The sequence below is a fragment of the Vigna umbellata genome, chromosome 5, assembly GCF_029865625.1.
Source record: "Vigna umbellata cultivar VRB3 chromosome 5, Vumbellata_1.0, whole genome shotgun sequence".
Lineage (NCBI taxonomy): Eukaryota > Viridiplantae > Streptophyta > Magnoliopsida > Fabales > Fabaceae > Vigna > Vigna umbellata.
In genome coordinates, this window is record NC_142169.1 from 16,255,422 (window position 1) to 16,327,510 (window position 72,089).

The 72,089-nt window shown below is 32.3% G+C and overlaps 3 protein-coding genes and 1 long non-coding RNA gene across 5 annotated transcripts in view; 2 read left to right on the forward strand and 2 right to left on the reverse strand.

Moving 5' to 3' along the window:
• LOC124840428 (S-adenosyl-L-methionine-dependent methyltransferases superfamily protein) overlaps positions 1-4,515 on the reverse strand; it is a 12,509-nt gene extending 7,994 nt beyond the window's left edge. For both annotated transcript variants that reach the window (XM_088091618.1, XM_047316485.2), the window contains exons 1-8: positions 4,302-4,515; positions 4,103-4,217; positions 3,903-4,014; positions 1,822-1,866; positions 1,655-1,722; positions 1,502-1,556; positions 1,310-1,389; positions 1,132-1,215 (exon numbers count right to left, since the gene is read on the reverse strand). In XM_088091618.1, the coding sequence (XP_087947744.1) occupies positions 1,132-1,215; positions 1,310-1,389; positions 1,502-1,556; positions 1,655-1,722; positions 1,822-1,866; positions 3,903-4,014; positions 4,103-4,217; positions 4,302-4,480 (738 nt within the window). In that variant the 5' untranslated portion in view covers positions 4,481-4,515. The remainder of the gene's footprint in view (positions 1-1,131; positions 1,216-1,309; positions 1,390-1,501; positions 1,557-1,654; positions 1,723-1,821; positions 1,867-3,902; positions 4,015-4,102; positions 4,218-4,301) is intronic.
• A 9,063-nt stretch (positions 4,516-13,578) lies between these two features.
• MPL1 (Myzus persicae-induced lipase 1) lies at positions 13,579-18,580 on the forward strand. Its single transcript, XM_047316491.2, has 9 exons — positions 13,579-14,085; positions 14,175-14,294; positions 16,419-16,559; positions 16,635-16,745; positions 16,962-17,105; positions 17,204-17,244; positions 17,358-17,437; positions 17,741-17,836; positions 17,934-18,580. The coding sequence occupies exons 1-9, from the start codon at positions 13,906-13,908 to the stop codon at positions 18,260-18,262; spliced, it is 1,242 nt and encodes a 413-aa protein (XP_047172447.1). The 5' UTR covers positions 13,579-13,905; the 3' UTR covers positions 18,263-18,580.
• Positions 18,581-27,264: 8,684 nt separating this feature from the next.
• LOC124840430 (uncharacterized protein At3g27210) lies at positions 27,265-30,581 on the reverse strand. The gene is made up of 3 exons (XM_047316486.2): positions 30,156-30,581; positions 28,136-28,216; positions 27,265-27,868 (listed from the first exon to the last, which is right to left on the reverse strand). Exons 1-3 carry the CDS (start codon positions 30,373-30,375, stop codon positions 27,441-27,443), a joined length of 729 nt encoding a protein of 242 aa, XP_047172442.2. The 5' UTR covers positions 30,376-30,581; the 3' UTR covers positions 27,265-27,440.
• Positions 30,582-31,228: 647 nt separating this feature from the next.
• Positions 31,229-32,021, forward strand: LOC148197818 (uncharacterized). The gene is made up of 2 exons (XR_015786481.1): positions 31,229-31,392; positions 31,493-32,021. It is a non-coding gene; the product is annotated as an uncharacterized LOC148197818 (long non-coding RNA).
• Positions 32,022-72,089: the final 40,068 nt, after the last annotated feature.

Below are 72,089 nucleotides of genomic sequence, written 5' to 3' on the forward strand. Positions count from 1 at the left end.
AAGTAATTTGTTAGATGGGTTTGGTTTGGTTGCCCATATATTTTTTGTTTTTGTTTTCTTTTAATAAATTTATCCATTCGAAGGCGTCATGCCAAGCCCGAATTTATAAAAAAAAAAGTATTTGATGAAACTAGTGGACGAATTGCTTGAAAGTTGTAAAATGACAAATAAGAACATGATTGGTTATTATATCAAATCTTAATATTAGGTAATTACATATTTGAATAAAATAAATTTCTATTTTTTAATTTTTTTTAATTTTTTTATAATCTAAATTTTTTTATATTAATACATTTCAAGGAATATGTGTAAAAAATATTCTTCATTGTAAATTAAAATAGTTATCATTTACCTTTAAATAAATAAATATTTTATTAATAATGAATAATTAAAACAATAACAAACAATAACATTAAATCCAAAAATTATCGTAATCAACAAAGTTTGGACATTGAGGTTTTCTATTTCTATTTGAAGGGGCAAGACCGTAAAATATAAGTTTCATCTGGGTAGACTATTTTAAAACAGTAACATGAGTAGCTTATTGACATAAGATAAAAGCTATCAAAAATACTGTCTTGTACACAGATGAAATAATTTTATCAAAATTTCATCTATAATACAGATGAAATGTTTTGGCAAACACAAACTTTCAAAATTTCATCATCCAAAGTAAGCAAATTAAAAATTATTCCACAGATTGCCTGTTCATATGATATCATTTTGCTAAGGCAACCTAAATTTCAAAGTCAACATATACAACCACTGAAGTAATATTTAAGACTCTGCTTGCATGTTGTAAAGTCCCGTGCCCTACCCTCACTCTCTCTACAATTTCTCCACATGTGATATTTTTGGCCACCATGAAATGTTAAGGGAAAATTTGTAAACCAGCACTTTGTTCCCTAAAATTCAAATATATAACCATTAAGAATCAACAATATTGTTATTTAAATTTTCAGCATCAAATGATTAGTGTAATAAAGCAGTTCATGAACCATATATAGACCCTCCTTTCTTCCCTACTGCAACTACACCATCTACCTTCCCAGTACCACAAACAGCATACCAGATTCCACTTTAATAACATATAAACCATTTATTTGGTTTATAAGAATAATTTAAACTCACATTGTTAGTAGAAGTCTGAAAGTTCGCCCACACAGAGTGAATTAAATGAACCCTGCTCCGTGGCCCACCATTTTTCCATAGAAACTGTATCAATCATATCGACCATCACTTTCTATTATTAAAAGGGAAGAGGCAGGAGAACTTATAAAAGCAAAAAGAAAGGAACCAACAAGCTCACATTTGCCAATGCATTCAGTTTGTCAGCACCAGGTGAATTTTCATTTCTAGAATTCCAAACCAATGTAATCTGAACCTTTCCTGAAATCATATAAAATAAATGAAGCCATTGTTATTCAATGCCATTAACAGTAAGAAAATATCTATTCGTTTTTCTGGCATAATTAATGAGTTATAGAAACTAAGAAGTAACCGTTCATATATCTTTCAGCCGCAGGAAGAGATGTATTATAAGTCGTCACCGCCATCTGCAAACACCCATTCATTAGTGGTTAACTTTACGAATGCAGAAAATTACAACCATTGACTGAACTCTTCAACTACCCTATTGTTATGAATAGGGCACCTGGACATATCGCAAATCACCGGTAACTTCATCTTCAATGTATGGTCCAATGCCTAATTCAGTAATACCTAGATGATATTGAGGTAAAGCACATAAAACATAATTAAATGAATAAATTGAAGAATAAAATAAACAAATATAGTGATAATAACAATACAGTGAAATACCCCGTCGAAGCAGCTCCACAGCAGCATTAATATTAGGATGATGAGCTGCACGCATAAGACATACACTAGCTTAATTGACATAATTTCACAACAACAACTGAGACAATAAAAAATAAAAAGGGAAACAAACTACTTTTGCACTCACAAACACAGCCAAAGAAAACAAAATGCAGAAAGTGACCAAATTGGAACTCAAATAATTATCTATCAACATTAGTTCCAACAATTTTAGGCCTCGTTTGGTGGGGAAAATTATAGGATAAAATAGAATTGAAGAGTAAGACAAGAACCTGATTGTATAAGTGCAAGAAAAACAGTAATCTTACATAATGGTGTTGGTGGGGATGGTGGAGACAATAACAGTGTTGATGGTGATGATGGTAGTGGTAGAGGTGATCATGGTGGCGACAATGGTGACAATTACAACAATAACATTAAAAGATAGCAATATTAATGGTGACTTCAATGAGAGTGGAGGTAATGACAATGGTAATAATTAGTTGTGAGAGTAATAACTATAATGGCCATAGTGCTAATAGTGATAACAATGGTAGAAGTAGTTGCAGTCTCAGCAATAGAGGTGGTGGTAGAGGTGGTGATAAGTACACAATAGATAGTTGCTGCAATAAAAATGTGATAAGTACACAATCACTTGGGAAACATAAAATATCACTGATGTCGGATTTGGACCCATAATACCCAAGTTCCTATCATAGCACTGTCCCTCAACAACTTCCACTCTACAAGACTTTACTTGATGACACTTCACTCAACTCTCTCGTAGCTCAAAACCCTTCACATGTCTTCTTAGGTAGCCTTTTCAAGACATCAACCACCAATTCTAATACCAATTAATAAGTACCCAAGTATTTGGAGAACCCACCCTCAAAAGCTAGCTATTAAAGGGGAAGAACTAAAACACTAAATACTCCACCGAGCATCCCATACTACTGTGGGATTTGGGCACTCCACAATATCAAGTTCCTATCAGGATGACATGGTAGTGAAGCTAATAGAGTAGTGATAATTGCTAAAGTAACCACAGTGACGCAGATAGTAGTAATAGCGATGGTTGATTTGACAAAGATGATGATAACTATGATGGTAAAAGCAATGTATATGAAGGTGGCGGAAACAACAATAATGGTGCAGGTGACAGTGGTGCCACAGCAACAAAGGTTTTGATGGTAGTTGCAACAACTGAATAACGATGACAATCATAGTAGTTGCAATAGAAGTACCACGGGTAGTGAGCGGCGAGAGGGAAATCAACTATACCATCATGCTGTCTACTAACTAAACTCAGCCTAAGGAGAAAAAATTTGTTGAACCAACATGATAGAAAAGACAATAGGATAAGAAGATCACATCTTGTCCGTACACCAAACAATGAGAATTATAAAAGGTACCAATTTTGTATTAAACTCGTTTTACATTTTATTCCATTTTGAAAGGTGGATAAAAATGGAATAGAATATTGTGATGGCACTCAAAGAATAACAATATATATATAGTCTCTAAGTTAGGTGCTCCAAAATATAAGTAAATCTAAATTGATTCCACCGTTTTAAATGAAATCATTCTCCCAAATAATCGTTATCTAATTCACTAACTTCAAATAACCCTTTTTAACTCACATAATATCAATAACATGGTTTTCAAAATAAAGGAAGAGTATTCCCATTTGAAAATATTTTCCATTAAATTGAAGCTTCCATCAATTAGCATGAAAGATGATTTAGAAATTGAGAGTTCAATTTTTAAATCAGACTGAGAAAATTAAGAGAAGCTAATTACAACTTTAACTACTGTAAATTAGTTTGTTTGCTTTTTTTAACCTATATTTGAGTGTAAATTGAGTATAAACTATGTACTTTTCTGTTATGGAATAGCATAGAGAAAGATAATTTAGAAAATGAAAGTTCTTTTTTTCAATGTCATTGAGAAAATTAAATGAAATTAACTAACATTTTAACTAGAGTAAAGTAGTTTCTCTGGTTCCTTACTTATGAGGCCGGACGCCATATGAACTATGTTTTTTTGCACTATGGAATAACTGTATAGATATACGAACTATGGACCTTTGCATTGTGGAATGTCAACTATGTTATGAGTACCCTCCTCATAGAGCCCGATCAGAGGCTCCGTTGAAGAGCCACGCACGGCCAATTTCGCACGGCACCTCCAACCCCACTACAACAAAAGCAAAACTAAATTAAAAAGGTTATTTTAAAGAGAGAGATAAACCCAAAAGACTTTACGAATTGCGAAGAAAACCAACCAGTTTACACGTGTCAAATGTGAAGTCGGAGACACCGTGTTTCCGAAAGAAATCGTTGGCATCGTCCAATATGACCGGACGGTGGAGGTTGAACTCGTGCGTGCACCCCGAACACCTGAGAAAAACAACAATATGAACAAATAATTTGCCATTTTAAAATGGAAATTATGAAATGAGATTGAGTAACAGAGGAGCGTACGATTGGAAGTGCGGGCAATGAAGTGCGCACGTCAACGGCGGAGACGGTGGAATAGAAGAAGCTGGCACTGGCGTTGGTGTCGGCGTAGGCGGAGGGAGGGCGGTGGACGCGGTGGACGCGGTGGAGCGGCAGGTGAAGAGAGAGAATGATGGCGGTGCTGACACTAGACGGAGGGTCATTTTCCGTTTTGGAGAACAACACGGGAATGGATAATAAAGTTATAAATTATCTTCAGATTTATAGTTCCGAAAATATCTTCATAGTTTAGGATTTATGAAAAACTGTGAATTTACATACAAAATTTTACGCACAGGATTTAGACTGTATGTAAATCTTGTATACGAGTGTTTTTACCTTGCAATGCACGGGTATTTTATTTGATTGCATTAATGTGTAATAGAGAGAAGTTACCATAATATAAGAGTAATAATCATAAAAGAAAAGTTACCATAATCACAATAGAGAATAAAGTTATTATATGCTGTTATATTGAATAGAGAAATAGAACTATTTAGAAGATATCATAATTTGTTCGAATAAAGAAGTTCAATAGAAAATACAATAATAAGATTACAAAATATACCTAAAGTTAATAAAAGAAACATTCAATAATAAACACTTTTAATATTCAGATATATGAAATTGTTGTCCACTTCAAACACAATAATATTTCTTCATCCAAGTCATTTTCAACACAAAATTACCTCCAATATATGTCAATTTTTATGGATGTTTTAGGTGTATTTTAAATAGAATTTTGCACTTGATTCCACTTTTAGTCCCTGAGGAATCACATTTTTAAATTTTGACACAAATTTTAAGATAAGTCATACATGATAATATCACTAATAAACAACAATAATTATGATATTTTATAAATTTTACAACAACAAATATTGTTTATTGCTAAGGAATACCATGAACAAATGTTCTTAAATTCGCTAGCGTACAATTACCTCTAAACATTGTTATTTGAAAATAAGAATGACCTAAATAGCGTAATAAAATGTGTGTCACCTTCATGTTGTATGTATCGTACGCTTGTAATATGGTGTACGAGCAATATTATGCGTCTACGATCGATCGGCTAAGAGAACAGTTAGGAGAATAGGATGATCTAGCGGTCACAAATCTTGAGGAGCCTTAAGCAGAATCTAATATCAAGCTTACAGGTAAGTCATACTTATTAGAAATTGGGTCGTGATTATAGCTTTATTAATCATAAGTCCATGTCAAAAACTATAAATACAAGTTTGAGGTAAACATGTGGGTGATTACATTTATTGTGAATTTTAAGACATTGTTGTGGTAACCGATTGACTAAAATACTGACTTGAGTGTCGGAGTGCCTTTGGCAGGTATTCGTCTACATGATTTGCAGCTCAAAGATCAAGAATCTAACAGGAATTTAATTACGGATACCTATGACGACACAAAGTGACTTGGAGAAAAGTGTGAATGAGTGTTTGATTGTGATCCTTGATCCTACACCTGAAACATTTTAGCACCCACCGTGGGACCTAATGATCTTTAAGTAAATCCAATGGTGAGCACAAGAAACATGAACTTAGAAGACCCGACGAAGATTATTAGAGCATTGCAGCAACAAATGTTGGAAATGCAACAATGCTACGAGGGAGAGTTGGTCGCCCTAAGGGCAGAGAGTGCGATCAGGGTTGTTAGGGAGAAAGTGGTTGAGGACGAGGACATATGAGGACTTCAAAGCTCCCGACCCTGATCAAGATGACCCCTTGATGGTTACAACGGAGATAGCAAGGTATGGGCTGAGCAAGGTTCTCATTAATTAGGGGAGCTCAGTCAATATCCTATATTGGAAGACTTTCCAAAGGATGCATCTCTTAGAGGACCTCATCGTCCCGTACAATGACTAAATTGTTGGTTTTCCCGAAAAGTTGGTGGACATGTGAGGATACGTGGAGCTCAACTAAGCTAGGAGTCAGGCGAATGGCATGGAAAGGAGGATCAAGTACCTGTTGGTTGAGGCTAACATGTCCTACAATGTGATGCGCGACCGCCTGTGTCTCAACGCTTTCGGAGCAATTGTATCCACAACCTATCTTGCAATGAAGTTCTTATCTGAGAGGGGAACGGTCTGCACGGTCCACGCTAACCAAAAAACTATGAAGAATGTTAACGTAGTAGGTTTGAAGGTGGATCTGCACGTCTCGCTTAGGAGTGTCAGACCCTCGGCCTGACAAACTTGGACCACACACTAACAAGAAGGACATGTTGGAGTCTCAAAGGAAGGTCAAACCCCACGTCTTGGGGAGTGATGATAACCAAACGACTACGTTGGCTAAGGGACTCACCAGTGAAGGCGAACGGTCCTTGATCAAGGTGTTGAGGAGAAACAACGACTTCTTCGTCTGGACTACGACAAACATGCTAGGGATGACCCTTTGTCATGTTCTAAGTTGGCCCTTTTTAGGGAGGCGAACCCGGTAGCCTAGAAGAAAAGGAGGTTGGGGAAAGAAAAGAGAAAGGTTGTGGAGGTAGAGGAGAGCAAGCTGAAGGAGACAGAGTTAATGTGTCACATACATCACCTGGTTGCCCAATGTGGTGATGGTTAAAAAGACGAGCGAATAATGGTGAATGTGCATAGACTACACAAACCTCAACAAGGTATGTCCGAAGGACACATTCATTCACTAATATAGACGACATGGTGGATGGAGCATCAAGGTATTAAATTTTAAACTTCTATGACACCTACTTGAGGTACAACCAAATCTCGATGTACCTTCCCGAGCAAGACAAGGTGACCTTCATCACCGAGCAAGCTAACTTATGTTATGAGGTTATGTCATTCAGGTTAAAGAATGCAGGAGCCACCTACCAAAGGCTTATGGATAAAATTTTATGTAAGCATATCGGACAGTGCGTGGAGGTATATGTGGATGATATGATGGTGTGCTTCCACTCAATTGAAGACCACATGAAGAACCTGGTGGAGGTGTTCGGCCAAGTTAGGAGGTATAACATGAAACTCAACCCAGCCAAATGCACCTTTGGCGTAGGACTAGGAAAGTTCATGGGTTTCATATTGACCACCCAGGGGATCGAGGTCAATTCCTACAAGTGCATGTCAATCTTAGAAATAAGAAGACCCTAGAACCTAAAGGAGTTGCAACGGTTGGTCGGCAAGATGACTTTCCTCTTACACTTTATTCCAAAAATGGTCGAGCACATCCGCTTGGTATTTAGAAGAATGAAGAAAAACTCCTCCAAAAGAGGGACGACTAGTGTGAAGTCGCTTTTGCTGAAGTTAAGACCATGTTGGCAAGTCGATCAGTGATGACCCAACCAGCCAAAGATAAAGAGCTACAGTTGTACTTTGTAGTGTTAGAAGGAGCCCTCAACACTGCATTAATGCAAGAAAACCTAGACCGCAAATTCATCTACTTTGTTAGTAGGATGCTGTAGAGGCTTGAAAACCAGATATCAACAGGTGGAGAAGGTGGTCTTAGCCTTACTCAGTGTCGCCAAACAACTTAGGTCGTATTTCCAAATCCACTAGATGGTCGTTTGCATGGATCACCAAATAGCTAAAATCTTAAGAAAGTTTGACCCCGACCGAATGGTTGGATGGGTGGTGGAGCTCTCAGAGTTCAACCTGTGCTTTGAGTCACATGGCTCTGTCAAAGGGTAGCACCTGGCCGAGTTTGCGGCCAAACTTCTTCAAACATGTGATCTTCCAAGCTTTGTCTGGAAGTTATATGTCGACAGCTCGTCGGGCAAGAAAGAAGGAGGAGTTGGCGTGGTCTTGGAGGGATCAAACGATTTGGTTGTTGAGCCCTCCCTAATCTTCAAGTTCAAAGTCTCAAACAATCAGGCTGAGTATGAAGCCTTGGTAGCTAGACTAAAGCTCGACAAAGACAATTGAGGCAAGACACGTAGAGTTCTGAATGAATTCTTAACTAGTGGTCGAACAGATGAACAAGGATTTCCAGGTCAAGGATGGCCACCTCCTCAAATACTTTCAAAAAGCCACGGGATTGATTAAAGCCTTCGATTCCGTGGAGATCAAACATGTTCACCATGAGGAGAATGCAATGGTAGATATGTTTTTCAAGTTAGAGAGTAGTAAAGAGAGAGGGCAATTGTCCACGATGATCAAAGAAGTCCTTTTGAAGCCATCTGTGGAATGCATGACAACAATTGTCCCCTGCAAAGAAGATTGGAGGAGTGAAATTAAAGAGCTAATGAGAAGATAATATAGAAGGAGAGGTTGTTTGGCCAACTGAAGCTAAGAAGGTCACCCATTTTGTCCTAAAGGGTGAGGAATTGTACAGAAAACTGCTTAAATGCCTATCGAAGTCAGAGGCCCAATACGTGCTAGATGAGCTCCACAATGAAGTATATGGATTTCACACCGGCCACCACACACTTATAGTCAGGGCGGTCCGAGCAAGTTATTAATGGCCTACTATGGAGGAGGATATCAAGAACTTTGTTCAGAAGTGCAAAGCTTGCAAAGCACACACAAACAACTTAAACGCTTCCCTGACTCAACTTTACAGTATTGTGACTTTCTAGTCGTTCGCCAAATGGGGAATGGATTTAGTAGGCCCCTTCCTGATCGACAAGGCTTAAAAGAAGTTCCTCTTGGTGGTCATCGATTATTTCACGAAATGGGTCGAAGTAGAGGCATTGACCATCATCAATGCCCAACAGGTGCAAAAATTCATGTGGAAACTCAAATGCCACTTCGGGTTACCCTGAACAGTCATAACCGATAAGGCATCAAGCACGTCACAAGCTCAATATAACACCTGTAGACGTATGGTCAGATAAAGGTCGTCAATAAGACCATTATCGTCGAGCTCAAGAGACGACTAGAAGCTAAAGGAGTTTGGGTGGACAAACTCTCTAAGGTACTGTGGGCATATCGGAGCATATCGCACAACACTAGGGAAACCCCTTTCAACCTGACATACGACATTGATGCCATGTTGCCCATGGAAGTGAGAGAACCTGCAATGGGCTGACAAATGGAAGATTTCCACCTTAACGAAGAAGAGTTTTGAGTGGAGCTCTATACCACCCAAAGATCTTGCACGAGCTAAAAAATGACACCCAAAGGTTGCGTTGGTCCGCGAAGAAGAATAACTCCAAGATTGGAAAGAAAGCTCCTAATTAGGTTTCTTTTAAGTGTGAAACATCCATTCGGGAAAATTAATTTAGGGTTCAATCCCAATATATCCAATTAGGATTTAGAAATTAATAATTAAAATTAGGATTTAAAAATAATTAGAAAGTGCTAATTAAAAGTGATTAAAAAGAAAACTATAATTTCCATGGTATAGAGACTATTATAACCTCACAAATTTAACAATCATACAATAACATGTGTTACACTTATATAATCAAAAATAAATAAATAACATAAAACTTTACGTTCTAATCTAGGCTTGAACACATGACCACTTAGCTTATCAAAGAGCTCTCAGTAATTAAGCTATACAACACCTTAAGATACTAATAAAATATACTTAAGTCTTATTTATAAACTCTATATTTTCTTGGGCCTTACACAAAACTTCAAGAATTTAAAAAAGAAAAAAAAAAACTAAAATCAAATAAAGCTTGAAATAAATAAGACTACCAAAAGGAATTAATTTTGACAAAGGAGAAACTTGATGATAAATACTGAATGCAAAAATCAACAAATAAATTAATCATAAGATAGTGTAGCAAATTAATTGTATTGGACTCTTCTAACTTCTCTCGCTAGGCAATAATGTCATTAAAAAAAACCCAAAATTTTACACATAATGTCCTTTCAAAACACAAAACTCATGCAGCTCAATTAATTACAGAAAACACAAACATGTATAATTTCTAGGAATCAAATGCAAAAATACTCTATTTAAATTGAAAAATATGAAGGATACAAACATTAAAATATTTTAGGGTTTCCTTCATATAACAGGAAAATAAGATAAAATAAGAAATTAAAACCAAAACGTTGCTCTAGAAACTAAAATGATACGACCCGATCCAGGAAAGATGCCAATTGTTTTTTACTTTGAATTCCTTCTGAAATACAAACAATAAAATAAGATAAAGAATGCGAAATTAAACAAGAATAAAATTATGCTACAATCTAGCAAATTGATAAGTTAAGGAAAATTCACCATAAAGATATTAATCTTTGATAAGAATCAATGTTCTAAAACAAGATCCAAGAGAATCCTCTTTTAATAAAAGCCAAATTCAATATATGACTAAAAATGTGTACGTAGGTTTTATTTTTCAAAATATATAGATCATAATGTTTAATAAACCCTAGAAACAAAAAAGAAAGCCTAAAACACAAAATTAAAACTAAAAAAAGAAATTACAAGAAACGAAAATTCGCTTAGTGAAGGCTTGTCCAATGGTGGTACTTGCCCATCGAATTTTGCAATTTGTAATGTTAGACTCGAAATGCTCACCCAACAAAAGATGTTAGCCTAGTGAAAGATGCTCACCCAACGAGTTCTATATAAATTAAATTAAAAGAAATTGCAAAACTTTTGATTGCCTAAACTAATATTCGATTGTATTCCAAGCCATGATCTTTAGGTCCTTTAAATTTTCATCTTCATGTAGTATCAATAATTTCAAATATATTTGTTCTTTCAAGTTCTTAGTTCTTGATCTTGTCATAGGTCCTTTCAATTCCATTAGTTCCTCCTGACGTTCTTCTTATAAGGAATGAGGGATAGTTCTCCATCACCAACTGCACAAAATATGGAAAAGTTAAGAGTTTTCATGGACTTGCAAGTTTTTTTATAAAAGATTTGCACCTAACTTCTTTAGTAAATGTTTCACCCTTTAGTGAGTTGGTGAAAAAGGATGTTTCATTTTGTTGGGGTGAAAGATAAGAGTTGACTTTCAAGCAACTCAGAGTAATTCTTCTATTAAACTTTTCAAAAACTTTGGAGTTAGAATGCGATGCATCATGTGTTGGAATAAGTGTTGTGTTGTTGGAAGAAGAACACCCATTTTCTTATTTTAGTAAAAATTTCATGATACTCCATCAACTAGCTCACTTATGGTAAAGAGTTGTATCTTTTATGAGATCCTTCAAACTTGAAGCACTAATTAGTATAAAAGAATTAAAAGAATTAAAAAAAACTTTTAAAAGTTTAAGAACAACACATTAACGTTGAGTTTACAAGTTTAAGAAAAATATACAATTATGTGCTATCATAAGTTTTTAATGCAATTTGAATGTTTATTAATGAATATATTATAACATATAAGAAAAAAACAGAGATATTAATTCAATCTCTAAATTATCTTATTTTATTTCTAAAACTTTATATGCACAATTTTACACCTGTGTAATAACACCACCACATCATACTACTATGATGCAATAGAGACGAGGTCACACTGAGAAGTGAAATGTCTGCAACTGCCAAGTAAACCCTTTGCACATGGAAAGGAATATCCAATCGATCTCCCCTCGGTTGTGAATGGGGAAATTTTCTCAAATTTGCTATCCAATATTTTTATTGCCACATCTAAATCAATAAAATCCTGAGTGATGTCACTGTCAAATAAAATATGCATTACTCGAAAGTTGAGAACTCTTAACTGCAATATTCTCCATACCCTCTACAGCAGAATCAGGTTCAACATTACTAGCTTCTGCAGTAGGCTCTTATTCCGTCATTGTCAAGTGTTTCTTTTTCCACTCTCCACATTTATCAAAATTGAATAAAAACACTTACTTAAGTACCTTTTTACTTATTGCTAGTTTATTGGTTTATCCTCCAAAGTACGTTTTACTTTAGAATTCCTTTTTAAAGTGTACACAGAATCTCAACTTTAATATTTAGTTATATTTATCTGTTGTAATTTTGCACACATTTAACAGTGACATTAGTTTAAATGACAAACAATTTTTTAAATGCCGTGGTGATTGATTCAGATATTATATTAATAAAGTATATTAAAAAAAATTATTGTAATGTAGGATCACCTTGTCAGTCAAAGGACCGAACGGTTCACCATCCAACGAAAAAATGACCGGTTTGAAAATTATTCTAAACAATAATAGTTATTAATGGATAGTTAAAAAAATAATAATAATTGATTGACAATTAACAAAAATAATAATCATTTATTGGTGAGTAATGAGTTAGACCTAATAATAAAAAGATAGGTACGAGACTCTAATTACTAATCTTTATTAAGTTGAACGTTAGAGTGTCTTCTGCGGACAGTCTTTCCACTATTAGGACAAAGAAAAGTAAAAAAAAGAAAAAATAACGTAACTTAACCATGGAAGTAATAATTTTGAATATTTTAAAGTATGGATCTCAACGCGACCGAAAGAGTTATCATAATATCTCAAATGGAATAATTCTTTCAAATAAAAATTGATGTCGGAATAAATATTTATTGTGATAAAATTAAAGAGTTTATATAGCTGTATTTTGCTGGCTAAATCCATATCGAAATCAAAGATAGCGTAGAAGCTAATGAGAATTTGATCTGCCAAGTGTTTGGAGGTCAATCAAAATTGAGCAAAATTTCTTGTTTTATGTTGTCGATGCTGAACTTGCTGTCAAGTTCTCTTTGTTTCTTTCGGTTTTAAGGAATGAAAACCAAAGGTTTTACTTTTTACTTTTCACCTTCCACTTTTCATGCCTTCTCATCAGACAACGTCAGTCTTTCCAAAGCAAATTCAGTGAAAAAGTAATCAATACATTGATTGCTTCAGAAAAAGAAAAAGAAATCGTTATTAATTGAAGGCTTTAATTAAATGTCCTTTTACCCCTTAATGACTGCCTACATCAACTGGAACATTTGACCACAATAGCTATTGCCATGAATGAAATTTTAATGGAAACACTTTTTCCTTTCGGAAAGCACAAAAACAATGTTTCTCCTGTTCACACCTAAATCCAGAAAGCCTCATACGAGTGAAAGGATCACGTCCTTCTCAGTACTCACCACTCTCATCTTTTTTTCTCAATCTTATTGATCGATGGCATTAGAAAACAGATAAAAGCACACACCCAACCCATGACGTGAAAAACATCCCAAACACTAGGTGGGCCCCACACTCCTTTTTTGGCATATTTCTATCCCTACAAGCTTCTGCATCCCTTCAAATTTCACACTGCCAAAGTGATCTTTTCAACACAGACTTACGAGCAGAACAGTGATTTGTATCAGAAATCAGTGCAAGTTTGTTGAATTGATTGAAACCCATTTTTCTTACCCCTAACAAAGATTAGTGGACCCCCACAGTTAAATAGCTCTTCTGATTTGAGTAGCTTTTAGTTAATCTTTTTCAAAAGAGTCTATATGATTTTACATACACTTTTAATTGAATGTGTTTCAGTTTAATTTTCTATCAATTTTCCCCTCACAAACTCTTGTAATCTGGACCTTAATTTATTATTATTTGAACCTGTCTTCAAGCAGATAAAGTGAAGAATCAAACAAAAACCGTTTTCCCATCCTTTGGTGTTCCCTTTTTCTTCAGTTTCATACAATTACTTTCCTCTTCTTTCTTGTCCCACACCCTATATAAACACACACGTATCAACGCCTTTAATAGATAGACCATCTCACAAACATGGCTCTTCAAGGTTCAATGACTTTTGCTGCTTTCACCTTTTTCTTGCTCCTCACAACCCTCCCACATGAACCACATGCTTCAAGCCGTGGTTCCTTTGGCAGAAACATTAACCCTCCGGTTTCTGGTCTATGTTCCTCTTCTGTCATTGTGCATGGATACGAGTGCCAAGAACACGAGGTAAATGGTGTGCAACCGTGTTCGGAGATATTAATTACATCAACATATGATAAAATAATGAAACATTTTTGTGTTGACATGTTTTTAAGGTTACAACAAATGATGGATATATTCTGAGTGTGCAAAGGATCCCAGAAGGTCGTGGTGGTAAGGGCAGCGGTAGCAGAACTAGCAAACAACCAGTAATCATACAACACGGAGTTCTAGTGGTGAGTGGGAACTCTGTATTATGCTTTCAATTCCTACTTTCAAATTCAACTGCACACAACTTTCATAACATGATTTCCGTTTTGAATGGACAGTTTCTGAAAGAAATCTAAACACACTAATATCAACTCAGCCTTTTAAACTGTTCAGTATAACAAAAAGAAGTTTTTGAAATTCTTCCTTTTCGATACAGTATTTTCGTCGTTGATGATTATGTGTATATTAATTATTAAAGTTAAATTATGCAATCTCCTACGTTATACCTTTGAAGCAATGCGTTATAAGTTTTTTACGTGATTTCTTGTTACATCTGATTAATCATATCATGTTCGTTTCATTTTGCATTAGACGTGAAAATATATATATGTTTTCGTTTTTTTTTTAATCATAATTTTTTTCATATCTCTTTTATGTTATTTTTTTTCTACTCACGCAATATTTTATTCTCTTTTTATTCCTCTTTGCCCACACCATTCATTTCACACTGTTTGCCATTCTTGAGACAAACGTTACCACAAACAATGATAGGTTTATGATAAGGTGGCAAAAGTTCCGCGTCTTTCACAACACTAAGAGTTGTTTTTTTATGCTATTTTAGATAAAGATGAAAAATTACGTGATGCTCATATGTCTCGTTGCTTAACGCATTATTACAATTAGTGACGTTACAATTAAGCAATCGCAAGGTGCTTGAAAAACAATTTTCACAATAAATGATATAGAAAAAGGTCTTTTGTTTTTTCAAAATCGATATCTTCTGAATAAAAACTGAATGAATCATCTTTATAAATGTTAAATTCTATATAAAAGAAAAAGAATTTTACTTTACTCTTTAGTTAAAGCATGCATTTTATTTGATTAAATGGGGTCAATAAGCGTTAACCATTATTAATGTGATCCAGCTGTTAAAGTCCGCGTTATACGAATTTGATTTTCTTCAGATATCTTCCAAAGTAATGCTTCCTAGGATATTTATGTTTCATTATGACTTCCATAACAAATTTTCATGATTAATTCTGTTTTTTTTTCCTTTTGTGTTACTTTTTCCCACCATCAACGGGGCTTGAAATTAACGACAGTATATGATATCATCAGTATCCTCTCTAATTTTTTTCTTCTTTTTTGTAATTTCGAGAAACCCAATCCTTAAAGTGATCCTTTTCATACTACGAAATATATACCTAAAAGAAGAAACACAGTCTAAGTGTCGGACATTACATCATAATTGCACTGACTTGCCTTTTTTTTTCAATCTACCATCTCAGAACACATGACATCCATGATATGTGTCAATAATTTATTCGTCTAAAAAAATGTATTAAATACTTTTTAATAATCTCATGTTTTCTTGATCAAGCTACAAAGCATGCTTGTAAAATTCAAAAAGCTATATGCACATTCTCAATCCTCAACCCATGATAGAAACCCCACTCAGTGTCATGCGTACACATTTAGGTAGTTGTTTTTACGTATCTCTGTCACATCGATTTTGGTTTTTTCCCAACCAAGATAGCATAGGAACATGACACCCCACTAAATGGAACTGCTCTTTAAGATTATAATTGACTTTAATTTCTTACTACACTTGTGTTTAATTTCTGTCATAATATTATAATAGTCATTGATTAACTGTTTACAGGATTCTGATTCAACTTATATAAATCTCATAAGCATGTATTTATTTTTAAAAAGTATATGTATACTAACCAGGAGAAAAGAAAGACTTCATGATCCTTCCACATCTTTAAAAATAACTTAATAAAAGCTAAATAATAAAAATGGGTGATTGAAAAAAGGTACTGGAGGTTTTAAAAGGGAAATTGTAGGTATAAAATAGAGAATTGCAGAAGAAATTATGAAAGCAAAATAGAAAAAATAAAAGTGTCTACGAAATCTCATATAGTCTCTTTAGTAAGTTAGATTTATTATCTATTGATTAAAACACTACAATGATTAAAATTTGTTGTTACTATAGTGATTAATAGATAGCTTTGTTTCTTAAACCTGTGGTAAGAAATTTAACCTTTACTTTTTACTGGTAAAAATGGAAAAAATTAAGATTTTTCTTGTAACAGAAATATGTGCTTTTTGAGTACTTAGCTTAAATAATCGGATGATGGATGCAGGATGGTGTAACATGGCTTCTGAATTCTCCAGAGCAAGACCTACCTTTGATTTTAGCTGATAATGGCTTTGACGTGTGGATTGCAAACAGCAGAGGAACCAGATTTAGCCGCCGACACATCTCATTGGACCCCTCTAGTCCGGTTGGTCCTTTTTTAAGGATATGTTGTGTTTTTGCTCTAATATACTAAATTAACTCTTCTATGTCAATGCGACAGGCCTTCTGGAATTGGTCTTGGGATGAACTTGTCTCCTATGATCTACCAGCTGTCTTTAATTATGTATTCAGCCAAACAGAGCAGAAGATCAATTACGTTGGCCACTCCTTGGTACTGCATTACGTTCTTTTATTACATAACTTTAATTCGAACTTATTAATAGCTTGAGATTTTCTTACAATCTGAATATAAATTATCAAATATGATGATAATCCCGATTGATATTGATAATATAAAAGTCTATATTTAACAATATTTAATTAGAAGTTATCAGTTAAAGATGAAGAGAATAATTTAGTTCTGAAATTGAAAGACCGTTTTTGGCAGGGAACTTTGATAGCTTTAGCATCCTTTTCCGAAGGAACATTGGTTAACCAGCTGAACTCAGCAGCCTTGTTGAGCCCTATAGCTTATTTAAGCCACATGAACACAGCACTTGGTGTTATTGCTGCTAAGTCCTTCGTTGGTGAGGTATGTGGCACTTGTATTACTATAAAATCATGTTCATATGAACCTACAAGAAGACACATTTGCTGAATCTTGGCAATGATTTTTGTTTTGCCAAACAGGTCACTACCCTCTTCGGTCTGGCAGAATTTAATCCAAAAGGGTAAGGGCATTGAACTCACAAATTAGTGAAGTTGTCTCCTTATACTTTTAAACCATAACCATGATTCTATAATATATACAATTTAATGCTTTATTAGCAACTTCATTGTGTAGGTTACCTGTTGATGCCTTCCTTAAGTCTCTCTGCGTTTACCCTGGGATAGACTGCTATGACTTGATGACTGCACTAACTGGTCTAAGTCTTTACCCAAACTCTATCACTTGTTAACTATTTTGATTTTTAATTAAGCATTATATATTGGAGACACTTTTCTTATAAGTAAATCAAGGTTTAATACTATTGTTAACGCCATTAAATATCAGTAAATTGATAATAGTGACCATCTAAAAGAACTAAAGAGAATCACAACCCCACTTAGTTTAAAGAATTAGAACTGAAATTATCTATATTTCCACTGAAAACTTAGTTAAACCATAACTTAAACTGTCAAAGTTTTCTGACTGTGTCTGTGATCGAAATGTGATGTCCTATTTAGGTAAAAATTGCTGCCTCAATTCTTCAACTGTTGATCTATTCTTGATGAATGAACCTCAGTCAACATCAACAAAGAACATGGTGCACTTGGCTCAGAGTAAGATTTTCCCATCTTGCAACATAACTCGTTTCTGGTGTATTGAGTTCAATTACTTAATGCTAATCAAGGAAGCTTGTATTACTATGTATTGCAGCTGTAAGACGTGGGGTGTTGACAAAATTTAATTATGTGAGACCAGACTATAATATTATGCATTATGGAGAAATATTCCCTCCTATCTACAACCTTTCCAATATCCCTCATGACCTCCCTCTCTTCATTAGCTATGGTGGAAGAGATGCACTTTCAGATGCTCGTGATGTTGAGAGTTTACTTGATAAACTCAAGTTTCATGATGAGGACAAGCTCAGTGTTCAGTTCATCGAGGAATATGCTCACGCCGACTATGTAATGGGGTTCAATGCCAAGGACTTGGTATACAATGCTGTTGTTTCATTTTTCAATCATCAAGTTAACACTTGATGGCAAGCAAATTACTTGTTAGAAAGAATCAAGTTTCATGAAACGTGTTCCTTCATCTACTAGTGATTACTTAGGTCAATCTAAGTTATCCTGTGAAGATTAAGTAATGGCCAATTACAAAAGTAATGAAGTATCACTAGTGATTTGCTTTGGTGTTGCAATTGCTGTGCATCTGTTGTGTTGTGTTCTAATGCAGAAGAAATTGGCTATTGGCCTGAACTATCTAAGATGGAAGGTTCCAAATATATACATATTCATTGAATGATCGTATCACAAAATATTTCAGATGAAATATATACACGTACACTGTTTTTGTAATTGAAGCTCGTTTGAAAATCTAGTGTCAAATATCAGTTTATAGAGCTTATTGAAATGAGATGCATGTCCCAACTTGTTCAGGTCAAAAGTTTTTGAGTGCAAGAACATGAGAGGACTTTCATAGAAGTAACTCACTGTACTGATTTGGATGAAAAAGATACCAGTGAGTTTGATACATGCTCTATATTTATAGAGCTTATTGAACTAGTAATTAACAACACCAAATTAACCAACTAATCTCCAACAGCCACAATTAACACCCGCTTCTTCTGACCATAACCCTCTTTGGTTCTAGTGTTGATTTCCTTTTGTTTCTTTCCTCTCTTGTTGTGCCATTATCTGTCATATAAATTAAAATTTGAGCTTCCAAACTACCCATTGAGATGTGTAATGAAACACTAAAAAAAACAGCACTAAAAGATGATTCTATTTTTAACGAAAATGCCTTATGTATTGATGACCATGAAAATCATAAAGAAACGTACGAACAATGCAGCACTGAAATTGGTTCTCCAAAGGAAAACGAATAGGGACAGAGAAATTTCATGAAAGAGAAAAGAAAGATACCAACCACACCCCTTTCACTAAATGGTTATTACATTTATACTAGCGAATATCTCACTCATAGTCCTTCTTTCTTTTTATGTTCTTGGATGGTGCGCCTTTTCCTCTCCTCTCGAGTATGACACGAGACTTTAAGACAACAATAAGTTGAATGACAGGAGATAAATTTGAGTCACAAATGGACAATGGCACATAAGGTTGATCATTGTTTCCACGGCACAATTTCAGTTGAGAAACATGGAATACTAGATGAATCCTTCTCAATATGGAAGCTTCAATTTAGGGTGTTACTCCTTCCATCATCACATTTTCTCCCTCCGCCTCCCCAATTCTATTGCATATTTTTTGAATTACAAAACTAACCTTTTATAATTACAAAAATAACCTTTTTACTTTTTAATCCTAATTATTTATTTTAACCCTAAAATCTATCTTTCTACCCCTTCTCACTCACCTCCCAACCTTCTCAGATTCTCACCCAAACTCCATCACATCTGTTTTTCATCTTTCATTTTTTCTCCATAGGCCTTATATGCCTCCTCCTCAAAAATACATTATTAAAATACATCAAAATATATTCAAAAATAATATATCAAAAAATATAAATTATATTATTTAAATATCTTCAAAATTAATATAAAAAAACTGTAAAATATAAACCGTATAATCATTAAACGGATGTCAACATTCGTTTAAGGGGAAAACGGATGTCGACATCCGTTTAAGGGAAAACGGATGTCGACATCCGTTTAAGGGAAAACGGATGTCGACATTCGTTTAAGGGAAAACGGATGTCTTTCCCTTAAACGAATGTTGACATCCGTCAACGGATGACATCCGTTTAACGATTACGGTTTATATTTTAGGGTTTTATTACGCACCTTCACGCCTCTGAACCTTTCACGCCTCTGAACCAGCACCTTGAAGCACCACCCCACTCACGCCTGAAGATGAATTGCTTTCCCCACTTTCAATCTTACTAAACACAAAGTCCACCACACTCTCACGTCACAATTCTATAAAAGAGAAGAAGAAGTGGAACATGAGAGACAAGCAACTACAGTGGAACGTAAGAGTGAACCTGCGAAAAATAATAAAGAGAAAGAGGGAAGAATGATAAAAAGAATGAATGTTCACGTGAGATTTTAAATAATATTAACCCTAAAATTTTAATAAGGGTAAAATAGGAATGAAAAAATAAAAAAAAGGGTAAAAGGGGAATGGGGTGGTGGAGGAAGCAAGTTGTGGTGGTGGAGGGAGTAACACCCTTCAATTTATAGAGCTGTCAAATGAGCCCATTTGGCCCTAGCTCATATGGGTTGGACCAAAAAAGTCCACAGGGCCAAAAACAACTCTTCATTAAAAAAAGCTCACAAGGCTAAAAGCCCATAAAGCCCTATAGGCCAGGGCTAGTCCATGAGCTTTTCTTTTTACAAAATTTAAAACATAATATCATCATACAAGTAATCACAAATCATCTTTATTTTTTATCCAGCTTTCATTTTATCTTTGTTAGTAATAACTTATAACCATAATTGATACATGTGTAATTATATTTTTTTGCCAATAAAATTAATTTTTTACTTCATAACTATTTCTATATTAATTAGTTTAATAATAATGCTTTTATACAATTATTCCTTAATTTCTAAATTTTGTTTTGATAATTTTTTCATCTTAATTTTGGTTTCTTAATTTTTGTTTGTAAATTTGAGGTTCAGAGATATTGACATAAAATACGTTTAAAAGTTAAAAAATTTAATTTAATTTGTAAAATTTTGATGGACTAACGAATTTATTTATAGATGGTAATCTATTTTTTCACTAGTTTAAATCAATATCATTCGATTAAGATTTGTGATCAAAATTAAATTTTTTTTAATTGGTGTGAACATGTTAAAATTTTTACTTAATAACACTTTTTAACTTTTTTAAGTTTTCAAATTTAATAAAATTAATATTTATTATTTATAAAGTTATATAATTCTTTTAGAATTCTTTTTATGAAACATATAATTTAGTCATTTACATCAATTTATATATTTTTATGTATTTTCATATATTTTATATTATATTCATTTGTCTTTATTATTAGTTTCTTATTAAGAGACATTGATGTAATTTATTTATTATTATAATTATTATAAATTTTATTTATTTTATATGTTAATAATTAAATACAATAATAATTTTAATTTTAGTATTATAAATTATAACATTATATTTATTTAAAAATATTGTATCTATTATTTAATTATTTTCATTACAATCGACTCAATTATGATAAATAATTCAATAAAAACTATCTTTGTTGGATAAAGATAAGTCTGATTTTAAAATATTAATTTAATCTAAAAGGTTAAAAAAAAATCAGATTTTATAATCGTTAGGATTACATCTAGATCTTGTATACTAACATATATGATATTTATAACAATTTTACCTAACAAGGATTTTCACTAAAAAAAGTTAGTTCTTTTATTACGTGAAATTAATTTTAAACTTCATAAAGTTTGTGGTTTAATTTTTTAATGTATATATATCTATACAAAACATTCAACAAAAGAATTTTATATGACAAACTATAAAAAATAAAAATTTTACACCGATATTAAAAATTCATCCAATCAGTAGATTTGAATTTAAAATCTATCCATAACTAATATTTCCAATATTTATATAGATATCAGAATTCGATTATTGAAAAATCAACTGTGTTACTTTTATACTTTTTTTTTGAATTTTTTTTCATTTTCTTTTAAATAAAAATAATAATAAAAATTTGCTTTTTTAACTTTCCAAAATAATAAAATTATATATTTAAAATATACTTATAATTAAAAAATTATATTAAATAATTTGTTATAAAATCAATATTTATACATTTATATTTAATTAAAAAGATATTAAATATCATGTAAATTTTGGAAAATATTGAACTTGTAAAGTAAATAAAAGAAATAACTAAAAAAACATTAAAAGTGAATTAATTTAGTTTGGGGGCTAGCCCCATCCTAACCCTACCCCAACCCACTTTATGTGGGGCTTTAGGGGTTGGGGCTTTTAAAAAGCCCCTTATTAAGTGGGCTAGAAAATTGAGGCTTGATTTTAGAAGGGGTCAGGGTCAACCCATGGACCAGGGGCTCAAATGACACCTCTATCAATTTATAAGCAACCTTCCCGACTCTCTGAATGATGGTAAAGGGACCAACACCATATGATTCTTCCTTAGAGCTAAAGAGTGTTGTCGATATGGTTGCAATTTCACCAACACCAAATTGTACATCCTGTATTTTGTTTATCAACATACTTATTTTAACTGTGTTATGCCCTATGCAAATTCATTTTCAACTTTTGCAATATAGCATCTCTTGTCAACAATTACTCTTTCATTGCAACGGTATCCTTATCATGAGGGACATATTTTAATAGCTGGGCCTGATCACGGCCATATACAACTTTGAAGGGTGTCATGCCCGCACTTGTATGGTAAGGTGTGTTATACCAATATTCTACTCAGGGAAGAAACTTGGACCATTCTCTTGGAGAGTCAAAAGTGAAACATCTGAAATACAATTCCAAACATTTGTTGAGAATCTCGGATTGACCATCAGGATTGAGAGTGATATGCTGATGACTTTATCTCTATCTGAGACAATGGACTTATGGAATCCATGCAATTTCACTATATTTAAAAAATAAATCAATTACCACTTTGCTAGTATAGTCAATCTTCAATGGGATCAAATAAGCTACCTTAGACAATCTGTCAGCCACAACATAGATAACAGTTAACCCATGAGATGAAGGCAGACCAGTAATGAAATTCATGGCTAATTCTTCCCAAATTGCATTGGGCATGGGTAAGGGTTGTAACAAACATGAAGGTAAAGTATTAGCAACTTTGGCCTGTTGACAAATCAAACATTGATGAACAAAAGACTTAATGTCCTTATGCATACCCTACTTAGCAATTTTGGCTAGTGTTCTAGAAAACCCAGCATGTCCCTCAATCAAAGAGCTATGAAACTCTTGTAAGATGCCCTGTAAAAGAGCATGGCCCGCAGTACCATTATTTTATTCTTCCAAAGTAATAAATTTTGATGAACGGAATAATGATGTTTGTTGTTTGTATTGTTAGAACAAGAATAAAAAATTGTGTTTATTTGAGGGTATTGTTGTTGAGCTTCATGTAAGGAGGTTAACAACAAAGTGAAGTTGCGGGAAAACACTAGAAGGGGTTGAACAGTGTTTTCAACACAATATATATATATATATATATATATATATATATATATATATATATATATATATATAGGCAATAACCCTTGACGATGTAAATGCTTAGTGATAACTCGTTGTTGACTTGTGTGTATATGAAGATCACTTCCATAAAGAATGAACTGTTTACTAAACAAACATTAGCATAAACAACTTTTATACTGGTTCACTCTTTAGAGCTACATCTAGTTCTCCTCTAAGTTAACTTAAAGGGTTCCATTAAATATTCAATGAAGTACAATTGAGTTATTTTAAACTACTCTTAATGTCCATAGTCATATTAAGTAACCACTGTTACTTCTGTGTAGTATTATTTACCACTCTTGGTATCCCTAAACGCTTTTGATATCACTCTAATACACCGTCTAGTTGAGTTTTACCCACTCGTGGTTGTGAAGTATTCTTCACCACTCTTGGTATCCTTATTGAATAACCTCTAGTTATCCTAGACTAATTGAGTATTCTCACCACTTCTAGTATCCCTAGTCAGCGAATAACCTCTAGTTACCCTAGACCAGTTGAATATTCTCACCACTCCTGGTATCCCTGATCAACGAATAACCTCCAGTTACCTTAAACCAGTTGAGTATTCTTACCACTCTTGGTATCCACCAATACGCTGCATGGTTGAGTTTCACCCACTCTTAGTTGTGTAGTATTCTTCACCACTCATGGTATCCCTAGTCAGCGAATAACCTTTTGTTACCCTAGACTAGTTGAGTATTCTCACCACTCCTGGTACTAGACAATTATGGTATTCTCTGATACGCTGCCTAGATTTCCTCTCAACTTTGTGAGTCACCCTAAGGATATGTTCTACCTTATCTCGATTTTCTCTAACCACCTTCCTTTTGAGTTGGTCCAACATCTTTTGAGAGCAACCTCCTCACACTTCCATTTCATCTTCACCAAACTAAATCACATCAAAGCTTCGACCTACCTTCATTCCTCTTCCTTCATCTGCAAGCAAGCTTAGAGATTGAGTCATCAATTTGGTTAAGCGAGAAATAAGTGGCGCAAAAAAAATGGAAGAGAAGCTAACAAAAATTGAACGGCGATATTTTCTCTGTAATTTTCACTAAAAGGGATAATACAATAAACATTATGATGATAGATAATTTAAGAAAAATTTATATTTAGATATTTGAATTGATATTTTTAAATAATAATTTTATTTAATTAAATAAAAAAGAGTCCATAGATAGCAATTGCCAAATCATTTCAAATCTGGCCAAATCTTCTCAAATCATTTTAAAATTGCTGAAATGGACACAGTCTAATTCCTATATTAATACAACTAAGAGCTCTTTGGGGAGCCTAATTTCAACCAACCTCATTCTGCACTTTTCTCTCTCTTTTCTTCTATTTTTATGTTATATTTATTCTCCACATAGTGGTAAGTTTTTGGATTGATTTTGTTGTAATTTTTTAATTAGATGGAATTAATTGTTTGTTCTTTGGATTATTAATGTGATTTATTGTTATCTATCTTTTATTTCTTAATCAAGTAAAAGCAATGCTATACATAGCTTATCTTTGCTTTTTTATTGTTTGTTGTATATTGTTTTTTCTTTTACGATGAACACCTAATGGTGTGAGCTTAGGGAGACTTTCTTTACATTTGCTCCAGCGGGAGGTGAGGTGAAATAGTTGGGAAGTCGATGATTCTACAGGTGTAGATCTTGTCTTTCGTAAGTTTGTTTTCTTATAGTGGTTTCATTATCATATATGTAATATTTTCATTTTAGTAGTATTTTACTATTAAAAATGGGATGTTAGAATAAGAATATTAATTGAGAAATTACTTTCACTAAATTTACTATGATTAATCTAATTTTTTTTTTGCTTTTAATTAAGAAGTTATTTTGATTAATAGTAACAACACCAATAAATTGATTGAGAGGCTACGTTGATTAATTTGAAATATAAGACAATAATTAATTGAATAAAATCTTTAGAAAACCAATTATGAATCCTATTTTAAAAAAATAGTTGAATGAACCAATTTCATTGTCAATTTTTAAGCATTTTATCTCTTTGCTATTCATTTGAATGCTCATTGATTTTATGGTTAAGTATGATTTTAGTTCCTAACGTGAAATTGGAATCTCTCCCTATTTGAAACTTTTATACATTTTGATCCCCAAACTTTAAAAATAAATGAATATAGTCTTTTTTAACCTAAGTACATTAAACTTTTTGGACATGTCAAACACGTTTCCCAATAAGCATTGAAGTGAGAATGTATCAAATGGTGTAAACAACTCAAATACTAGCATAAAATGTGTTTGAAATGACAAAAAAATTTAACGTAATTGGATAAAAGGACGATATACATTCATTTTTAAAGTTTGAAGGCCAAAACAGATCAAAATTTCGAATAAGTACGAATTCTAATTTCACATCAAAAGTTCATATACTACAAACATACTTAATCCTTGATTTTATTTAATTCGTTCATCTTGGCTTGAATATTAAAAGTTCATCTTTTTTATTCAATAGTCATATATATATATATATATATATATATATATATATATATATATATATATATATATATGGAAATTTTTATAGATTTCTAGGTATATTGTATATTTTTGCATTTCTTTTTCACATTCGTTCATTTTAATTGCATTAGGTATGTGTTGGACTTTAGTTTTAGGCTAGTTCTTTATTTTATTTACCTTTCTATTTTCTTATTTGTATTGTGTTTTCTTAATCTTTAATATAGGTTTTATAAAAATTAATTTGTAGAAATTAATTCAATGTTTATTTGGGAGATGATTTTAAATTATCTTTATCATTACTATTTTTTTTACTACTATCTTAAGAATACTAGAGTTATTATAGTTTAGTAATTTAGTATTATCATAATCACTAGAAAAAAAATATATAATGTTTTACCTCTATAAATTATTTGTAGTAATTTTTTCACAATTTTTTCAAAAAAATATAATATTTAAATTTTGAAATTTCATACTTTAACTAACTTGTATTAAATTTAAATGATTTATTCATAATGTTTGAGCCTAAAACAATTTATTTAATTGCCTACAATAGTCTAAGGTATACCATTTAAATTATAAGATAAAATATCAGAAAATCCCCACAATTATTTAGATTTTTATCATTTAAAAACAAATTTTCATTATATTTAAGTATTAAGAATAACCTGATCTAAAACTTTTAGGCTATTTTTGAGAAAAGGCAAAAAAAATTAATATTATTAACTAAAAATTTGGGTTTTGTCTGAGTAAAACAAGATTATTTGATTATAAATAATAAAATGCAAAGTCAAATAAGGTGTCCCGTTTGGTGGTGTGCACAGAGACAAAATCTACGCCGACTTGAAAACGAGAGCTCGTGCTTACATTTACTACTCATAGGGTTTTCTATATCTACTTCTATAATTCGCCATCTCTGCACCCAAACTTCAACTACTTTTATCCGTCAAATTGTCCCACAATTTTTCCCTCAACGATTGGGATTGTTAACTAATCAAACCAAACCAAAATTAATTTCAGATTTGGTTTGTCCATCAACGATTAGGATCGAATTCCTCTTTTAGGCACATAGATGCATCTCAAGGATTTAACAAACTTTTTGGTACAATAGATTTTCATATTACTTATATTAAAAAATAAATGGCTTAATACTTTTTTTCACTATTTATAATAATTGTTTAATATTGTTTTTTTAATTTCTTTTGACTCAATCCCAATCTTTATTAAAAAAAAGTCAATTCATTCTTTCATGTTACATTTTTTTTAATGATTCAAACTGTGATTTGCCAATTTCTGAAAGTAATACTTTGCAAACAAATTTGTATGGAGGCAATGTAGAAGGTATTTATTTCATAGATTATGAAACAAAAATCTGATCGCTTATTGATATATTACATCTCTTCCGTTTGTGCACACGCTTTCATATTCATATTGCTACTTGGCTCTTTACAAGGATAACGTAAAGATGTACAATATGATATTGAGTTCATTGATCTTGATGATCATGTCTACTAAGCTTTTCCATTTGCTGCTATTGCAGGACTTGTCTTTCTCTTCCTCTCACTGAAGCTACGGCATGAAGCCAAGCTCGGAAGGCACCCCTGCACAGATTTAACAGTTTTTTCTCTGAGGGATACATGATCACCATTCGTCGTTCTTTCACTGCTACATGCAGAGTTGCCCCATGAAACATACGGAGTGCTGTGTGCAGATTTTGGAAGTTCATGCACAGTTGTTGCTTTCACTTCTTTCATTTCACTGTCAAAAGTGTTCTCACCATCTTCGCTTGGGTTTTCTCTCACACTTTCGCGGAAAAGATCCAACAACTTTTTCTTTTGTGTTGTTGGAGATGGTTCTGGAACAGAACCAGGCTCAGAAGAAGGGGCTTTGTTGAGAAAAATGTGGTGCACTGGAGTGCTGCCACGAGATGGAGTAAACTCTGTATACAAACATTGAAGTTATTTGAAGGAGAAGGGTCAAACATTGAGAAGAGAGAAACTAGAATCACACAACTTGTCATACAATAAATCATGAACCTTTTCATCCATGACAATTTTGTTTCCTTCTAAAGTCTTACCTACTCAAATTATTAACAATGCAAAAGTCTCACATCCTAGTCTCAGTTAAGTACACAATCATGCCAATTAATCAGATTAAGATACTAGCAAAAGAATGCAAAAGGAAAAGCATTGCAGGGCATCCTTACCACCCTTGACACTGTAGAAATCATCTTCACAGTCTGAGTCTAACCAGGCCTTTGAGTCAAAAAATGAGTCATCCTTTCCATCTGTGCAGTATGATAAAAATCCAAGTTCAAAAAGTTGAGTTAGAAAACTAACATGAATATTACCAAAAACAAAAACAAACAAAATGTCATGGAAGAGGGATTGTTAACATGGATGAATTAATGATGAGTTGGCTTATTGATTCTGATCAATCGAGAACAAGTATTTCATAAGGACAATGTAGTTATTTAAGTCCCTTTGTTGGATGGGGGGAGCATGTTATTGCTGACAGAACTTTCCATGTCAGTTAATCTTCCATCTCAATCATAACACACTAGACTCTGTAAACAAGCACATGATCCAATTCAAGGCTGCATATGGGACTCATTTATTGCAGAAACAGTTGAGTCTACTTTCAGTTCTAGAGTTTTAAGAATACCCTACTCATAATAAAACAAAATATAGTAGTTCAAGAGAAATAATTGTTAGAATGGTCAGAAAAGGTAGATTACAATGTTGGGACATTTCTCATATTTTCCTACAATAACAGTCACAATGAACAACAATACAATCTTAATCTGTTATTAAATAGAAGTTTTTTTCTTTCACCCAATTTTCCCTCAATAGTAATCCTCATAAGACTAGCTTGTTGTGGTCCATAACTGCAAACACGCACAATATAGTGAAAACATAACTTATTCACAGATAGAGGAACAGCCATAAGAGTGCTGCTAAACTACTGGTCCCCAATAGGATAAAAGCTCCAAAAGGCAGGGACCAGGATCGCTTATAAATAAGCATTATCAGAATATAGTAATTAAAGTTAATACGATAACCATCATAAAAGCTTCCATCAATTGAACCTAAAATCACAAGTAGCAATCAAAGCATCTCATGAAATCAGGCAACTATTTGTCACTGAAATAACAATCTGATGCGTGATGTTCATATACTGTCTGTATCATACACACAGTTCAACGCAAATATTGTTATTGAATGCTAGATATTGTAAGAGTTAGGAGTTAGGACACATGGAGTTTATGTCTCCCCTAAATTACTAGAACAAAGAGCTGAATTGGAAAAACAGCATGTTCAAGGGCAAATAATTTGTGTAATGGATTCCTTGCTTAAAAATTACTATGCAAGCAAAGTCATCCACATAAAAATTACCATCAATTGACTTATGAAGAGAAGGTATGGAAGTAAGGACGAAACATTCCGCATGCCTAAAAACAAAAAAAAAACTAAAGAACAAAATAGTATTCACCAAATTAATCATGTAAAAGTGTTAACAGATTGCTGATGTCAAAACTAGCTCTTTCAATTTCAACCACCACAGACTCTCTTGTTATCAGACCATAACTTATTCAGAAAAATATCCCACCTACAGAGATACCAAATAAAGGTCAAAAGATTCCAACTACAAAATAAAAAACATTTGGAACTGAAGAAACAAACTCAGCATATTTTAAAACATATGTTCTATTAAAGACAGCAGGAGTAAACTGTGATGTAAAAAACCAGAATAATTTTCTACAACAGATATTTAATTTAACTAATCGGATCGAGATTGTGGAAAAAGAATCTAATTTAGAAGGAAAAAAAGGAAAATCCCCTCCCCACTAAAAATCCACTCCAACCATGAAGAAAATATCTATCAAAATACAAATTTTATACTGCAAATAATCCCTTGACCAGGTCAAAAGGCCAAAATTTGAGAAAATACCAAGCTCTTGTTATTACAAGAGATGATTAAAAAAAGAAAGAGTAATTACAATAAAAGTAAAAGTTTTATATAACATAAAAATAAATAAGGAAACCCCCAGAAAAAAAAAAATCAGTTCTGACTATTTATAGCAATAAAACAGCTTCTTTAAGAAAAAAAATACTTTATACCATGATGATCATGATGAAGGATGAAAATAAAAAATACAAACTTTTTATGAGGATGCACGAAAATAGAAAGTTTGGAAGGAAAGAAGAATCCCAAAGGGACCCTACCATCATCCCCACAGTCCGTGACTGAGAAGGTGGTGGTTGACCGAGAGGGTGACGACTGAGACTTAAACGCTGCATCATCGGCCACAAAGTTTCCGTTTTTGGGTTTTTCTTTGAAGGGTGATGAAGAAATCACGAGGTTTTCAGCTTTGGACTCCAAAGAGAGCGTGAGGTGCTTCATGTTGGGTTGCTGGTTTCGGTGGACAGAAGAGGACGAACCCATTTCACTGTTCAAGAGGAAAGAGCGTGCAGCATATAAGAAGATTTCATGGTGCGTGTGTATAAGAGAGAGAGAGAGAGAGGAGTGGAGTGGAAGTGAGAGAGAGAGAAGAGAGAGGTGAAGAATGAGCAAACTCCGAGTGAGGAAGAGAATAGAACGAAGGAGTTTTGGCGTTATGAGAAGGGTGAGTGCGATGGGAAAGAAGAAAAGTAAAACGCCCCACTAAGAGTAGAAGAAACGATGGGTGAAAGTAAGAGATGATTGGCCTTCAAAGGGAAGGGGTTGCATCACAAAAACTATGCCACTATAAACATATGTATATCTATTATTGAAGAAAAAATTACATTTTACTTTTTTCAAATGTTATCTTAAATCACTTTTACTTCAAACAGTTAGAAATATTTTTATTTCTGTTAATTTTATTTAACAGTCATAATTTTTTTTATAACTTTTATTAAGTAGATATTAGCTTAAACACATATTATCGTGTTTGTGTATATGATTTTTTTAAAATATTTATAAAATATAAACTATAAAAATAATAATTAAAAGAGTAAAATTAAATAAATCAAAATATACATAATTATAAATAAAATAAATTTTAATTATTAAATAAAATAAATATTATATATAATATTGTGAAAATAATATTATGAATAATTATTAAATTTGAAAAATAATTACTAAAATCATACAAGAATAAAAAATTATAATGAATAATTATTTGAATTTAAAAAAGTAATTATTAAAATAATAAAATTGAAAAATAATTTTTTTATTATAAATAATTATCTAAAATTTAAAAAAATATTAAAAGGATAAAAAAAAAAGTGTATACGACTCCTTCCACAGTCTTGTCTTTTGTATTAAATTTTCCTTTACCTTTCCTTCATCGTCCTCTACAGAGTGCCATTTCGATGACGCACCAAAATCTTGTAGAGATGATGAAGCTGCACCGCATAATCAAGAGGCAGAGGTGATTGTTTGGGGGCGAAGAATCCTAAGACACAGATTGTACTTGTAAGAGATTTGAATTTCGAAATCGAACATCTGCACAATGTAGATTGCATTTTTTTTTAATTTGAATTTTTCGGTTTGTGTAATTGGAGTGTTGTTGCAGCGATTGGTGTAAAGTCCATGATGAAGTTCGAGAGTGGGTACAGTGTGAGACTGTTTGATGGAAGCAAGCTTGGAATTGAACCTTACGCGGTTGAGGTGTTGCCTCATTCTGGATTTGGTTAATAGTAACATTTATAGGATTTCGTCCTCGCTTTCTTTGTGTAATTGTGCCCGTTTGATTGGGTGGTAGATTGAAATTCATTATTCTCCATTGTCATTGTCTGATACTCAAGCATATGGTTTTCGTGTCAAAATACTTGTTTATAGATGACTGGTTGCCAACTGTAATTTCAGATTCACGTTCCGCTTCCTCAAATCCCTTTTACATTGTAGAATCACAGATGATTGAATCAATGTGTCATGTGCCAAGCATTATATCATCTCACTTTTGTTCTTGCTTACGAGATTTATAAATATGCATCAAACTTTTACAGCGTAACTATAATGCATTTTGAACTCACTGCATCTGTGGGACTTCTCTTTTTTGTTGAAATTTCTCTCCAACACACATAAATCCATTTTTATGTATATATTTTTCTTTACTTAGAAATCTAATAGCATTTTCTTTGCAATTTTGCATATAGCAGACCGAGGCTTGTGGCAGGATCTGTTGAATGAGATACCAAATCATGGAAAAGGATCAAGGCATTTTTCACTTAACTACAAAATTGACATAAATGATGAAACATGACCCAACTGGAACATGACCCAAATGAAGAAACAAGTTTTGGTATCAAATGATGGAAACCTACTTTATATGAAAGTTGAAGTTACTTCCATGGAGATGATGTGACTTGATGTAGAAGTTTGAAATGATGAATCAGAGTTTATTTGGAGAATGAGATGGATGTGTATTTTGAAGGAAATTGAGTCAATTCTCAATAAAATGGTTTAGGGGAAGTAAAAAAGATAATCTAGTAAACTTTGAACAAAATAATACTGCCAAATTGGTAGAATATTTCTATATCATTTTCAAGTTGAATTAACAATACTTGAGTACTCTTATTTCTCGAAGGGAGAAGTAAACTCAAGTCTTTGAGAAAATAAAAAAGATACAAGAGCACAAAATGGGATGAGAGCATGTTCAATTGGCAGAGTTGAATTCAACATCAGTTAGCAATGGGTCAACTCTTTACTTGCATGATGACCAACTTGTCGAAACATTAATAATGTTAAATAACATGTTTCAATTTGTCATTGTTGTTGATAGGGGGAGCTTAGTCTCTTTATATCTTTGTTTTTTATGATGAATGATTAAATGATTAATAATGGTTTCGTGTACAACAAAATGGCATAACAATTGTTTATATCTTTAACATGTGTGTGCTAGATGATTGAATCTATTAATGTTGAGTGAATCATGTCTAAAACATTAAAAATCTAGTTTCTAGTATAAATAATCGATTACATAATGTATATAATCTGTTAAATTTAACTAGAACACTTAGAAAGCTTAACAGGGACAAATCACTCTGTTATAATCCGTTATATAAGTTACACAATCGGTTAAAACAGAGAGTAAACCATAATATGTTATATAAGTGAGATAATCTGTTGAGAATAACAAATGAATGACTAATATGGTTAAGTATTAATATAATCGATTACATAAATTTGATAATCGATTAAAACAGAGAACATAGTCTAATCCATTACACAAATAGCCTAATCTATTAAGACTATTAAAAGAAGCAGTAATAGGCTTAAGAATTTAAATAATTGATTACAAACATGGAATAATATGTTAAATTAGAGGGAAAAACATGACAAATTATGCAATTAACATAATCGATTATTCTGCCCCAAGATTTGAAAATCCTATATAAATGTGACTTGAAACTTGTTTCAAAAAGGTTACAATTTTCAAATACTAACATTCTTGTTGAGTTTTGATTATAGGTGATTTCAAGAAACATTCTTGAAGAATCAAAGCTTCGTTTGGTGATTACAAATCAAAGATTCTTTCAAGACTTTGGGTTACATTGGTTCTGATTTAATCTACACTTGAAAAACGTGTTAAAGATCAAATTCATCAAAAATCTTAAATCGCTTTAAAGTCCAAAACCTAACCATCCAACCATACGAAAAGAGAGAGAAAAACCACAAAACCTTTATTCATCTCAAATAATAAAAGCCTCATTCAACACTTTTTTTAATTCAAGATAAAATAAGAACTAAAGGCTCATAATATATAAATATTTTAAAGTATAAAATACTTATAAAAAACAAACCTACATGGGAAGAAATGTTTAATAATTGTGAAGTTACAATTTTATAATTTTTTATTTTTAAAGAAATTGAAAATCCACTACTCAATAAGATGAAGTTGAAACATTATAACTAAAATTATTATTTTGTTCTCCCTTCAAAACTTGTCTAAATTATTTTTGGTACCTTTTCAACCACGAGTCTAAAAGGTCGACAACAATATAAGCACATTAAACCACACAAATCATGTTGATTTAGAAAATAATAATTTTTCTAAGTGTGTGCTTTTGAAAAACTTCTAACTTTTTTTTAAAAGAATAAGCTTTTAAATTTAGTTGTTTATGTATGAGAAAAAGTTTAAATATAAAAAGAGGAGAATAAATTAAGTAGGAATCGCATATGTAAAGTGGTGGAATTGATTCAAAGTGGCTGAAATTCAAGAGGAATGTAAATTCAACTTAGAATCCGGATTGTACGCTTACATTATAAAGTTATGCACATAATTCCCACTTGATGAATGCAATCTAACATAATCTAATGGGAACCTTTTACACTGTTGGACAAAGTTGTTCCTCTGCCAATACATCTGATATGGCTGCTCCAACCAAAAAAGTTGGTAACTATTGCTGCCTCTGTTGTGCCACCTTTTTATATATGCAATGCAATTTTCTGCTAAAATTATTGTTCTGTTCTGAGGCCTGGGCTAAGGAGGGTCACTCCAACTATACAATATGTTTTCACACTAAATTCCATTTTCCACACTGTTTCCAGCTACATAGCATGTTTAGTGGCAGAACAAAGAAAAAAACATACAACCCAAGTAATTAAATTCCACGATTTTTTTTCTTCAAACTGTTTAGCTATTAGCTATCGTACTTTTCTAACGGAAGGTAAAATAAACTCATGTATAACTCTATAGATGTTATTTACTTTTTCTTTCAATTCGAATTACAGTTACACGTATATATAAATATTTAGCGTAAGTAACTTTGTACAGTCTTTTTAAAGAAGATTTATTAAGAGAATTCCAATATTATATTACATGAGTTCAACTTAAACGAGGATGGACAAGACTCTAACCTAATTGACTTTTGTATGTCTGTTTAGAACTTAGATTTATATTTGAATTTTTGAACAATCTCCTCCTTTTAATCACGAGAAGTCCTTACTTGTATCACCATCTTTCATTTTAATGTGTCACGCACAGTAAAAAAACACTTTTTATAATGGTTATTTGTACCATTATAATCCACCATGTATAAGAAGTGGTATTGTGACATATATAACAATAAATAATATAATCATTTTTATATTAGTTATAATTATAATAGGTATAGAAAGGGAGTACGGTAACATTTTTGTAATATAGAATAAAACTTTTTATACTAATTCTAGTTATAACTAGTACAAAAAGTGGATGCAATAATACTTTTGTAATAAATAAGAAAATTTTGTATACCAATTTTAACTATAACTAGTATAGAAGTATTTTCTTATTTTTTTTCTTATTAGTAAACAAAGGATTCCCAAATCCTTAATCCTCGTTCTCCTCTTTTCCCTTTTCTGCTCATGCCTCCTTCTCCTTCATCATCTGACACACTATGAACCAAATCTAAATAAAATGCTTTGTCACTCGCATGGAATTGCCTCCTCCAACAAGGATCGCTGGCGGGCTGGAGATTTGTAAGGTCGCATTTTGTAGCGACGTGGGAGGTGATTTGGTTTCATTTGTTGTTGTGGTAGTAGATCTACTTCAGGTGCGGTGGAGCTCGCATTCATATGTGAAAAGTAGATTGTTGGTACGAATTTTCTCCTCTTGATTTCTTTTCTCTCTCTGCTACTTTGTAACTATCTCTACTTTGTACCTGTCTCTACTCAGTAATCGTCTTCCCCCTTAACCCTTTTTGAAATTCCTTTTGCCTTTTGATATCAAGTATGTAAGTCTTCTCGCTCAACAACATCTGACCGAGCTCAATGGCATCTTGCTGAGCTCAATAAAATTTGGCCGAGCTCATCAATTTAGCTTGAAATCGTGGTGGCCGACCTCTCACTATTATTATTTGATTCATTTCCTTGTTTCGACACTTGAGATTTTTAATATAGCACTGTTAGACAAATTTTAGGTTATGATGAGGTTGATTTAGTCAAGAAAGGTGAAATTTTGGAATTTTTGGATTATTTGGATGAATTTTTCTATACCACTTGTAACTTTAACTGGTATAAAAAGTGACATTTTCTATATCAATTCTGAACTCGGTATAAAAAGTCAATACTTTCTATTTCTCTTGTTTCTACAACGATTTTAGAATTAGTATAAAAAACCCATTTTAACAAGTAATGAGACTAACCATTGACTTTGATATTAGTGAAGAGTCTTTTGATGGGGATTCACTAGGAAGACAAAATAGTAACAAGACATGAGTCTAATCTATATAAGAGATTGATAATACTTTTAACCCCAAACTTTATGACAATAAATGTATGAATCTTCTTCCTTCTCTTTACTTAATATAGGATTTAGATTTACACTTAATTTGCAACACACTTTTTCATATATCAATGAAACTCTAATCAATTCATGAATAAAAGAAATTGTATAAATAATAGCATAAAAATCAGTTACTACCTGATCTTACTAGGATCTTAAGCATGGGTTTGCGGAAAGGTGGTAAGATCTTAGCAGTAGCTTTTAGAGCTCTTGTTGGACGAAATGAGGCTCCTTGCCGCTAAAAGATTTAAAGAACCTTATTAGACCGTGTTCTTTAATATGTCTATAGAATCGAGTAGAAACACAATCTTCTAAAACTCTTTTAAGGATGACTTTATCTAAAAGTATAGAGTAGTAATAAAGTTCTTACATTTATTGAAAATATGTTTATCATGCAAATTGTTTTGATAACTTTCATTTTTAGTGTAATAGTAAAAGCAATGATCAATCTTCATATATATATTTAGTTTGATTTAGTGCCGTTAAGTAGTCGATAACTACTTATATCACTATAAATATGCAATTTTTCCAAGAGATATTTTTGGTGTTATCGGTTGTTTTAACCCCTCGAAAATACGTTTTCCGCTATTGCAAACACTGGTGGGAAAAGCAGCGTCACTAAATAATTACCTGCGATTTTTTGCTAAACCGATCCTATTTTCCAGGGTTCTGCTAAAATCGTCAGAACTAACCGGGGTTCGAGAAAACCGCCTTTATTTCCAGGGGTTTTTGAAAAATCACAGCAATTTCCCGAGGTTCTTCTAAAACCACCAGAACAAACCGGGGTTCGAGGAAACTGCCCCTATTTCCAAGGGTTTATGAGAAACCATAGTAATTTCCCAGGGTTCTGCTAGAAGTATCGAAATTAACCGAGGTTCGAGAAAACCGCTCCTATTTCCATTGGTTTTATCCAAAACTGTCGAAAATGTATACTAATCAATTTTCTTTTTGATTTTTATTGTGTTGAAATTGGATTATGATAAAACTGGTTTTAATATCAATACAGGCAATCAAATAATGTAATCTAAAATTGAATATTATTATGTAAAGTAAACTATATTGTTCAATATACAGGATTCATACAACTAATTGTTCATACATAAAAATTAAACAGAAAGATGTTCAATAACAATGTTCAATACTAAAAATTAAAGAGAAATATGTCTAATGTTCTTCTTCTTCGTTACATCCATCGTTTGGCACACTTCCTTAATCATATACCTACAATATAACGTAGTAGTTAGTCGATTATAAATTTAAAAAAAGATCATACAAATAAATTTAGCAATTATTATCAGTGATAGTTGAAATGTGGCAAACTGTGAAGGCAATTGACTCGAATAATTTTGCAACAATAATGATATCATTGTCTTCATTTCATTGACTTGTGATGTCAATGAAGATACCTGTAACAAATGAAATTATTTGAAAAGTAAGAAAAATGATATCTAACAAGTTAATCATAAAAGGAACAAACTAAGTAATTGATAAAATATTCATTAACTTGAGTTTTTAATTCAACATTAGAAGTTGAAGCTGAAGATGATCCACTATGAGAACGAGCATTGACTCCAAAAACTTTAGATGAGCAAGGGACCAAGCCTAGATTGTGAACGCGTTGATGGAGATTGATTTTAGAATGCTTATTCAACATAAGATGATCTTCCAATTGGGTTGATGAAGCTTCTTCAAAGGATGGACTCCATATGATCATTGATAGTAGTAGAAGCAAAATAGAAATAAAGGGATGAAGATGTTGGTGTAGTGTGATCTTGGTAGATGTTCCTCTAGGAGGTTAGGCCAACCATGAAGGAGAAGATATGAAGAAGTTTAGAAGAAGACAATTTCATAAGGTGAGAACTCAAGAAGAGAAGTCTTGTAATTTTGGAAAAAAGACTTTACATTCAATCAAATTCTCTACCAAAATGTGGAATGTCATTCTCAGCTCTTAAACACAACTCATTCTCAGTATACCTATAATATAAACTATCATGATCCAAAAAATGATCATCAAAACTAGAATGCTAGAAGTTTTCATTGTGGTGACTATTTTGAAGCTCATTTCTACTATGACAGGTGAATGTTTCTCTAGTGTACCTTCTTCTATTGGATGACTCATCTTGTTTTTCTCTCTCTCTTTTTCCATCATAAACTCAATAAACATACTCTCTAACTTGCTTATTTTTTGTGTAAGTTCATACCTAAGATGTAAGTCTTCTTAATTATCTCTTATACTACCATGAACACTTGAATGATGAGATTGTTTACTCATGTTGTGAAGTTCAAAAGAGTTCACAAAGGTTTTCAAAACACTTCACAACTATGAATGAAACGATTTTCACAAGTAAAAATTTCTTTTTGGGTGGATGATTTCTAAAGAGAAACAATATAGTAAGAATGTTCCAAGTAGCTCCCAAGAAGAAGAGGTGGGTCACAATGGACAAGCTTAAAAACCAAGTCCTTCCTAGCCAGAGTTTCCTTAGATTACCCTTACCTAAGCTTCTAAGTAAAAATCTTCCAATTTTTTTTTAAATGCAAATGTAAAGAATGCTCCTAAAACCAAAGAAAGGTTTATCTAAGATGCTTTCAAGTAATCTAAGTACCACAGAGACTTAAAAGATAAACAAGACAATATATAAAAGGAAAGTAGAAGGAATTGAATGCTATGTAAAGAAGTAAACTAACGGCCCTATGTGAAGATGCAAATGACACTTAAGAGCTTCATCAACACACCTTGGGGAGCGTCTCTTGTTGAAGAAGCATCCTCAAATCAATCTCCATCACATGTCCACAATGCTTTTGGATTCCTAAAGCATGAGCCAATGAATTTGAACTGGATATTTCTTTTAATAGAGACATTGATGCTATGGATTCATATGCTTCAATTTTTTCCTACATACAATGTTTAATACAATAGTGAAATTGTCTAAATTAGATAAAATAAATGCACAATTCCAAAACAACAAGGCATAGTATGACCCATTTCTAGTTTTTGTATTATTCTCTTCCAAAATATGGATAAGATTTGAAATCATTTCAGTGTATCAGGTTTGAAATCCCTTTAATCAAAGGAATCTATAAAGGAGTTTGTCCAAGAAGCTAAAGTTGATTATTAGGATATAATTTCTTATTAATAGGGTGATTTTTTTCCTTACATATAGCCTTGCACTATGCTAGAAATACCTATGATATTATTTTCAAATGTTAATGATATCATTCTATGCTCTTTTCAAATTGCAATTTTTCAATTATTGAAAGTTAATACTAACATTATACACAAAGCAATAAAAGCTCTTAAGTATTACAATAAACAATGAATAATGAAATATACTATTTTAAAGATGACTCAATTCATAAAAACAATGTGTGAATAGAACCACAAATTGTATGTAGGAAACTAAGCTCATAATTAAAATATTAGTACAAACTTAATCAGCTCCATAATTATCTAAAGTTAAAGTAGGACCAACAACATTAAACACTTTAACCATGAGCTAATGTTGAATTTTTTTTCAGTCAACTTGTTCTTTTATAGAAGTATTTAAATGAAGGACACTCAAAGGAAACATTTCAAGATAGGGAATGCACATCAACACAAGGTTAAGTAATCAACTAGTGCTTTCTCCACTCTTCAAAACCAAAAAGTTTTCTTCTTATGGTTGATGAAGATAAAACATATTTATGGACCTAACATGTGAGGCTTTACAATTAAAACCAAATGGTCACACTTTAACTTCCTTACATTATCAAAGCTTTCAATATGGATTTCCTAACATGTTTTTGTGTGATTGTAATAGTTTATTGGTTTTGTGATACTGAAACATTAATCTCTGTTTGGGATTAACAACTGGACATAAAATCCTCGTAATCTTAATTATTTTCTTTCTTACTCTTTACTATTGTTTTAATTATCTGCTAAAAAAATTCAAATCAAAAGAAAATTATTAGAGACACTGATAAGAAACTAATTCATTTTCTCTTAATTTATTATTCACCTTAAATATTCCACTGCACCATTTTGACATAGTTAACAACACAATTTGTTTTCTTAGTCTTTCAAATTTTAATATGAAAAATGATAACTAGGTAGATAAAATATAGGGTTAAATATGTTTTTGATCCCTTAACTTTTAGTGAAAATTGGAATTAGTCCCTCTTCAAAACTTTGGACTAATTTAGTCCCCAAACTTTAGAAATGTGTGAATTTAGTCCTTTTAACCAAATTTTGTTAACTTTATTTGATGTTTCAAACACATTTCTCAGTTAACATTGAAGCAAAAATGTGTCAAATGGTATAAACAACTCAAATGCTATCATGAAACGCACTTGAAACATCAAATAAATCTAACAAAATTTAGTTAAAAGGACTAAATTCACACATTTTTAAAGTTTGGGGACTAAATTAGACCAAAGTTTTGAAGAGGGACTAATTCCAAATTTCACTAAAAGTTAAGGGATCAAAAACATATTTAACCCTAAAATATATGATGAGTAATATAGGTCAAAAGAGACCGAAAAGAAAACAACAATAAAGAGAGTAAGATAAAGTTATTGCATGATTGAATGGATACGATTATTATTTTGGATCCTTAACAAACTAGTCAATTTCAATAATTCATATGATGTGGGCCATTCAAAGAATTAATATCTATAAACAATAATAATAAGAATTAGACTCATCACTACTCGTAGCCGTAGTGACCCCTGAGATGAGATGCCACGCACATGTTTGTTTGGACGACAAAAGAGATGGAATATAACAATTATTCAAGCTTCCCCTTATATATATATATATATATATATATATATATATATATATATATATATATATATATATATATATATTTGATAATCATTTTAATGTCTCTAAAATATTATATAATTGAAGAAATGTTTGTAAATTGAACACACATGTTTTTGTTTTAATTTTGATATTATTGCGTTAAATATAATACAATTTTTTAAATAACTCTAGTTTACAAATTTTAAATAACTATAGTTCACTTTTAATTTAAAATTAAGGTTTAATATCTCGGTAGGTCTCTATTTTCGTCCCGAATCTCAAATAAGTCCCTGACTTGTTCGACGTCTCAATTGAGTCTTTATATTTGTAAAATTGAATCAAATAAAGGCTTACTGTTAAATTGATCAAACACTGTTAAGGAGGATGTTACGTGGCATACTGACAATGTAGTTTTAATTTACGTGACATTAAAAACGTGTGTCAATTGTATTTTTTAATTTTTGAATTAAAAAATTAAGTGTACAAAGTGAAAATATAATTTAAGTAAGGGAAAAGTTGAGAAATCAAATTAAATTAAGTGTTGAAAGCCCAATTATCCTCTGCAATTGCGAAATCGAAATCAAATTAGGGAAGGTGAGTTTTAGGGTTCCTAGGTATCTCAGGAACGAGAGACGAATCCGGCGATGATGGCACGACGACGGTGTGGAGATCGCACGACCAAGCGACATTCGTGGTGGTTTGCGACGACGCGTTAGACGTTCTTCTTCTTTTTCCTTTCCCTCACGTTGATTCACGTCGTAAGGGAGGAAGTTTCTTCCCTTTTCTCTTTCTGGTTCAATTCTGGTTGTAGGGAGGAGGATGCGAAACCGGAGGTTCAGACGCAACGTTCATCATTCGCGATTAGTGGGCATCTCAGCGGCGATGCCTCTGCGTTTCTTGGAAAGGGTTTTCATTTGGGGTTTTTGAGTTCTTTGTTCTCGCATGAGGCCCGTGAATTGGGGGTGGTGGTTTTTTATTCCCTTTCTGTAGATTTTAAAATGATTTGGAGTTCAACTGTTGCAATTTTGGGGTTAGATTCTGAAATTGGATTTGGAAATTTCTTTGAAGGGTTTGAATTGGGGAATTATTGGGGTTTCTCTTTCTCCCCCATGAACCCTAATTCGGAGCTCCAATTTTTTTCCCCAATCAGATTTGGATTTCTCAATTGCAGGGCTACACTTAAATTATTTTTATTTTGGCCAATTTTCCCTTGAGTACATCTGATTTAACCTTTGTGCAATCCATTTTTTAATAAAAAAATCAATTCAAACTCGATTTTAATGTCACATCTGATTAATCAATACACTGACCATGCCATGTAACCCAAACTTAAACGGCCGTTTGTCCAATTTGACGGCAAGCCTCTAATTACTTCAGTTTTACAAAAACAATGACCCAATTGAGACGCCGAGAAAGAAAGGGGTCTATTTGAGATTCTGGACGAAAATAAGAACCTACCGAAGCATTAAACCTAAAATTAACAATTGATAATATATTAAAATAAAAATTAGCATTCATTAATTAAATCATTTTTCAAGTTATAAAATAAATTTTAAATAAAAAAGAATATCAATATATATTTTTTTTGAGATCTTGATATTTGAATAAAATTATACAATATAATGAATGGTTAAAAATGATTTATCATAATAAATATAACTAAAATGAAACAAGATTATGTGTGAATTTTTTCTAGGACTATTAATATTAAATTTCTCCTAAAATCATTACATTATAGGAGTTTTTATAAAAACAAACTCAGAAGAAAATTTATTGGATTTTAATTGGCCTCCAGAATGTTATATTATTTAGAAGGAATGTTAAAGAAAAGTCAATATATTCTAATGTAATTTTGATTACTTGTTAATAATAAAGTATTAAAAAAATAAATATATCTTCATTTAAGATAATGAGAGATACAATATTTTTTTTTTATGATGATTGTAAAGATATGGAAAAATATTAAGTATAGAGAGAGACACAAGGTTTAAATAATATGTTTGGACGAAGTGTGAAAGGACCTTCCAAATGTTAAATATGTTTATTCTTTTACCCTTTTTTTATTTCTTTTATCAATAAAAAACTAATTAATCAAAATAAATTTTTGATTAATTATGGTTAAACCTTTTACATTTAATCAAAGTGTAATTTTAATTATTAGAAAAAACTCATTTAATTAATTTTAATTTTAACTAAAGTTACTTCCCATTTAAAATTAAAAATTATTAAATTCATATGATTATTATGTTATATAGATTTAATACCGTAATAACTTGCTACAATATAAATAAATTAACACAAGAATAAAAAAAGAAAAAAAAATATTTTTTCTATGTTCATACCGTATTTGCAACTCGAAATATACCAGTAACATATTGGGTTGTTGTAGTAAACAAGTGTCATATCCAGAAGGATTTGGCAGAAAATACAATGTTTTAACTAGTTTGATATGTTGTACGACAATTTGGGTATAGAAAATGTGTTTGTAGTTGTGAGATATTGTAAAATGTACTTGGAACTCAGTTTAAAGTACTAAATTAAACTATGTTGAAGCTCGACTTCACAGATTTGTCGCCTCTTACATAAGTTCTACCTCCAAGTATGAAGCTTCAAATGATCAAGTAATGGGAGTTTTCTCGATGGTAATTCTGGGTCCATGTTTGGCATATAGAGCCTAATATGTTGCCTATTGTCCAATTTGAAACCCGTTAATGAATGTGTACGACTCACCTACATTAAGATTAAGAATTTATTCCAACTTCACACCCCATATCCATGTTTAGCATCTAAGAGCCCGTAGGAAAATTGATTGGACCACGACTTAAGACTAACTTTCACTCAATCTTAAGCCAGTTAGATAAGATGAGTGATCAATTCATTAAACAACAAGTATTAATCGATTAAAAAACTTTAAACCAAAAGCATTCATTCATAAATGGAAGTTTTTATCGAATATAAAAGAGTTCAAATTTGTTACATCTTTGGTCCAACACGAAGGAGATTTAGCTCCTCATAAATGATAGAAAGAAGTATAAACAATTAAGAAGGTACATCTTGATGGCATACCCCTAGCCATGGTCAAGCATCTACAAGAAGAGTTGAAGTCATCCATGAAAATGGTCTAAACTCTACCCTTTGGACCACCTTTTGGAGTCATCATAGAGCATAGCTTGAAGTAATGTACGTTTCTTTAGGCCATGTATTTTTGCCAAGTAGTGTAGGTTTCTTTAAGCCATGCATTTCGGCCAAATAAGTATATTTGTTTTATCCTTGTATTAAGGCGTAGTTTGTAAGATCCGGAAAAAATATGATATTAAAAATAAGTTAGTCTTGAGACTTTGGTCTTTTTGTTTGGCAATTAATGTTCTTGTGTGTACATATTTATTAAGACATAATTATTATGTTATTTTCTTTTATTATATTTATATTTATGCCTAAGAGTAAAATGGTATTTCACATTTTATTAACTAGGTGCAGAAATTAAAATAGGAAAATGTAGAAAACAAATTAAATAATATGAAAATTAAATAAAAAGAGATTATGTTAATCTTTCAAAAGATTTAATTATTGTTATTTTAAAAAGTAGTTGAAAGAAATAAGGGTTATAATCTTGTGATTTAAAAGAGATATTATTATTAGAAAAGAATATCATTAGATACTCTTAGATATTCTAAAAGATATTCTTAATATTATTACATAGTTAATTAAAAGATATACTGAAATATTATTATATATAATTAGATATATTATGACTACATAATAATAATATATATTATTGATAGACTTATCATAATTAATTAGAATAAAAATATTAAGTTAGAATATATTATTTAAGGAGTTATCAGAATTAATTAAGTTAAAGATAAATTTATTTTATCTTATTTATATCTTTTGTTTTAGTTGGTTGTTATTACTTATGGGCTTTTATTATAAATAAAGTACCCTAGGTATATTTTACACATAACTGTAACTATATTAGACACCTCCTATAGAAACTCTGGTCATTAGGAAAATAAGACAAAAACTTTGAAAGTGAGAGGAAATGAGTGAGAGGAAAGGAGAGAGAGTGAATGGGAGAGTGCAACTACATTGGAGAAGATCTTTGAGTATAGAGAAAGCTTTAGGATTGACCAAGGTATGGGGAATCTTACCATTGTTTGTTATATGCTATGCATTCTAGATTTGATTCCATGATAACACTTGTTTGATATACGTTCATATGATTATGATTATGATTATCTGTTACTATTGTTGGGCAAGGGTTTGTGTGTGCATGGGAATAAGTTTTTGGTAATATTTGTGATGGGTTTTCCCTATGAATGTATTATGTATGTTTTTGTTGGGTTATCCTAATAGAGGGTTTAATGCTAAAGGAGAACAAAGTTATTATGCTTAGGGGTTTCTATGCAAATATATGTTATAAGGGTGTAGTGATAATCATATGTAGAATAATTGGTTTTATTGGAGTATAACATGTCAATGATTGGGTTTGGATGATTCAGGTAATGTATTATATGTGTTTGAATATGTTTACATGGGTATGTGATGCTTGAATGCATTTATGATGTGTTAAGTATATTTTCACGTGATTTAGGGTCGATGTATGTATGTTTGAATGCTTGAATCATGTCCAGGATTTGGTTCATTTCGACAATCATCGATTATCATTTGTGATAATCGATTAACTACATGTCGATGTTGATTATGATTGCAGGAATAATGAATTATCTCGGATGATAATTGATTATCCCTTTTTGCTGATGTTTCTAGGTAATTTTTCATTGAGATAATCAATTATCTTAAGTGATAATCGATTATCACTATACATTTTTGTGAAAAATGACGAATTTAATAAAGAATGGACGTGGACCGAGCTTGAGGAGTTGTGGAACGTGATGATAATCCTAGATTGAGGTTAGTGGTTATGTTTAGGAAAAATTTAACTTGTGGTTGTGATTGAAACATGAGTGAGAGATCATGCTTTTAGGGTTAGAAAGAGGTATCATTGGTCTATAAATAGAGATGTCTCCACCTTTATATTTCATCTTTAATGTGGAGTAATGTTATGCTACCCATTTTGGTCATACTACTCATCTTAGATCAAGACTAAAGCAACCCATGAGGCCCCTCTAGTGCACCTTCCTCCTTGAGTTAGCCTAACCTCTCTTGGAGCCACTAAACACTACACCACCACCACCATATCTCTTAGAGGCCATGAGCTTCTACCCCATTCATACCTTAGCTCATCATCCTTGGACCATTTACCACCATATATCCGCACCATTTATCCAAGGAAACACCCTTCCATGCACATCCCCTAACTTTGGCCCAATCTAGCCAAGGAGGTTGCTATCATATCTCCTAATTCTCTAAAGATGTTCTATTATTTATAGATGATATAGGTGAAAAGACTCTCTAGTGTCTCTTTCTAAAAGTACCCTAAAATGTGTCTCAATTAAATTCCTTTTTGTTCTTCCACTTTCCCCAAATTTGGCCAAGGTGCTGATATTTATAGATCTTGACAACAGAACTAAAGTGGTGGTCCATGGCTCTAGCCTTGAGGTTTCCTTCCTTAGTGGGTTTCCTCGAATTTGTATGATCCTTTAAAACAAGAAAAATTGACGCAATTAAAATGGATTTTACACACAATCAAAGAAAGATAAGTGTTAAATTAACATGGAAAATTAGTAATACCAGGCACTAACCAATTTATCCTCATAATCCAGTTAAGAAATTACAATAGAGTCAACCCTAAAGGCTTAATACTCCATGTGAAACACAAAAGTGGAAGAAGAAAGAGGTGAGATAATGGAAAATAGAGAGGGAAAGGGGTGAAGAAGGAGGAGCGCTGCACAAAATTTGGTCCCCCAAAAGGGGTTTCTAACCTCCGCTAATGTGTTTCCCCAAGTCTCTTTGAATAGAAATTAGGTTAGGCATTTTCCTGCCCTTTTTGTTGTTGTAATCTTCTTTCTAATATTGAATATCCTTCTAATACTTTTAAGTAATCGTAATATCTTTTATCTTTTTGGTGTTTATGAATATCTAAAAGATTTGGATAGATCTAGCCAATTTTGAAAAGATTTCGTAGTTAACTCTTTTGATATCTACTAATATACACTACTACAAAAGAGAGATCTGATGTTTGTTAATTTTGACTTTTAACATCTACAAAAGCACCAACGTTATATCAAGGAATGTCAATTTAACATTGAAATGAAGAAAAGATGTTGATTGACGTCATTAAAAAGTAAATTTTGACATCCTTCAACGCTCAACACCACGCTTTGGCCATTGAGCAAAAGTTTTTGGGTTGTCTCTGGAATGTTAAATGGGGGTGTTTGATGTCAGAATTCATCCTTCCGATGTCCTTCTCCCTAGGCCACGCCTTCCCTGCTTAACGAAAGTTTTCTCATTGGACTTGGCATTAAAAGCTTTTGGACGTCTGAAAGTGCACTTTTTTGAAGTGCATGAAAAACACTAGAGGGGGATTGAATAGTTTTTATGGAAAAGATTTTTCGCAACCCTTCTCATATAGCACGTTATCAAGCGTGTGAAATATTATTTTGAAAGCTTAGATGCTCGACTTGAAATATATTGAGATGCGTTGATAAGATTGTTGTGCTATTCAGAATGTTTCTACTACAATGTTTTGTAAGAACTTCCTTGAAAAGAAATAATTGTTTAGCTTGCAAGTTCTTGTATTTTGAAATATGACTCAACTGCAGATTTTCAAGATGATCATTTAGTAAACAAAAGAGAAAATAACACAAGAGATTTTATACTAGTTTGCTCCAACTAAGCTATGTCTATTCTCCTCTGCAGAGGGTTCCACTATAATCTTCACACGATTACAAATGAGTATTAACAACACTCTTGGTATGAGTATTTGCACCACTCCTGATTTCTGAGTATTCGCACCACTCCTGGTACTAGACAACCTCACCTAGATTTCCTTAACTCGATCTAAGTTCAATTAAAAGTGTTTTAATTCTCTCTAGAACTACAATCAACAATTGCTTACAAGTCGTTCAGACTATTACTCTCGTAGAGAGAATATGATTACAATGCAAAGTAGTCTAAAAACTTGCAGGTATTTCTCTCTTTTCTTTTTTTCACTTTCTTAAATCAGTAAGAAATATAACAATGAAGTTTGAGAGTATTTTTTTTTCTTTTCTTTTCTCTTCTTCTCTTTTTTTGCTCAGATATGATCTTTTTCTTGAGTTGTTTCTTTTCTTCTCTTTTGAACACTTCTAAGGATAAATATTTCATTGTAAGCTTTTCCCTTGCTATCCTCTAGATTTTTCTTTTGAAAGCTCTTCTATTTAAAGGCTTCTTAAATAAATGTTCGTTAGACTAAGTGTTCACCTTGATTCTTGTGCTTTATGTTTCTTCGTGTATAGCAGTCGTTGGATAAGTCAATTGTCAAAGCAGACATGATTTTCAGTACTTTGCTTGAAATAAGTAGTACGTCCTTTTAGGCATGGCTTCAAGTGAAGAACATTATGTGAATATCTCTTTTGTCTCTAACGTCCTCTTATGATATTTTGATATGATACTTTGTGGGTGCATGTAGAATAGCTTATCTACAAAGAATAGAATAAATTGTGCATGCAACAGATATGTCTTTTTCTTATCACTTAGTTGTTTTTGAACGTTGAGCATTTAATATCATTTAATGCTTGCTCATACTAACAAAGTGTTTTTTTTATTTCCTATGTTAAGGTAGTATTTGACAACTAAGTCTTGTTTTTTTTTCCTAGTTGTTTTCAAATTATTATCGTGTTTTAATGTTATTTGGTTAAAGTTTCTTATAATTTTCATTTTATTATCGTGTTTCATTCCACATGTACACTTTAAAGTTTCTTATAATTTTCATGACAATAATTATTGTAATGATAAGTTAATTTTTTTGACTTTTACACATACAAAGGAGTATGAGTGGTTTAGTATTTTGCCATAATTTATTTTTGGTTTAATCATTTCAGACATCCCTATTTTTGCAAGATCGTCTCAAATAGGTTCTCGTATTGTAAATGCTCTCAATTAGGTCCCTTATTGTGAAAAATTGAATCAATTTAGACTTCGCCATTAGTTTCGTACTAACATCGTTAAAGGAGGTGACATGTGTTAGTTCATGGTTTTTTTATTTTTTAATTATTATTTTTATTTTGTATTTATTTTTAATTTTTTTTAAATAAAATTAAAAAAATGTCACGTGTCAAACTGATATTGTGCCACGTGGCAATGACAGTGTGACATGGCAATGATAGTGCCACGTGGCATTGTCATGCCACGTGTTATTGCATTAGTCTCAATTTGGTCCTTGTATTTTTATTGTGTTTCGATTTGATCCCTGTATTTTTATTTTAGGTTTAATAGCCTCTTTGGTCTCTACTTTTGTTGCCTAATCTCAATTTTGTCCCTATTTTTAAAAGTGTTTGGAATATGTCCACAGTTAGATAAATTGGCGTCTAATATTGCTTCCCCTCATTCTTAACTGTTTTTGCCACTCTCAACACAACAACCTTCGCACAATGGCATATTTGGCTTCCAACGAATCCTTTGAATATATCACCATGAGAGCTCCCCCATGAGCAAGACGAACATCCTTGATTCAAAGACATTGACACAAGAAGGAACCCCAAAACGAGACAACCACGAACCACTTCGCCAACCAACTGCCAACGAGGGAACACCAACTCGTGAAACACCAACCACCACCCTATTGCCAATAGACAACATTAACATCCAAATGTTAAACAAAAATAAAAGAAAGAGAACAAGACAAATTTGAAGAAGAACACCCACTGTACCATGTTCGCAACACAAAGGAGAAGATCCTAATGGGTTTTATCTATGCCCAAAATCAGATGTCCCCCAAATTTTAAAACCCTAACTTAATATAGGGTTCATATTCTCTGTTACTCCCTTACACGTCATTATTCATAAAATCAATATAGTTACACGTTGCACATAACTGGTGCCACATCATTAATGCATTAACTATGTTTGGTGATACTTAACGGAAGGGACATGTTAAACGCCAATTTATCTAACTGTGGACATATTCCAAACACTTTTAAAAATGGAGACAAAATTGAAATTAGGCAAAGAAAGTGGGGACCAAAGAGGATATTAAACCTTTATTTTATCTCAATTTAGTCTTAATTTTAAAAATTAAACAATTTTGTCTCTCCTCAAATTCAAAAAAAAAAATTAAATTGTATATAAATATTAAAAAATATTTTTATTAATATTGATATTTTTATTAAATATTTTTAACAAGATTAAGTTTAATTATATATATATATATATATATTACTTAATCATATAAATGTTAATTATGGCAATGACATAACATGCTGGTGTAAATTTTCGTGGAGAAAGTTTTCATGGAAAATCATGAAAGAAGAAACTACCTTTAATTACCATTTTCACGATAATTTGTTCAATGAGCTAAATCATTTGAAAAATTCACACCATCATGTTAAGTCACTATTTTCTTTTAACTCTTATAGATATATTTAAACAACATAATTAACATTTATATAATTAATTAAATAAAAATATAATTAAACTTAATCTTGTTAAAAATATTTAATAAAAATATCAATTTTAGTAAAAATATTTGTTAAGATTTATATACAAATTAAAATTTGTTTGAATTTGGAGGGGGACAAAATTGTTTAATTTTTAAAATTAAGACTAAATTGAGACAAAATAAAAAATATAGTGATCAAATTGATACACAATAAAAATACAGGGACAAATTGAGACTAATGCAATCACACGTGGCTTGACAATGACACATGGCACTGTCAGTGCCATGTCACATTGTCATTGCCATGTGGCACAATATAAGTTTGACACGTGGCATTTTTAAAAAACAGTAATAAAAAGAAATAATTAAAAAAAATCACGAACTGACACGTGTAACCTCCTTTAACGGTGTTAGTACGGAACTAATAGCGAGATCTAAATTGATTCAATTTTTCACAATAAGGGACCTAATTTAGAGCATTTACAATATGAGGACCTATTGGAGACGATCCTACAAAAATAGAGATGTCTGAAATGATTAAACCTTTATTTTTAACTTTTTTTTTTCATAACAAGTTTAGTTTGTATTGTTTCGTACAATCTAATTTCTTATAATAGGTTTGTGATTCTCTGTATTATCTTATTTTCACTATTTTTTATAATATTTTTTATTTGATAACAATTGATAAATGAATTTTAGGATGTTAACATAATTAGAATCTAAAAAGTTTATAGTGATATTTAACATAAATTTATTAAGGCTTTGTTCTTTTGAAGTGATTTGGAGAAGATGATTTGAATGGATTTGAGGGTAATGTATTTGTTTTTTTTAGTGGATTTGTGGGTAATTGAAAGTGGATTTGGAAGTAAAGTATGCGACAATTAGTGTAGGATTTGATTGATGTGATTGATTAAAAAAAATTTTATAATTGGTAGAAATGAAAGATTACCAAAAGGCCCCTAGTTATTAAAGTTATAGAAAATGTTATTTATTATTGTTATATTTAATTGTAAAAATGTTTATTTTTTAATGTTATATTTGATTGTAAAAATGTTTATAAAGAATAAAAATTTAAAAATAATAATTAAAATTAATTTTAGCCTTCTTATTAAACTAGTTAAATTTAAACGAAAAATTTAAAACAAAAAGATTAATATACAAACGTTGATTTAGCCATTGAATTGCTAATTGTAGGAATAAAGTAATAAAATTAATTAATAAAAATGTGAAGTCAAATAGTATAAAATAATAAAATTGGTAAATTAATTAATAAGGAAAGAAGGGAGAAAGAAGTTACTTCTGTGATGTGTGAGTCTAGGTAACGTTTGGAGTTAGGACAAAAAAAACATAAAGATATGCGTGGCATAACAAGTGTCAAATGAACAACACCAACATAAATGCCCGTTCTAATTCTCGACTCAGATTCTATCATACTCAACTTAGAGTTGGTTGACTCGGTCTCACACAACACACACCATCCCTAGAAAAACCATTGATTATTTATCGACTGACTTGGTGGCAGACTCGGCGCGGTGGAGATGGCATTGTTAGAGGAGAAGCAAGTGGAGGAAGAGTTATCGTACCCGATTATAGTGGCAGAGCGAGTTCGCTCAACGGTGGACGAGGCCGACTCATTCAAAGCTGAGTGCTCGGAGGTGTGGAAGCAGGTTGATCGCCTCCTCCAAATGCTCTGAACCCTCGTCCGCTTTGCCACAGCCACCAACACCTCCGCCTCGTCACCGTCGCTCTACGAGCGTCCCATCCGCCGTGTCGCTGTCGAGACGACGAAGAATCTCGACTGCGCTCTCGCCCTCGTGCACAAGTGCAAGCGTCGGAGCATCCTCCATCGTGTTCTCAACTGGTATTATCATATGTATTAGGTTGAAAAGGTCATTTCCCTTCAATTCATCGCAAATCTTCTCAGCACAGCGAGTGATACTAAAAGGAGGTATCCCACAAATCTCTTCAATTTCGTCTTCATAAATCCACGAAAGTGAACAGCGTTGTGGTTTGGATTCATCGGTCATAAACCCATATGAACAATGAAATTTGTTCATGGGAACACAGGATAAGAAATGTTTAAATTGAAAATATACATATTTTTCTAAATAATATCTTTAACTAAATTTCAAAATATTAAATTATTTAAATGATATTTGTACTTATATTTATATAAGCTGGACTATTATTATGTATTTATGAATCCCCTTTTCATCCGTTTCATGTCCCTGTCATGATTTTCACACGTCTCTATATGATTGCCAAAAAAGTCAATATATGCATTAAAATATCAAATAATGTACATAAATCCATTTGAATTGTCCCACCTCGCATTCAGCAATCAGGAGTACCTTTCCTAATTATCCTTTTGTTCTTCACAATAAAAATAATATTTATATTGTATAGATGACAAACGAGTCCTTATTTTTCCATGCCCGTATTGATCTTTGAAGTAAATATATTCATATTGATCTTTGACTAATAATAATTGGAAAAGATAAGAAGCCAACTAAATTAATTGTATGAAACATCGTGGGGCAAACGCGCGTGCAGTATGCTGCAATTCAATCAGACAATTGTTATAAATATTTAGAAATTCTTTTGATATGTACATATAAAAAATAAAATCATATTTTGTATAACTTGAAATTTATACATTAGTTAATTTATAAAACTATATCGTATAATATTTTTTAAACTTCATTTTTAAATTTATATATGAATTCGTTTTAATTTATTAAAACAATTATATTAATATAATTTACCTGTATTTAATATTATCATCTAAGAATTTAAAAAATTGCTAAAAATAATTGGCTCATTTTTACAAGTTTATGGATCCGATTGAGACAAAAAAAAATGATGAACCACTTGAGATTGACACATAAATCTGAGGACCAAATGAGGGTTTAAACCATTATTTTATTACTAAAAATTAAGCTATACATGCTTTTTTTATTAATCGAGTTTTATAAAACTACTATGGCTCTAAAAAAATTCCTAAACTCTTTCTATTCTTTTAGATTCTTAACTTCATCTTTCATTTGGTTGAATATCAGAGTACATCATAATAGTCATGACATTAAGTTGTGGACTCCTATCCGATCAGAATCTTCAACAGATTAAGTTCATTTTTTTTCTTTTTGGTCTTTTAAGATTTTTGTTTCAGGCTTGTATATGACATTTAAGGACTTAAGATGAATCTTTGTTCAATTAGGATTCTAAGAGTGTTTAGATCATTGTTCAGAGTTCTCTTTGTGGAGGTAGAACAATTTGCGTGATCTAGAGTTGCATGATACACCTTTTGAATTTAGGAGATCAACCTAGGCCAGGGAAGCTAATATTTTTTTATACAATTTGACTTATATTGTCTAAATTGAATGTCTGATGATATGTGAGTGAATTGTTAACTTGGTGAATGTGTGAGATATGATTGAATGGTAATCTTTAATTTAATTTGTGAATTTTTATGATTATATTTGTGTTTTTGGTTTATGTTTGTATTTTGATTTGGATAAGTAATTTGAGTTTGAATGGTTAAATTAATCTTTGAGTTGTGAATTATGTGTTGAGTATGTGGAGTGATATCCTTAGCCTTTAGTGAGTCATTTTGACTAAATTGATAGTATTTGTTAAGACAAAATCGTCTATGAGACTTATATGTCTAAATGCTCTCATATTTTGAAGTTTAATCAAACAAAATTCAACAAGATAAGAATATGAGAATGCTATAACTAGAATAATTGGAAAGGAAAAAGCATAAGTGTTAGGCTCAAAATCTCTAATCATCTAGCAACATAGGAAACGTAAAACAACTAAGTTAAAACATTTAGACACAATGCTAAATGACTCCCAAGTTAAAGTGTTTATGAGAGTTATGCTAAACGCGTAAGATATATTGTACCCAATGGTAAATAGTTGAACTTTCAAGAAGTGAAAAGGTGTTGAGACAATGTATTTGGCTAAACCCTTTAAAATACTCAAATAAAAATACAAAAAACATGCAGAAGAGGAAACTTGATAAATGCTCTTGCCCTAAAAATGCAATATCCTAAGAAGCATTTACACCAGAATAGACGATAGCATGAACTAAACCCCTCACTTCGTACAATGATGAAATTCTTATTCAACGCTTGGTATCTTAGATAAAAACTTAAATTATAAACGCTACCTTAACTATAGAAAATGTAAAAAGAACTTTGTTGTTTTGAACAAGCATTAAATGTCCTTAAATGCTCAAAGTTCAAAAATAACAAAAGTGATAAGAGATAAGACATATATGTTGCATGCATAATATACTATATTCTATGCAAATAACATACTACATGCATCCATCTGCTCTATTCAAAATATATCATAATTATATATTTAGGGTTTAGGGTTTAGGGTTTAGAGTTTAGGGTTTAGGGTTTAGTGTTTAACAACGACTTGAATAATCTTATACTTGACAAAAGTGCTATAACAGAAAGGTTGCGAATTAGACGACTCTGATGCTGAGGTAGATTTCTCAAACCTACACTGAGTTATACATGCATACTATGAATTGCTCTCGTATTCATCCAAACTATCTAGCACACAGAGGGATTTATGTAAACAAAGAAGAGAACTCTCTGTAGAAAGAAATACCTTAAAAGAGGAAATAACTTCATCTAGGGATAACATGAAGTTATTACACCAAAATGTTAGTAATCCTAGAAACGAGTTAAATGCCTATGAACAGGAAAAGGAGAAAACTATTTTGAAAAATAAAAAACTTGTAGATGATGTAGCTAAAGCTAAAGGTGTCAAACACATAGAATCCCTTAGGTATGAAAATGACACTCCAACTAAGATATTGAGTATAACACATGAAGGGAATGTTAGGCTAGATCTTTTATTAAAAGTCAGTAGGCACCCTTCTAACAAACGAGACCTAGGGTATAAAAGATCAAACACAAAATCCATAACAAAACCAAACATACTAGGCTTATTAGGTCAAATGTTGATACATTATCTTCTAAAAAGAAGAAAATGTATGCATCTAACAAACTAGGATCCAATTCGATATGGGTACCTAAAAGTCAAATAATTCCTCTCGTTGATATGCTTAATGACCGAAAAGACCATGCCATGGTATCTAGACAATGGCTGCTCACATCACATGATGAGAGAAAAGTGTATGTTCCTAAACCTAAGGAGTAAGAAAAGAGGATCGATCACATTTGGAGGAAAAGAAAAAGGAAAAATCATAGGAATTGGAAAGATAGGTACAAACCTCCTCCTTTCAATTGATAATGTTTTGTTAGTAGATGACCTTAAACGTAATTTCTTAACATAAGTCAATTATGAGATAGTGGATACAATGTGGTTTTTGAAAAAGGCCAACGTAGGGTATTAGATGCTAGTAATTCAATATTATTTACAACTAATAGGCAGGGTAACTTGTACAAAACAAACTTAGATGAATTGTAGTCTTAGAGTGTTTCATGTCTTGTATCTATGAAAGATGAGGCAATAACGTGACATAATCATTGTGAACATGGAAGCATGAGATTAATCTCAAAGTTGCAATGTCGTTATCTCGTAAGAGGATTTCTAGAAGTATCATTCAATGATACAATCTTCTGTAGTGCTTACATGAAACACAAAAGGGTCAAGGAGTCTTTCAAATGTAAAAATAGATTTTCAACTAAACAACATCTTCAGTTGCTTCATATAGATTTAATTTGTCATACAAGAATAACGTCTATGAGCGGTAAACACTATGGATTAGTACACGAATTTTCTAGATAGACTTGGATCCTATTTCTAACTTATAAGAATGAGGCTTTTAATGCTTTCTACAAACTCTGTGAAAGGATATAAACTGAAAAGAATTTGAAAATCATATCTATCCGAAGTGACCATGGAGGAGAATTTAAAAACAAACTTTTCCAAAATTTTTGTGAAAACTCTAGCTTTAAACATAACTTTTCAACTCTAAGGACTTCACAGCAAAACAGAATCGTTGAGAGGGAAAATAAGTCTCTACAAGAGATGGTCAGAATGATGTTAAATGCTTTTAACTCTCCTAAGAACTTTTTAGCAAAACTAGTTAACAATGCATGCTATATTCAAAAGAGAGTTTACATTAGGCTAATCCTTAACAAAATACCGTATGAATTATGGAAGGACAAAAGGCCCAATATATCTTATTTTAACCCCTTTGGTTGTCATTATTTTATATTAAATACTAAAGATAATCTAGGGAAGTTTGAGTCTAGAAGCGATGAAGGAATAATGCTTGGCTACTAAGAAACGTCAAGATCGTTTAGGGTTAACAACTTTAAAACGTCAAAAGTTGAGAAAGTCATTCATGTAAAATTTAATCATGAGCCTAACCTAAACAAGTCATAGTTAGATGATTCCTTCTCTAAATTGCAGATAGACGAAAATTTGTCCAAGGAGGCAAATGTATAAGACACACTCAATAATCAAGAAGAGAGTCAACATGAAAATCCATTCAATAATACTTATGAAGAAAGAAGGGAATCAAGTAGCCTACACCTATAATTATCAAGGATCACCATTCAGAAAAGATCATAGGAAATTTGGACGAGCATGTGAGAATAAGAGCATACCACAAGCCTCCTACCACAACTCTCATCTATCAAATAAAGCCACTAAATGTCAATCAGGCTCTGAAAGATAACTCTTGGGTTGAAGCCATGAAAGAAAAGTTGGATCAATTAAAGAAGAATGAGGTATGGGAACTCGTTGAGCTACCTCAAGGAAAGCATGTAGTCAGAGCTAAATTAGTAATGATGGTTACTAACGTGACAACGACAATCAAGAGTGGGTCAAACTCAACTAGACTACGTATCTCGAGGATGTGGGTAGCATCTAGGGATACTAGGAGTGGTGAATAATATTGCACAACTAAGAGTGAGTGAAACTCGGTATTAGTCATAAGAACGCTGGTTACTTAAAATGACTAGGGTAACCAGGAGTGGTAAGAATACTCACTTGTACTTCATTGAAAATCTATTGGACATAGCTCAATTGAGTGTACCAGTATAAAATTTTTGAGTGTTATACTTTAGTTTATAAACAATTACCTTTAACGGAAAGGAATCCCTCAACATACACACTTTCAACTAACAACTCATTTGCCAAGATTCACTTTCTTCCAAACACTTGGACAATGAGCTTAAATCGGGATGATAAATGCATTCATCAAAATAATGTTTATAAAGTAAGGGCTAACTAGCTCACAAGAATCATCCAAATCTCCAACAAATCACGTTCAAAATATTAGCCTCGAAAAGTTATACATAAACACTATTCAACCCCCCTTCCAATGTTTCTCGTCACTTCAAGTGGATTCAGAGCCTACCTCGTTAAGCCAATTCCTACCAGAACTCGAGGAAACAGTCCAAATGCTTGAAAAGCAAAGGTTAATGATCGTTAAAGAAGTAGCAGACCAAGCTCATCATTAAGCAAAAGGAATAAACCTCTTGTCTCCAACATATGAAGGATTACTCAAGGTCATCAAGAAGTAGGCTCAACATCTTTGACAAGACAACACACATCCTTTGTCACAATAAAAAAGAGTGCACGACAAATGATTATTCGCACCATTCTTGGTTATAGACTACCAAGCCTAAATTTCCTTGATTATTCACATCACTCCTAGTACTAGACTACCACACCTAGATTTCCTTAACTCAAAATATTTCAATTGCAAGTGTTTTAACTCTCTCCATAACTACAATAAACGATTACTTACAAGTTGTTCAGACTATTACTCTCGTTGAGAGGATTTGAGTATAATACAAAGCAGTCTAAACACTCGCAAGTGTTTCTCTCTTTTCTCTTTCTCTCTCTCTTACAATCAATAAGCAATACAACAATGAAGCTTGAAAGTATTTCTTTTCTTCTCTTCTTCTCTTTTTCTGCTGAAATATAATCTTTTTCTTGAGCTCTTTCTTTTCTTCTCTTTTGTACGCTTCTCAGGATAGATATCTCGTTGTGAGCTTTTCTTATTCTGTTGGCCTTCCTCTTGATTTCTCTTTCGAAAGCTCTTATATTTAAAGGCTCCTTGAATAAATGTTCATTAAACTTAGTGTTTTCCTATATTCTTGTGCTTTCTCTTTAATCGTGTACAACATTAGTTGGATAAGTCAACTTGTTAGAGCAAACATGTTTTTTCAGTACTTTGCTTGAAGTATGCAGTACGTCCTTTTAATCATGGCTTCAAGTGAAGAATATTTTGCGTGTATCTCTGTAGTCTCTAACATCCACTTTCTGATATTAAATCTAAAACTTTGTGGTTGCGTATAGAATAACTTATCTACAAAGAGTATAGTAAATTGTGCATGCAGTAGGTAGTCTTTTCTTATCACTTTTGTTGTTTTTGAACATTGAGCGTTTATTGTCATTTAATACTTGCTTAGAACAACAAAGTACTTTTTTATTTCCTACTATTAAGGTAGCATTTTGACAATTAAGCTTTTCTTCTAAAAATATCAAGTGTTGAGTAAAACTTCATCATTTGACGAAGTATTTTTTTAGCTCATGGTATCGTTTAGGCAAGTAAAAGATTCTTTTGATTTTTGTCTCATCTTTAGACATATAGCGTTTAGCTTGTTTATGTTTTCTTTTATATTTTATCTTTTAGTCTTTTAATCTTTCAGAGTGTTTACATATGACTGGATTAAGGTAATAATATTTAGGTTTAATCCTTTAGTACATCCCTATTTATGTACGAATGTCTCAATTGGGTCCTCGTTTTTTAAAGTGTATCAAAATGGTCCTTAATTTTGAAAATTCATATCAATTGAGTCCTTCCCGTTAAGTTGGCTGGACGGCGTTTAAAAAATTGATGACTGTGATGCTGAGATGAGGAAATGTTAATGACGTGGCATTGAGCTGGCTTTAAAAAGAGTTTTTTTATGGTAAATCAAAACGCAACGTTTTGATTTTGAACACAATCAGTGAGTGTTTTATGAGAAGCAGAAATCCCTAAATTGCAGAGGGTTTTGTCGAGGGTTTTCGGATGTGTTTTGTGGTTCCAATTTGGCGGACAATAGGTATCGTTTCTAGATTTGCGAGTGATCTATCGGTGGTATTTCGGTAGAATCAGGAAGGTGTTGGCGGTGAAGCACGTGGAAAGCAGTGACGAAAGTGTTCGAAGTGAACCACGTGTTGAGGTTAGTAAATGTGCTTTTGATTGAATTTTGTGATGATTTTGTCGTTTATGGTTGTCGTAAGCTGTTGTATGTTGTATATTGTTTCGTTTTCGATTGCAATGTGGTCCCTCGTTATTAAAGCGTTGTTTGATTGTCTTTTTCAGTGGGTTGTGTATATTGTTAATGCTTTTTTTTGTGGTCCCCCATTGTTAAAGTCTTTTCTTACTTTATAGGTTAAAATATAATTGTTGTGTTGTACGTAATGGAAGGAAATTTTGAAGTTGTTTTTCACCATGGTGGGAAGTTCATAAATGAAGGAAAACTTAAGTATGAGGGGGAGAGTACAAGTTTATCCTTTGACCCAGACATGTGGAGTTATTTCCTTGTAGTCAGTGTAGTAAAAGGTCTAGGTTATGATGGGTTTAAGGAGTTGTTGTACTGCGTTGGTGGTGGTTCTGTTTTGGAAAATAGGTTGGAACCTTTGTTGGATGACATAGGAGCCATGCACATGATTACCTTAGCCAGGCTTAATGGTGAGGTTCATCTATTTGTTGTTCACAACGTCTCTGAACCTGAGGTGATAAATATGTTACAATATATTCCTCAAAATACAGATGAAGTAGAAGTTGAACCTGTAGGTATGGTTATGGGTGAAGGTGAAGAGGAAGTTGGGGGTATGGTTGTTGAACCTGTTTTAGAAGAAAGAATTGAGGCTGATGATGTTGTTGAACGAGAAATTGAAACAGAGGTTGGTGAGGGTGATGATGTTGAGGCTGTTGTGGTGTCAGAAGAAAGAGTTGAGGCTGATGATGTTGTTGAAGGAGAAATTCAAACAGAATGTGAACAACACAATGAAAGAGAATTTGAGGTGGCTGTTAATGAAGGTGAGAGAGGTGAGGATGATGATGTTGTTGAAGGAGAAATTGAAACACATGTTGGTGTGGGTGAGGTTGAAGAGGATGGTTGTGATGTTGGAAGCTGGGCCAGTAGTGGTCATGATGATGGCAATGAGGAGGTTAATTACGACTGTATGGAAGGTCTGGTTCATGTTAATGTTGAGTGTGATTTAGAAGAGGAGGTAGGAGATAGAGTGGCAGATTGGTTTGGTAATGTTGAAGTTGATGTGCAATCTGATGATAGTGATGTGGATCATGGAATCAATAGTGATCATCATAGAGGTTTGTCCGATGATGAATGGAAATCTGATGAATTAGACAGTGGAGCAGAAAGTGAAGCAGAAGATGCGGAAGAGGAGGGTTATGGGAAGTTTGTAACCTTCTGCATGCCTAAGACAATGGTAGATTATAAATGGGATGTGGGAACTTATTTTGCTAACAAGGAAGACTTTGTGGATGCCATTAAAACATATGCAATAGAAAATGGCAGAAATATTAAATATATTAAAAATGATAAGAAGAGAATGAGGGTAAAATGTATGGGTGCTAAAGGAGAGTGCCCCTGGATGGCATATTGTGGTTATATGGAAGCCATTCATACGTGGCAATTAAGGACTATTGTTGATGACCACAAATGTAGTAGAGAGCACAAATTAGGATTAGTTAATGCAAAATGGCTCAGTAAAAGGTTGGAAAAAACTGTTAGAGAAAATCCACAAGTAAAGGGAAAGGAAATTAGTGAGAAGATAAATCGAAAATGGAATGTGGGTGTATCTAGATGTATGGCTTATAGGGCAAAGGCCATTGCTTCAGAAAATGTTGATGGGTCTTTCAAAGACCAATATAGAAGGATTTATGATTATGCTAATGAGGTTTTAGTTCGTAATCCAGGATCCACAGTAAAAGTCAAAGTTGAAGAGAATGTGGATGGAATCAGTTTTATGAGGTTTTATACATGTCTGAAGGCCTGCAAGGATAGTTTTGTGTCCTGTAGGCCAATAATTGGGTTGGATGGTGCTTTTCTGAAAGGAAAGTATGGTGGTGAAATGTTAACTGTTGTTGGTAGAGACGCAAATGATCAAATGTTACCTCTTGCGTATGCCGTGGTCGAAGTAGAGAACAAGGATACTTGGAAATGGTTCCTTCAACTTCTGGTTGAAGATCTCGGTGGGGAGGAACTAAGTTCATCATTTACATTCATGTCGGACCAGCAAAAGGTAATGCACATGACCTATTCCCCGATTATGTTAATTATCTTTGAGGTTGAAATCATATCTCTAACAACACTGTCCTAATTTGATTGAACAGTACAAGCTGTACAAGAAGTCGTGCCTGGAGTTGATCAACGTTTCTGTGTTAGGCACTTATACGCTAATTTTAGGAAGAAATTCCCTGGAAAACAACTCAAGCGTTTGATGTGGAAGGCAGCTACAGCAACCCATCCACAAGCATGGGAAGCAGAAATGAGAAATATTAAACAGCTTAACGATGAGGCTTTCAAATACTTGTTAAAAATCCCTCCCAGGTGTTTATTTAAATTTCTATTCTTAAAAATGTGCCAAATATTCACAGTAACATTGATGAACATATATATGTTGTAGGTACTGGTCAAGATCAAGATTCAGCAGCAAGGCTCAGTGTGATACTTTGGTTAACAACTTGTCGGAGGCTTTCAATAGTGTAATGCTGCATACAAGGTCTAAGCCAATCGTAACCATGATGGAGGAAATCCGGCTTTACTTGATGAAGAGATGGGCAACTAACAGGACAAAAAGTCAATCACTTTCTGGGAACATTTGTCCAAAAATAAAGACTAGACTAAAGAAGGAGTCTCAGTTAACTAAATATTGGATACCGTGGTAAGAATGAGGTTTGTTGACTTATGATTTCTTTTTAAATGTGTTAGTGGTTTATGATTATAATGTGTTTCTTGTTTGGATTTTACAGCTGGTCAGGAAACAAGATTTTTGAAGTTCGACATGTGTCCCAAGCCGGTGACAAATTTGTAGTCAATTTAGATGAAAATTTGTGTACATGCAGGAAGTGGGAAATCACTGCCATACCATGTTGCCACTCGTTAGCTGCTATGAAATTCCTAAATCTTGATGCAGAGGAATTCATTCCATGTTGTTTTAGGAAGTCAACATATGAAGAAACATACTCTTCAATTATCTATCCAATAAATGGTAACAATATGTGGGAGATTACCACATATGAAGATGTTCTCCCTCCACCAAAAAGAACTTTGCCTGGAAGACCAAAGAAGAAGCGAAGGTTGGAGCAATGGGAGTTGGTGAAGAATGACAAAAGAATGAGGAAGGGTGGTTTCAAGAAAAGATGTGGCATTTGTAAGGAAGTCGGCCACAACAGGACTTCTTGCACCAAAGCACAACAAACACAACAAAGTAACCCATCAACTCAACCAAACATCCCATCATGAAATGAAGAAGAAGCTGCAGTTTAAGGGGATAGTACTTTGGTGCTCGTTTTGTGTCTCTTTCTATTAGACAGTACTTTGGTGCTCGTTTTGTGTCTCTTTGTATTAGACAGTATGTTGGTGCTCGTTTTGTATTACACAGCAACTTGGTGCTCTTTTTGTATTAGACAGTACTTTGGTTACACAGCAACTTAATGCTAATTTTGATGTTAAATCCTCTTTTTTGTCTTCTTTTGTAAATAATTATGATGTCTTCTTTTGTAAATAACTCGTCGCCCACCGATAAGAGGACGCTCGTCCACTCTGGATGGTCGAGAGGACGCTGCCCAAGCGATAAGAGCACGCTCGTCCACTGCTGACGCTCGACAGGACGCTGGCCAACCGATATGAGCACGCTCGTCCACTGTGGATGCTCGAGACGACGCTGGCCAAGCAATAAGAGCACGCTCGTCCACTGTTGACGCTCGACAGGACGCTGGCCAAGCGATAACAGCACGCTCGTCCACTGTGGATGCTCGAGACGACGCTGGCCAAGCAATAAGAGCACGCTCGTCCACTGTTGACGCTCGACAGGACGCTGGCCAAGCGATAACAGCACGCTCGTCCACTGTGGATGCTCGAGACGACGCTGGCCAAGCAATAAGAGCACGCTCGTCCACTGTTGACGCTCGACAGGACGCTGGCCAAGCGATAACAGCACGCTCGTCCACTGTGGATGCTCGAGACGACGCTGGCCAAGCGATAAGAGGACGCTCGTCCACTGTTGACGCTGGACAGGACGCTGGCCAAGCGATAACAGCACGCTCGTCCACTGTGGATGCTCGAGACGACGCTGGCCAAGCGATAAGAGGACGCTCGTCCACTGTGGACGCTCGTCCACTATGGACGCATTAGACAACGCTCCCTCAGCGAGAATAGGACGCTCGTCCACAAAGGAGGTCTATGATAGCAATATATACACTCATAAAACAGTGACCCTGACCAATGCAGATTGTATTACACTCATAAAAACACCTCAGATATGCAGAATTTTTTAGACTCATAAAAACATTACAACTTCAACATAATAACATTATTTTTACTCATCAAATTTCATAACAAAAATAAAGTTTTCAGTAGTAATAAGTCTGACTTTCATTGAAATGGAAGAAAAGTACAACACGGTTACAACCCATCAGCCCATTCTCATCAACATTGATACGCAAATTGTATTTATTACACATAAAAGAAAAACCAAAAATATCAACACCTTCATCCAGTTTTGAACAACCAACAAAGATTTCTCAAACTTAACTAAAATTTTCCTATTACTATCCATTTCTTCACTGTGCACCGAACTTTCTTTGTTTCCTTCACACTTTAAGCATTTGCCCCTTTCCTCTTCCACAACATCATTGAACCATTTGAAGTAGTTGCAACCACCCTCTTCAGCACCATTCTGTATAAACAACAATTGATTCTCAAAAACACTTCCACATAATACAAACGTCAAATAAATCATACCTTATACTTCGAGCATCCCCAAAATTGCTTGCCACGATTCTTCAAAGTTTTAGCAGTTCTCAGCGCGCATCTCAGTCCACAGTGGCAAATCGGTGAACACAGATTACGGTTTTCCTTCCGCCACACACTGCATGTCGACGAACAACAAGAATGCTCCTTCGACATCGTCTTCGAACAACTACGTTCTTAAACCCACCCACCTGCGACGAACAACTACGTTTTGCAATTTAGGGATTTCTCCTTCTCTTTATGGTTCACTTGGAACACTTTCGCCACTGCTTTCCACGTGCTTCACCGCCAAGACCTTCCTGATTCTACCGAAAACCCTCGACAAAACCCTCTGCAATTTAGGGATTTCTCCTTTTCGAACCACAAAACACATCCGAAAACCCTCGACAAAACCCTCTGCAATTTAGGGATTTCTGCTTCTCATAAAACACTCACTGATTGTGTTCAAAATCAAAACGTTGCGTTTTGATTTACCATAAAAAAAACTCTTTTTAAAGCCACCTCAATGCCACATCATTAACATTTCCTCATCTCAGCATCCCAGTCATCAATTTTGTAAACCCCGTCCAGCCAACTTAACGGGAAGGACTCAATTGATATGAATTTTCAAAATTAAGGACCATTTTGATACACTTTAAAAAACGAGGACCCAATTGAGACATTCGTACATAAATAGGGATGTACTAAAGGATTAAACCTAATATTTACCTTCCATACATTACAAATCACATTAAGCTTTTGAACATTTGTATGCAAACGTAATGAATTTGACTTAATTTTGTAGTGTTTCAAGAATACATCACCTATATCAAAGGACACAATTAAGAAGATATGATAACAGTGGGCAGCGTATCTTCTGCAAAGATGGACTTAGGACCTATGGCCATCCCTGTAGGAACAATTTTATATTTGTTGAATACATTAATTAGTTTACTTTTGATAGTTTAAGTTTTGGATTGCTTTTTAGATTACTTTAGTATTATAATGACTTGAAACACATAGTATATATAATTTTGTGATGTGTTAGGATGATTTTTTGTATTTCAGGTGTGGTAATGCACAACCCAACGTCTTATTGGTTTCAATGGCTCACCTAGGATTTTCTCGTTCAACGAGACAGAGGCTGGCTCAACGCAAGTCAACATCGGTCATGTGGCAGCCGACTTCAATTTTGACGTTTGTCTATGTGGCACCTGACATCACTTGTCGTCCCATATGAAATCCGACGTCAAATTAACGTCTCTTAATAAGACGTCGAAGCGGAATTGGATGTTGAATGTCTAAAGTAATATACGTCAAAGATATTTTTTGCAATGATGGAAAAAGGGGTTTTAAACTGACATGGAGTCACCTTCCAAACAATGTTAGTATCCATTTAATAATCTAAAAAAATCAGACTTAAATATATAAACCATGATAATAATTAAATTATCTTATCTTATTAATACTATACTTAGCTTAAGTAGCGGTTTAGAATTATTTTTTTTCTTGTCACGAATAAAAGTAACAGCATAAGTTTCTAATAAGTTTTTACAAACAGTAAATATATCAAACAAAGGTTCATTGTTGTATGTCCGTTCTCACATTATATAATCATACTATGTAACATTATTATTACATAACAATGTAGTTTATTTATTATGAATATGTTATTTGTTCTTTAAACATGACAGTTTTTAAAATATTAATATGTCAAAACTATATTAGTTAGTTTAAACATCGAATTAATTAGTGTGAACTATAGTGTATAAATAACACGAATCTTTATTCTTAATTTTACTGCACAAAGCGACGTTACAATAAACTAGATTAAAAAGATAAAATAAGAAAAAAAAAGGACCTAGTGGAACATATGATCTGTCGGCAAAATGTCGCAATCCTATGTCTTTTGTAGCAATTAGTCCACCAGACACACACATCAACTAAGAGAACAATCAGTAGAATTTTGTCCCTCTTTCCTTTTTTTCTTTATCATGATTTGACTAACACTGATTACAGATTACCTTCTTAATAATGGGTTATTTAAAGACTTTATATATTACGTACAGTTAGAGATGAAAAAGATAATCATGATACAAAATTTTATTATAATAAATAACATTAAAAAATTATTGATATATTCTAATCTATTACAAAAATTAATTAAGAATAAATCCAATTCCATCTATTAAATAAAATTTTAATTTGACCCATTCATTAAGCATTTTCTATGGATAGATGTTCAGTCCATTCAGAAAAAAAAACATTTTTAAAAAAATTTAAAATTTAAGATTATCTTTTGCCATTTAAAAAATTAAAATTATACTTTGACATTTCAAATTAAATTGTGAACAATACTTAAAAATATATTTATGATAAAATTAAAATGAGATGGACAGACTTGATTAAATTTATTTTTTGACGTTGTATTTCTTTTGGAAATATTAGTCCTTGAAAATTAAGAATAGATATGTACATGACACTAAAAGTTATATGAATAATGATATTGTATCTCTTTCTTCTCTCATGTAGTTTCCTACGTGGAGTGATCCTTTCAAATTATCTTCACTTAAGAAATTGTTTTATTTCCAAGTGTCATTAAACTGTAATCAACAATTTGACGATATTTTGATTGATGATAAGGATGGGTTTTAACCAAATGACATTTGGTTCAATACCATATCATGTGTTTACAATCTATTTTCAGAGTTGACAAACCTCAAATACAATTTGAATATTAGAAAAGAGGGTTGCTCCCTCCACCACCACACTCTTCTTCCTACACCACCACATCCTTATTTTCAATTTTATTTTATTCCAAAACTACCTTTCAATAAATTTGTTTTTACTTTTACCCTGTTTAATTTGAAAACACCCTAATCTTCTCTCCCTTTCTTTTGGAGTCGCTTACCCCACACCCCCGCACCCCACACAATCTCATTTCTCTTCATTCTCTCTTCTTCCTACTCACTTCATCTTTCTTTTCTTTTTTTTTTGACATCCGTTTCCTCCTTTCCTCTATTCTTTTTCTTTCCGTGCTTGCATAGTGTGCTTCCATTCCGCTATGTCTGAGGTTCGCGAAGAGGAATGCGAAGCAGAGTGTGGTTCGTTCTTGGTTTCTTCTCTTAAGATCCAGGTTGGTTTGTTATTTAGGTTTTGTATATGTTGTGATTTTGGTATGTTGTGCGTTGTGTTGTTGTATGTTGTCTGTTGTGTCCATGAAATCACTGAAACTAAAAGGCCAAAACGGATATGAAAGATTCGTTTGGCCTTTAACAGATGTTAACATCCGTCAACGGATGTTCACATCCGGTGAAGGCCAAACGAATCTTCCATATCCATTTTGGCCTTCCGATTTCAGTGTTTAATTTTTTTTAATTTTTTAGCTTTATTTATAAAATATCTTTATGTATTTAATTTTTTTATATAATTAAGCCAGAACACAGTACTGTAAATGCATTATGAAAGTGTGAATGAGTGTTTAATTCTTTTTTTCCTTTATTAGTTTAATTTTTTTAGTTTTATTTATAGAATATATTTATGTATTTAGCAGAATGTACAATAACACAGTGGAGGAGCAAAGAAATAGCATAATGAAAGAGGAAATGTGGGGGATGCATTACATTTTATAGTGAGACCGCTTTTAATGGGTGGTTGGATGTTGGTGCAAAAGAAATTTTTTTATCAACTATTTTTAACTCTATGACAGAAGTAAATGAAGAGTAAATGAGGAATGTGGTGGTATAGGAAGAACAATGTGCTGGTGTAAGGAAAAACCCTCATCAGAAAATGGTGATATATGTCAAATTAAGACAATAAAATGGGATTGGGCCTAGCTTAGTTTGGGCCAAAAACGTCTAGTAAAAAAATTAGGGTGTTGCTTCCTCTACCACCACCCCTTACTTCCTCCACCTCCCCAATTTATCTTATTTCCAAAATTATCTTTCTGTTTTAACTTTTTTACTTTTTACCTTTTGGAATTTTTTAACATATTTCAAAACCCTAATTTACCTCTCACTTTCACTCCCGCAGTAGCTGCACCCCACCACCACACCACATCTTTCACTCTTCTTCTCTTCCCATCTTTGTTCAAGGTTTTCTTCTTCCTTCTCTTTCTTTTTCTTTCAACCTTCTCTTCCCCACTTCCCTTTTTCTTTGCTTCTTTCCATTGTTGGTGTTGATTTGGAGGAGCGTAGATCTAGCGGTGGATCTGGTTTCTCATCTCCATCCCAGGTTAGTTTAAATCTGTATATTTGTTTATCATGTGTTGCTATTGTGCTTGGTTGTCTCTCAGAACTGCGAAGGTCAAGACGGATGTGAGCATCCTTCAACGGATGTCAACATCCGTTTAAGGTGAAACGGATGTCGACATTCGTTTTACCTTAAACGGATGTTGACATCCGCTGAAGGATGCTCACTCCGTTTAAAGTTTACATTTTTATTTTAGGGTTTATTCTATGATTAATTACGCTCCTGGAGGAAGCACCACTGCACGCACCACCGCACCACTGAGACCGACACCGCTTGATCAATTCTTTCCACCACCACCAATCTTTGCAACCTCTCACTAAGTATATCACCGAATGAAACTACACTGCATATTCTCACAACGAAACAAAGAGAGGAAGAAGTCCAACATTAAAATGAAAGAAAAGCTTCTTGCTCATGTAGGAGACTAGTAATAGGTCAGTGGAATGGGTTGGGAGGGGATAAAAATTCAAAAATAATAACTCTAAATAAAATTTTACTGAAGGGCAAAACAGTAAAGGAGAGGTGGAGGAAGCAAGGGGTGGTGGTGGAGGAAGTAACACCCAAAAAATTATTAGAAAAATTAAAAGGTCAAATTAAATATCTCCAAAGTCCAATGGATTAGGAACACTTCATGGATTTTTCTTTTGAAAAGGGTCAAATATAATTATATTAATATTAATTTAACAAAAGAATTTAAAATATAAAAATCACATAAAATAATAAATAAATAAAAAATCATTCAATCAATTATTACAAATAAATAATTAACAAAAAATTATTTTCAACCTAAAAGAAATACAATAAGTAATTACATAAGAATTCTAAAATTTCAAATATCTAGATAATATTTATGATTTTATTATATTTTTGTTTTATATCTAATCACAATATTTATTTTAAGTTTAACTCAAAAAATTAAAGTGTTTTATAAAGTATATTTTGTGATAAAAATAAAAAGAAAACAATATCATCGTTTATCATTTGTTAAAAACATGAAAATAACTCTAAAATCATATTTACTAATTAGTTGACCCGTTATAGAAAAAAATTTATACTTATTTTAAAAAATTTTATTTTACATAATGAGAAAATTTACTTTCTTCAAGTGAATTTTGGTAATATTCTCAATTATAATTTTTTCTAACCATTTACAATATCGAAGATATATTTAATAATAATTTAAATTAACTGACCTAATTATTATATATATATATATATATATATATATATATATATATATATATATAACTAAATGATAAATATTTAGTTATTAATTTCATTTCTTATTTATTTTATTTATGTTTTAGATATTTTTATCTATGTCTAAAAGTTTATAAATACATATGATTTCTATGAAAAAATATTTACTCAATTCTCTCATTTTTTTATAACTTTTTTATAATTGTTAACATATAATTTTTTAATATTTTTAATTTTATAAAATTGTGTGTTTTATTATTCAATTTTAATGTATGAAAATGTTTATGTTATATTAATATTGTTTTATAATAATAATAAATTATTTTATTCTTTTTTATGATTGATTTTTCTGAGAAAAAACATTTCCTTTTAAATTGAAATGCGCTTATTATATTTTAGATATTAAAACTAAATACAAGTTAAAATTTTATTTATATATAATATTTTTTAAATAGTTTATCAAAATAAATTTATAAAAACTTTCAAAACAATAAAAAAAATTAAAATATGTTTTTACAATTTTTTTCAAATATAAGTAATTTTTGTCAGAGCTGTTGCAGTGGAATGATTAGCGTGAAATAACAAACCAAGAGGAGTGAATTGGTTTTTTTAATAATAATGTGTGCCTTTTAAAATTTCTTCTCAATTTAACTTACTAAGCAAATAATAACGCATCGAGTCGCTTATCTCAAATCAAGATAAACAATTCACTACTCACAAAACAATCACAAAGAAACAATTTGTAAAAGTTTAGAAACCACCTCTCTTGTTACCCCAAGAGATGAAAGTCATTTCCCCTGTAACCCACAAGCGATGAACACCTCCTCTGAATCTTCACAAAGGATGATATGCTTTTAACTCAGCAACAGCAACAACACTCAATCACACTCCGTGTGAAAGTTTTCCCTCTATGCCAACACGCCAAGTTCTCAAGCAAAAACACAAGGGTTCATCAAATCCTAGAACACTTATCACCACACACTACCTATAAGATTTTCCGAAATACAGTTATTTTGTATTTTGTGTATTTTTGAATGAGAGTCTCAATCTAATTTATAGAGATCTCATTAAAAAAATTGTTTAAAAATTCTCATAGTTGTTCATTATAATCAATTATGGCAAGTGATAATTGATTAATGATAATCGATTATTATAAATTGATAATCAATTTTCTAATTCAAAAAAACATTTTTTAATGCAACCTAAGGCAAACAATAAATAGAATCTAAGATACACCACATCCTATAAAAACAAGTTTTCATGAAGGTCTTCCTACAATAAAAGCACTTGAGACTTGACTTTAAGACATTATCAAAATTTCTGCTCTTTAACTTTATGCTAACAATTTTTACACTTATAAAAAAATAACTCATTTTGAACATTTTTCTTCTTTCAAAATTATCTTATTTTTAAACTTAAATAAACTCAACATATATTATATTTTCAACTTTTCAAAATAATAAAATGATGTATTTAAAATAGGGGTTTGCTAACTTACGTAACCTCTTAAAGTATACCAAAATTTAGTTGACAAAAATTTCCTCATATATTATAGATTCTATGTGTGTTAAGGTTAAGGGTATTTGGATAATTTCTTATTTTCTTTTATTTTTTATTTTAAATTAAAAATAAAAATTATTAAAATACCCCTGTGTTTGAAGTATATGCCTTTTTTAATATATGAGGGTATTTTTTTCAACTAAATTTTGGTATACTTTAAGAGATTACGTAAGTTAGCAAATCCCTTTAAAATATGATTATAATTAAAAAATTATTTTGAATAACTTTTTATAATACTACATATTATATTTATACTTTAAAAAAATATTAGTGAAAAAAACTTACTTTATTTTTAACCTTAAACAAACTTAACATATATTATATTTTAAAATTTTAAAAATAATAAAATTATATATCTAAAATATAATTACAATTAAAAAAATCATTTTAAATAGATTTTTATAACACCAACATTTCTATATTTATATTGAAAGAAAAAGGATATTAGTAAAAAATTACTTTATTTAAACTTAAACAAATTCAATATATATTATATTTTTAACTTTTCAAAATTATGAAATTATATATTTAAAATATAATTACAATTAAAATATTATTTTAAATAGTTTTTATAAAATCAATATTTATATATTT

Bases quoted from the DNA above. Each gene is read 5' to 3' on its own strand.
- MPL1 (XM_047316491.2), top strand. From the start codon at position 13,906: ATGGCTCTTCAAGGTTCAATGACTTTTGCTGCTTTCACCTTTTTCTTG. The intron at 14,086-14,174 runs GTAAATGGTGTG...CATGTTTTTAAG, and splicing joins ACGAGTGCCAAGAACACGAG to GTTACAACAAATGATGGATA. The intron at 17,106-17,203 runs GTATGTGGCACT...TTTGCCAAACAG, and splicing joins CTAAGTCCTTCGTTGGTGAG to GTCACTACCCTCTTCGGTCT.
- LOC124840430 (XM_047316486.2), bottom strand. From the start codon at position 30,375: ATGGGTTCGTCCTCTTCTGTCCACCGAAACCAGCAACCCAACATGAAG. The intron at 28,217-30,155 runs GTAGGGTCCCTT...CATACTGCACAG, and splicing joins CACGGACTGTGGGGATGATG to ATGGAAAGGATGACTCATTT. The intron at 27,869-28,135 runs GTAAGGATGCCC...GTTTGTATACAG, and splicing joins TTTCTACAGTGTCAAGGGTG to AGTTTACTCCATCTCGTGGC.